A 72,089-nucleotide genomic window follows, 5' to 3' on the forward strand; every position below is an offset into this window, starting at 1 on the left:
GAATCCAAAAACGGTAATCGAACTTTTGGGAGGCATAACTTTTGAACCGTAGCTCCGATTGACGAACTGTTTAAATTTTCAGAAAGCTCTCAAAGTGCTCTATAGCCTTATGGACTAGCTTTTCTCGTCCCCCATTTTTTGGCCCTATTTGAGATCATTTAATGCCCATAACCTGACTTTGAAGCATTCTTAGGAGGTCTCCAAAAATTGAAAAACTGTGATAACTTTCAAACCATGGGGCCTTTTGACTTGATTCTTTTTCTGGAATGATCTAAATTACAATGACAATCATCTGACCAATTTACACCTTCTAGTTCACCAAAATGATGGCTCAATTACATACTCCTATTTTTCTAACATTTACACGTATCCCAAGGTGATTAAAAACTCTAACCCAGAACACTAATAGTGGAACTGTGAGAGTTGGAACCTTTATTTGACCCAAATGGGTATCCAGAAATGAAAACACATGAAACAAAAACTAAGTCTAAGTACATTTTTTTGGGTGACACAAGATCACCCTTATACCTCTGGATGCTTCTGCATCAAAGAGGCACTAATTATGTATTCATGTCTTCTCTGACTTCCCCGTGGGCCTATTTTATTAGTAGTTCTCTAGGTCATATTTGAGCTTCTTGTTAATCTCGTTCACATGTTTCATTGATTGCTTCATCTTCTCCTTCTCATAGGTGCAAAGAAAGTCCCTTCAGGTATCCCATCATATATGTTATTTTGCACAATGTTCCTCTTGATTACTTGTAGCACTCCAAATCAAGAAGAGTTAAGCGTGTTTCCCCTTCTCCCACCATTTTCAAATCCCCATATTAGGTTCATAGGTGAACACTAGACTTTTTCCATAGCCAAAATGGGCTTTGTTCCAAAACACCACCTAGGTTGCACACATTCTATCATGATTTGTATTGTATCTTCCTTTCAGCCCAATTCCAACACCCATACCATTGAAGCCAATGCAATGTCAACATTTGAGTGGTATTTATTTTCAGACACCATGCATTCCTCATCCAAGAGGATGTTAGTAATTTTATAAAAGAGTTATTTTTTGATCTTTAAAAACCCTTTCAATTTTTATTTAGAGACTCATCATATGTGATTCATGAAAAAATCACATTCATTACTTCCTTTGGTATTTAACCTTTACCTTGCTACACTCAAACTCAAAATGAATTACAAAAATCTATAATGTTCAAACTTTTAATCATGTCACACTTGTCCACTACATACCATTTTTGTCACATCAAATCAATAAACCATCCTTTCACTATCTCAACATCTCAAACAGTCTTTAAAAATCTCTTATAGTTGATTTGGTAACAATGATGTGGTGATACAAAGAACTAGCGGACATGGTGAAAAGAAGATTTTATATGGGAGTTGGAACAAGAACTAGATCTAGAGGGAATGGTAGAGTTTTGGGTAGTAGGGAAGGGGGTCCATGTAATCGTGGATCTTTGACAAAAAAATGTCCAATAGGTGGCAACAATCATATTGGCAGTTGTCCAACAGGATTTGCTACCAATGGTTGGGTGTCCCTTATGCTTAACAAAAGTGTGGGTCAGAGTGGGGACAACTCTAAGGTAAGTTTAGAATGAGAGAAAGGTCCTAAAAAGCAAGACCTAAGGGATAGTGGTTCAAATCTAGGAAAATCTAACAGGACCAAAGATTAGGCTAAAGACAAAACATATAAGGTGCTAAAAAAATGGTCCTCCTTATTTGTGATAAAAACTAGAGGTAAATCTTCATTCCCTAAAGTCAATGACATTTTAGATATTAAAAAAGGGGAATACACTATTTTTGTGCTTGACACTTTAATATATCATTTTGTTTCTACTATGGCTTTATCTTAGGTAGGCAAGTTCACAAGTGCTAAACCTAGCATTGACCTTGTTAGATATTTTATAATAAAAAAAGTGTGTATTGAAAGGTCACATGAATATTGTAGTAATTCCTAAGGGTCTCTTCTAATTTGAATTCTTGTTTGTTGAATACTTTTCTAATGTTCGTGTGGAAGTCTCTTGATGATGGGAAAAAAGTCATTGGCTCTTTAAAAATGGACTCCTAATCTTGATCTAAATTAATCATTTTTTGAATTAGCACCAATATGGGTTAAACTTCTTGGGTTAAGTCTTGAATATTGGAACAAGGATATCTTAAAGGGTTGAAAAAATCTTTTAGGAAACTGTTGCCAATAGATCCTATGACAATAGTGAGATCTCAATTTGTTTATGATATTTATGTGTTAGTATTAATCCACATACTGAGATTCCTCGTGATATTGGTATTCACTCAAAAGTGGGGAAGTGGACGCAATCTATGGAGTATGAATCTTAACCATCTTGCTACTTCATTTGTAAGAAGATGGGACATTGTGCTAAACAGTGTCCTCATAAGATTCAAAAAAGATAAGCGAAAAAAACAAGAACAATAGGAAGAAATTTTAAAAGTTTGGAAAGAAGTAAAAACTATTGTTGGAAATCAAAATGAAAAAAATATTGAGAATTCTACTAGGATTATAGAAATTATATCAATAGTAGAAAGCAATAGTACCTCTAAGGAGGAAAACTCCTTCAAGAAGGTTATTGTTATAGAAAATGCGATTAGTCAACAGCCTCAACAAGAGAATGGTAAATCCAGTGATACTAGTATTGCTTAGGAAGAATCTATTGCCCAAGATCATAGGCTCGAGGAAAAAAAATCTCTAAAATGGAAAATGAAAAGAAAAATACTAAGGATGGGGATCAAAATGAGACATCTAAAAGTAAGAAAGGATCTTTAGAGAAGAAAAAAGGAAACAAGAAGCTGAATACCATTGAAGGGAACTAAAATAAAATACAAAAGGATTGTAATAATATACCAAGAATTTATCAATGTTCATCTAATAAGAAAAAAAGATAAGGATAACATTGAAATTCCTTTAAAAGAGTAGGGAGAAGAGGAGTTGGACTCCTCTTCTAACAAAATTTTGGTCATGGATTGGAGTAACATTGAAAGAAAAGGGAAAAAGGAAAGAATTAAAAAGGTAATAAAAAGGGAGAACCTATTCTTGAGGCTCATGCTCCTAGGTTGGAGCGGTTACAAGACCGAGAGTTGATGTTAGGACTCCAAAACAAGGTCTTCGAAGAAAAATAGACAAACTTACTAGAGAACTAGAAAGCAAACAAAACATAGCAGATGGAAAACAAATGACCATCCAGGAAGCATGCTCAACAAGTAAGAAATGAAGATCATCTCTTGGAATATAAGAGGACACAATAGTCCCCATAAATAGGGTGTCTTAAGAAATATAGTGAGGGATTATAAACTTGACATCACCGTGATCCAAGAAACTAAAATGATCAAGGAAAAACTTGAAAGAATCAAATTATTCAAAAAAATTATTGTGACTGGCAGTGACTCTAAAGAAACTTCAGGGGGTACTACAAATTTCTAGAATATGAATCATATAAAAGGTATTCCTATTCCCATTGATAATAACATGATTGTTGTTAAATTTCTTCATTTGAGAAATAATTTTGTGTGGGTTTTGTCCAATATCTATGCCCCTAACTTTAAATTTGGGTGTGCTAATTTATGGAAAAAATTGAGAACTCTATAAATATGTTCCCTATTGAGTGTTGGATGATTATGGGAGATTTTAATACTCCCCTTAAATAAACTGAAAATGTTGGGGGTTATACTTCTCATCCTAAGAATAGAGTTGATCTAATGGATTTTATTAACATGCAGGCTCTATTGGATGTTGATCTTGAAGGAATAAAATTATCTTGGTCTAATGGAAGGATTGGAAATAATCTTATTCAAGTTAGACTACATAGAGCCCTTTTATCTCATAACTGGTTACATAAGTTTTTTTTACTATTCCTCCTCTTTTGCTCGCATTAGTTCTGATCACTCCCCTATTTCTTTCATTACAGATCCTTTGACTAGGAAAGCTTCTAGACCTCCTTTTAGATTTGAAAGAATGTGAATTGCTCACTCAGATCTAGATCCAAGTATTAAACATTGGTGGGATAATAATGTGGAAGGGACCTATTTAGTGGCTATGACACTCAAAAATATCAAAGTGAATATTAAAATTTGGAATAAGGAAGTGTTTGGAATATTTTTGATAACAAGGAGATTATTAAAAAAGAGCTTAAATTGGTGTAGGATCAAATTCAAGAGGAGGGTTATTTTGAATGACTTGAGAAGGAGAGGAATGAAAAGGTTGTTAAGTGTCATGATATCATATCAAAGGAAGAAGTTTTTTGGAGGCAAAAATCTAGAGCGCTACAGTTGGAAGATGGTGATAAGAATACTCAGTTTTTTAACATGACAACCTTGAAACATAAAGTAGCCAATAGAATTAAGTTTATTGAAACTCCAATTGGAAAGGTGGAAAAAGAGGAAGACATAAAGGATGAAATGGTGGGTTATCTTTCAACTCTTCTTTCTATTGATTTGAATCTAAATTTGGTTGATCAAGATGATATTCTTTTTGACATCCCTTCCTATATTGGAATAGCTCAAAATAAACCACTTTTAGCGATTCTACTTACTAAAGAAATTAAAGATGTCATTTTTTTAAGAAGAAAAAACTACTGGGTTAGATGGATTCAACTCTTTTTTCTATTGATTTGAATCTAAATTTTGTGGAACAAGGTGATCTTCTTTTTGACATCCTTTCCTATATTGGAACAGCTCAAAAACAACCACTTATAGCAATTCCATTTGCTAAAGAAATTAAGGATGTTATTTTTTAAGGAGAAAAAACTCCTGGGTTAGATGGATTTTTGGTGTTCTTCTTCTATAATTATTGGGTATAGTGTGTAAGCATGTCATGGATGTTGTTGAATTTTTTCTTAGGTCTCAATCTCTTATAAAAGAAACTAATGCTACCTTTATTGCCTTGATTCCAAAACTCATGGAGCCAATTCTCCTAATGGGTTTAGACCTATTAGTCTTTGCAATTCCATGTATAAGATTATTTCAAAGGTGATGACTTCAAGATCGTTGAATATTCTTCTTGGGATCATTTCAAGCCAATAGAATGGATTTGTTCTGGGTAGAAAAAGCTTGGATACTATTATTGTTGTGCATGAAAAAATTCATTCTCTAGAGGCTTCTGCAAAAAAAGGTTTCTTAATGAATCTTGATCTATCCAAAGCTTATGACAAGGTAGATTGATAGTTCTTATGCAAAATTCTAAAAGCATTTAGTTTCAATTCAAGAGTCATTGATCTAATTTACCAACTTATTTCCATGTCTATGGCTATTATTTTGGTGAATGATTCCTCGTCTATTTTTTTTCAAACCTTTAAGTGGTCTCAAGTAGAGAGATCCTATTTCATCTATATTATTTGCTATAATTTTTGAATTGTTGGGAAGATATATCAATAAATTTATTTAGGAAGGAAGGATTATTGGATCACAACTTCTTCTGCTAATTTAACTTGCTCTCATGAATAGTTTTGTTGATGACACTATTTTTCTAGTGGATGCTACTATTAAGGAAGCTAAAAGAATGAAGATTTCTCTGACAACTTATACAAATGTTACTAGTCAACTTATCAACTTAAACTAATTTGTACTTTGTGAACATCCCAGAGGAAAGACAAAGAAAAATCTCTAAAATCGTAAGATGTAATATTAATCAGCTTCCTTTAACTTATCTTGGTCCCCCCCTTAGTACCAGACCTTCTAAATCTTTTTGGAATTTTATCACTGACAAAATTAATACAAAACTTATTGGATGGAAATGATCGATGCTTAGTAAAGCTGTGAAAGTTCAACTTCTTAAATCTGCTCTTCAAAATATACGTGTGTATGCTTTGAGTCTCTTTACTATTCTTGCTAAATATGCTATTATAATTGACAATATTTAAAAGAAATTCTTATGGCCTAGGGTGGAAGAAAAGGTCAACTTCCTCTTGTTTCCTAGGAAATTATTTGCAACCCCAAGAAAAAAGGAGGATTGGGTTTTTGAACTATTAGAATAGTGAATAGATATTTGTTGAAAAAATAATGTTAGAGAATTTTTTAAGAAGAGAAAGAATGGAACTTGATCATAAAAAGAAAATATCTCTTTGAAACTCATACTAAAGAGGACTTCTTTATCAATAATATTACTAATAAAAAAAATATGAATTTATATTTTATTATTATCTTCATTTTATACAAATATCTTTGAATTTTTTAATTGGTAATGCACTAGTACAAAAACAACAATATGCGACTAAAAAAACCACTAAATTTTGAATGTATGTGACTAAACTTAGTCACGTGACTAATAGTAGTTAATATCTGGTCATTTATAATGCTGCTAAATTTACTACTAAGCAATTTTAGTCATTTATTTGATCACTAATTTTGATTATTGATTTAGTGGTATATTTAGAAGTATATAAGTATATATAGTGGTATTTTTAGTAGTATATTTAGTAATTTATTTAGTAGTATATTTAATCATGTGGCTAGTCACATATTTATTAGTATATTTAATCACATATTTAGTTGTATATTTGATAGTTGATTTAGTCACGTATTTAGTAGCATATTTAATTATATATTTGGTCACATGTTTAGTATATTTAGCTACATGTTTAGTGGTATATTTAGTAGCATATCTAGTAGTATATTTGATCAAATATTTAGTAGCATATTTAATAGTATATTTGGTCATAATAGGACACGATGGAATCAAACCACCATCCATCTACTTGTAAAGTTTCTTGTAAATCAAGTGCTCTTCCATTGAGCTAGCACCCTTTAAAGAATGATCATTGTAATATCCTCATTTCCAAATAAAATAAAATAAATAATATTAATAATATTATAACAATTTATTGTTAATATCAAATTAATATAATGCAATACTATATCAACTCATATAATGATAATATATAAATAATATAATATAATTGTTTAACTCATAAGTAAGAATAGAATATTACTAATGACAATTAAATAAACAATAAAATATACTTATTATTATAATAAATATAAAATTATAATTATAATAAAATGAAATTGAAATATGATAATAAATAATTGATTTTTAATATATATATTTTTTGATAGGTAATATCTGAATTATATTGATAAAGAGAGATACATTGTTATAGTATGGCTAAAAGCCTTCTAGCCTATACTACCCTTTCCCTACCCATACATATATCATTAAACAAACAAAATTTTAGAGTATGAACACTCTGATGAAGACAAAACCACCTAGCCCAACCACTAAACTAGTTAAAACAAACAAAACAAAGCCACTTTCATCTATGTTATCTGATACTCTTTGAACCATTACACTGCTTCCTCACAAGTGAAAGTTGGAGTTGAGTGGTCATCCATCACCAAATTCCCCTGTCTCCCTCGATGACATTTTCCATTGCACTCCCCCTCTTCGACTAGTAAAGAGGCATCAACCCAAACTCCCTGTGATGTGGACACACCCTCCTTAAGGTGGCATTTCTTCACAATCTGGTGGCAAACTTGTTGTCCAAGAGTGAGCATGCTCTTCCTTGGTGCGGCCTTCATAAAGCCTCATTCATGCTCCTTCAGCACCCAAATGTACTTAGTCAAGAATTCCACTATCATTTTCCACCCCTGTTCTACTTTGGGGATATGAATGTCTTGTGGATTTGAGGAAGCCACACTACTTGTGGTTGAGTAGAAGAGTCCCCTCCCCCAATTAGCCTCCAAAGCTCAACACCCATCTCAATTCCAACACCAGAACAAGTCTCTCAATTATGTCCTCCAACCCTAAAAGCCTTTACCTGTCCACACATGCAACCATAACCCGGTGGACCTCTTCTTTTGATTTCCCCACCATCAACACAAGCACAACAAACAACGATGCCACATCCAAATTTGATCTCCTCTTCTATAATGCCTTCATATATTCTGACCCTAGCATCTGCTGAGCTCCCTTCAAAAAGGTAGGGTTGTCAAAAACAAAATTATGTTTAAGATGTCACGTGGAAATTTGGCCTTCGTAAGTCTCTATCTAAGAATCCAAGCCGAGAGCAAAGTTTGCCTCCAATTTTGTCTCAATGAAAAACAATTGAACTTGACTTGCCTTCAACCTGAATATATCTACCTCAAAATTTTCTGGAATGAAGTACCAAAGCAAACCAACACTCCATTTGACATGTGCGAGGGATATATTGATAGCTTGGAAATCTCTTCTTATCGTGGAATGATTTATGTCATCAGAAGTTAGACTCGTGATGCCTTTCCCTTAAAACCTCTAGCTTTAATTATCATGAGTGAATTATTATGTCTAATGGCCAAAAAATAGTGCTCTCTTTATTCAAATCTAAGGTGATGAAAGTCCTCAAAGATTTCATATTGTGGACCCAATGATGAATTGGCACCTAAATTGGCTAGCAAATCTGCCATCTGTTTGCTTCTCAAAATGAATATGAAACCTTAAAATCATCAAAATCTAGAAGCAATTCCTTGATTTTCCATATACTTTGATCTAGGTGTCATGCCTCCATCTTTCCTCTCTTAATTCCATTTATGATGATCTCTGAGTCACCTTCCAGATGTATTCATTTATAGCCAATTTTTTGCTCCTAAGCCCAGAGCCTCTCTAGCTGCAAAACATTCTACAGTATTATTTGTTCCATCCTACAAGCGTTTGGCTTCAAATGCGAGTATGTTGCCCTTATGGTCTCTTGCTACACACCCACACCCTAAAACACCTGGGTTTCCCCTAGCCACCTCATCAAAGTTTATTTTAATCCAACCATCCTCTAGAGGTGTCTTATTAAAATATATTTAAGTGATATTACAATCAAAACATAGCTAGTAGAGGTCATATCAAAATAATATAAATAATGTTAACAATCAAAACCAAACAATTATGACTCTTCATCGGGTATGGGCTATATAAATTAGATGTAGCGATTCAGATTGGGAAGGATACATTGAAGAGGATATAGCCAATGGATAGCAAGGAAGGAGTTGGTAGTTACACATGAAGTATCAATCCCAGTTAGGAGCTACGTCTGATAGGAGAAGGTTTATTTATGATTCATGGAGATCGAAAGGAAATCATAGGAATCTTATGGTGAACATTGGTCAAAGGAAGCACATAACTCTATTGGTCAAGAAATGGTAACCTCATATATATACCTAGAATTGAAGCTCAACAATTAACATCTACACATCCTAATGTCCAAATCATTATCAAAGAATCATCAAAAGGGATTATGATTGAAGACTTTCAACAATTGTAGCAAAATAGATATAAAGAGTGAGAGATGAACATAGAAGAAGATCTATTAATAAGAGAATATAAAATACTTGGATACTCAATAGATAAAGATAAACAAATACAGATTGACATCAAAGTATTACTCATTGAGGCTACATTGGAAAAGTAAGGTAGTATAGAGGAGCATAACAAAAATAGAAAATTGATCCCTATCAACAAACATTGGAAGTAAGTGTTCATATCTTGGAACTAACCTCAGCTCAATCCAAGGACATAAAATTGTGGATAGTAACTAATGTAATAGATAGTATCAGGAGACATCCATCGATGTTGGTAGAGAAGCATAGGATTTTTAATGTTAATTCCTTCAAGTCACTATACCACAATACAAATCCAATCATCAATAGGAGTTAGTAGGGGTGGTCAAATAGCTAAGGGCATTGACATCAGGAAAAAATTCATTATCCAACTTAGTAATATAACCCACATCCACCAAAGGTTACTCAAATTCCAATAGTAACGAGTGTCCATCTCAAGCAATTATAAATTACCTTGCCAAATCAAAAAGCTACAAATAAATCAACAAGCAAGGCAAGGGGTTGAGCAAAATCTTAAGGCAATGATCAAAACAAGAAGAGTAATGATCAAGTTGATCTTTCATAGTCAGCGAATGAGGGAAGATAAGAGTATGTAAAACCACAAGTTTTTTTTAATATTTTAGTCATCAAACTATAACTAGCGATCACACCAAAGGTGCCATGGGTATGCCGAAGTGTACCAATGTTTTACAGAGTAAAAATGGATTGAAATTGACATTAACAATTTCTTGCTAAACAATTGGTTCTTATATTATTCATATATTGATGTTGTTCTCTATCCATGATGGCTTAACAATGCTACCATACATAGAATAAGTGATATTATTCTAGATATGTAACTAGGCGCTCAACAATGGTCTCTACTACTAATGACTCAATTTATACCTTCCCTTGCTGATGGTGAAATCAATGATATACGTGATAGAATCTCTAGGTTTTTTGCAATCCTAGAGGAAACCCTCCCTATTTTTTGTAATATTTTTTTATGAATTATTTGCTTTGCCATGTGATAAAGAAACCCTCATTTTTTAAATAATTATTTTGGACATTTCACATATATTTAACTGTAAGCTATCAAATCTAATGAAGAAATAGAAAAGGGTTTTTCTTCAAAGCATCCCACCTAGTAGCATAAAGTAAACAACATGAAAAGGAAAATAATGATTGCAAAGCTAAGAAATATTTCACATGAAGATCACATTAAACCCAACATGGAACCAATAGTAAAACTAACTTAAAATCGTTTTGTGTTCACTCCTCAATGAAGTTATAGATATTTGCAAAGGGTAGTCTCCAAACATTCTTCTTAATAGCTTTGACAGGTCCAAGATGACATTTTGGCATAGAGGTCATTAAAAGATGTCCCATACAATAATAATTGGTTTAGAGAATTATTTAGATTTCAAATAATTAAATTCAATTAAAAATACAGGTGTGTTTTCCCTGAAATACCAAAAACATGGATTTGCAATTTCTAAAAGCAACATAAGAAGGTTCCAAAGAAGGCAACAAAAGAATAATCATCATTCATTGGTGATGTTAATTACATCCTACATTTTCTAATATGGACTACACAACAAGGCATTATTAAGCATATCGAAACAATCATGAGTTTTTCCCAAAATTCATGTGTCAGTTTGGTTGATTTCAAACTACAACATAGTTTCCCCACCCTCCACTCATTGTGTTCTTGCTACCAGACATCGTCAAACATGCATGTGGCGAGTTGTCCATAGCATGAGATCTTCCTTACAAGATCCTTATCTTATGAAAGGAGGGAGAAACTAAATATGTACTGGTAGCCTCTTGCATAGATAGATTTATGATTTATGGTGAGCCTACATTCAACTATCAATAATCAATATACAAATCAAATCAATAATGTCACAGTAAATACATACCCATTCAACCAAGCTCTCATCCCCAAGAGGCTGTGATGTATCAATAGGTTTCCTTCTAGTAATAATGACCAATATGACACCAAATGAAAATAAATCTAATCTTTGAGTAAGCCTTCCCCTTCATGCATATTCTGGGGCCATATACCTAAAGTATTCAAATAAATGTCACATAAACTAAAACTTCATGAGGCAACAACCAAGCATTTTTAGTTCCCCATTGAAATGCAAAGTTCAATACAAGGAAAATAATGAAAATGGAAACATTTGATTCTTACCCAAAGGTTTCCATGACACATGTTCTAACATGAGTATTAGTGTCTAATGCTAATTTTTCCAGTCCAAAATTGAACACCTGGAACATGAAAATGCCATCATCAATTAAAAATTCGATAAACTAGAAAGTAACCCTCACAAATATAGATATAAAACTTGTTATGATTAGAATTCGTAAAGAATCAATACCTACGCTTCAAATCTATCATCCAAAAAAAAAATTTCCGACTTGACATCCCTATGAATAATCAAAGGATGACTTGTCATGTGCAAATTCAATGTTTAGGGTACTAATCAAAGAAATTGAAAAGATAAATTAAAATGAACAATCAAGAATCATAGTAAAAAATGCATCACTACAAATGGTCTTACAATCTTCATGTACGTATGCTATCCCATGAGTTTCTCCAATGGAAATTCTTAACCTAGTTGACTAGCTCATTGATTAAACATTATGTAATATCTGATAGAACATAGCAAGATATCCTAACAAAATTCCTACTACTAGACGAATGACTATCAGAAAATACATTTACAATGAGATAGCCTCTAAAATGAAAAATCACAGAATATTTCAAAAAATTAACTAACCTAGCCCTATTATTACCTATTCTAGGATAAATTACCAGTTTGCAATATAGAAATAACCTTTAGGTACACATGTGACATAACCATCATAATCATTTGTAAGTGTTGTGGAATATGACAATGCTTATTGTCTATGGTCTTGCATGCATATTGATTACCAAAGACTCATAAGTCACATTATGAAGAGGCTCCACACATTTCCTACTACTAGTATCTTAGGCAACATCTAAGGTAGTATTGTAAGGTAGGAATCAACCATCATCATCCTCAAACAACACCAAATTGCCCTACATTTTGACAAGCTTTACAAAAACTGCATTGATAATAAGGAAAGTTTGAATTGCCATGTAGAGAACACAACAAAGAAAGGACTTCTTTTTCCCATTCTTTTGAAATTTTCTTCTTTAGCCAATAAACCTATGTGTTGAAATTTGGATGGGAAAAGTGAATGGTTAAAAGTCATTCCTTTGAAAAAAGGAGGAACACAGTTTAAAAATGAGGGAGTATATATATGCCAAAATAGAAGATATGGTGAAAAGTTAAAACTTTGAACTACCTCCTAATCCAAAAGTCCAAAAACCAGCATTGTTTTTGTTGGCTACATGAAGGATACATGATACATATAATGCACAAGGCATAGTCTTCTACTTTGCGGGACATATTTGGTGTGATGAGCTCTTTCAGCCTAGAAAATATTTTATTGAAATATTGTGTAAGGCTCAATTTATGATAAAAAAAATGCATTTATATTTACTAAAATTGGTGGTATCCAACCATCCTCATCATTCATCCCCATCTTGCATGTTTCACTCTCATAGTAGCTTATATTGTGCATTCTAGCATCATTATCACTTGTACTTTAGTTTTCCATTGATCTTATGTGCTACTAAGAGAAATAAAGAGATCAAATGGATCCTTGGAGAAAGAAGGTCATAGGATGCTTTTTGGAAAGCTATTCTATGTGTATTTGATCAATTTAGATAGTTTACAAAGTTAACATTTCATGAGTATGTTATTCTTATGTTTTTTTTGAACTAACCCTGATCTCTAACAGACAGTACTACATGAGGATAACCCTACAACGTTTGAGTAGCTCTAGCAGTAGTTCAAATCTAGCTGCACTGAACCAACATTTAAGTTGACATCCCTAGAGATTAAACATTGAAAGATCTTTCCTAAACACCACTAATATGTACTCACTAATAAGTAATAATCAATAATTAGAGAAGATATTTCGCTCCATGATAAACTTAAAAAAATCATTTTCTTACTTGACTAACTTGATTGCATAAGTTGTTGTTCCTAATGCAAAGCATTACAATAGAACAAGGTATTTAAGCACATCCATTGCAAATACAGGCAAAGACTATTAAATAGAAACACAAACAAAAAAAAATAGCAACACCATTTGCAAAAGCCTAAATTGAGGAAGAACTTTGTAAGAGGGGTATATTGTTTCTCCTCAATCCATTATCTCATTCACTATTAAGATAGTTTATTCCCTTAAAAAAAGGCTTATAAAACTTCTTTCATACAACAACAATCTCTTACACCATACAACTCTTCAATACTCACACACTCCCTGAGCCTGTGCCACACTTTAGAAGACTGGTTAGATGCCAACAAGAGTCTTACATGAGTAATAAACTTAAACAACACTAAGGAATTGAATTCAGACCACAATCGCTCTTGGGAATTTTAAACTAAGAAGAGCTACAAATGAGTGAAAGGAAAAAGTTCAAGCATCATAGCAACTGAAAAGAACCTCTTGGACATATCTTGGAGCTTTTAAACCCTGTAGACCATATCTCTTTCATATCTGATGTGTTCAAACATTGTTAAAACATGAACCTACTCTCTACTCATCCAGTCGTTGAAAAAGGCATTTTCAACTGTTATCAAACTAGTTATAGATGTGTTTAACTGGAATTGAACTATTCGATCTACATTTCCCTCTAACATGTCCCATTGCTCTGCGAGTTCAATTATTTTGACTACTTCCTCCTCCATATTTTCCAATGATTATCATATATATAATTTCCTCACAAGCAAGCCTAATGGTTGTAGCCTTAAATCCTTTCCTCTCATAGTCCTTCATAAGCAACTTTAGCCTAACCTGCCCATCTCTAGCCGACTTAACTCCCTTTGGAGATGCATATTTAAATAGTCTACATAGAACAAACTTAGCCTACAAACTTGGAAGTCTAAAGTTGATGCCTAGTCCCAATTTACCACTTGGAAGCTTCTGCATATAAAACTCCTAGTTGGCTCCCACCTTAAATTCCTTAGCCCTATCCCTTCATGCCTCTTCTGTGGTAAGATTAAAACTTTCACACATTTCTTCTGGGTTTGCTATCATGTTAAAATGTTATGGGATAAACAGTCTTCACTTCTCAATCTACCTTTTTTCACTTCCCATGGTCATGGAAAGTAGCTCTTTTAGGATATTCTTTAGCTCATAACAAGACAACTAGCTCTTGATGTCTCACCATTATCAAATGCATCCATAAGTTTAGTTGTCTTATTGACCTATCACACTCCTTTTCTCCCTGTGAGATTGAGATTCAATCTATTTGATTTGGTCTTCTAACCCAAATGACTTACATAGCTACCTCTCTAAAAGATCAGTATTATAACAATGATGCTATCAAGGTGCAAGTTGAAGGTCTTCTACCCTAAAACATAACACAATGCAACAATTTAGACTCTACTGAAGTCTTTGAAGACTACAGATAAGAAGAATTTGATTCCACCATAGAGAAGGTCAAAGCAACTAATGATAGCCAGGAAAATAAACAAAGACAACAGGGTTCGTATTGTATTTTAGTTTAATTATTGTTATGTGGGCAGTACATCATTTGTATCAAGAGTATAATTTGTCTATTCTAGACTCCTCTTGTTGTTCATTGGCTATGTGCACTTTGTAGTCTGTTATATTTCCTCCTCTTTGAGTAGTGTCAAAAGTCTATATTTGTTATTTTTCATCTTTTGTTTGATGACTAAACTATTTACAGAAGCAATAATAGCTTTTATTCACTGTTCTTCTTCTTTGTTTCTCTTCTTCGAATTTTATTTTAAAAAACTATCACATTCATTATAGCATGGATGGATGTGAGTGATATCAAGAAGCACATAAGCAACCTTGAAGAGCCCACCTTAAGTGCAACTTGAGATTCATCTACTTGGGCAGTATGGTGCAGAGGCATCTCATAGACAATTTGGAGGAACTTCAAGGCTCATGATGTGTCATGAGTTTATTTTGATGTAATAAGGTATTGACTCTTAAGAACCAATTGAAATCATTTTGTAGTAATTTGGACCCAATTATAAGGCCATTGACCATATTGGGCATGTATAAGCCAACTTGGTCAAATTTGGTCAAAGGGTCCATAAGAGTTTAGGAGAGGGTCTAATAGGTTTCTAATGATGTTTTGGATCAAGAAAGATCAATTTGTGATGTTACTATATTGATAGGAATTCAAATTCAAAATGTTGTCAAGAGATGTAAAATGTTGTAAAAATGTTGCATGACAACATTGACAACAATTATGCAACTTTTTCATCTAATGTGCAACTCACTGCCAACGATCATGTTTGGTTTGAAATCTACTTGGAGACAATCAAGGATGTTGAATTAAGCCTATATGAGCCTCTAGCGGTCAAGAGGCAAGGGTTTTTGAAGATTTGGATGAGAAGAAGCAAATAAAGTTTCATTTTCCCAGTCAAATCTACTAATCTTGCATTGTGTACGAGCATGTAGGAACTCATTTGGTGATCAAATAAGCATTATTGTCTAGTGTATAGAGTAATATTCTTATTATAGCTATTTTGAAGGCATTTCATTGTGTATTAGTGAAGTTATTCCCATTTTAGTGCAGATAGTTTCAAAACCCTCACTTACCTAGGGTTTCAGATTAAAATGAAAATATCTTAACTTTCCACCCATAGAAAATTCTAGCTGGTGGTGGAAAGTTAGGGGCTCCAATGTACTTTATAATGAATGAGGTCTTATACTAGGAAGTGAAGTTTTTGGAGATATATGATCATTAAATGACTAGGCATCTCCATGTGACTAGTTATAGTCAAATGCAAATTTGATTACAGAAGAGAGAGTGGATGGATTAGACCTAAACCAAAGGTGTTTTGGTGTATTTGATGTGTACAGTCCTATTCCAAGCATTGGCTTGACAAGATCAATCTATTTTAGAAGGGTTGCTTTGTAAAAGTGATCTAATTCATCAATTAGGTCTATATGATCAGCCAACCATTAGGACCCTTAATGGTGAGATGAGGAACCCAAATTGAACGATGTTGTATGAGGGAAAAAAAGGCAGTCAAATTTGTATTTTATTTGGTGGGTTATTTGGAAGGTCTAGAAATTGTAGGACAAAAACCTCAAAAGTAAGGTGACTAGGAAAGTAGGCCTCTACAAAGAAACTATCCTCAAGAACTTTGGTGTGGGAAAAGTAATGGTTGTTTGGAGTTAGTATTGGGTCCCTAAAGTCAAGATATGGTGAGAGAAAAAATCTAATATATCATGTGCAACTTGAAGAGGTGTTATCCTCATGTGCCTAGATTTAGGTCTAAAGGAGATAGGGGCTTCAAGAAAAGATCTCGATATGAGAAGGTGTATCAAGGTTGAGAGGTTTCATTGGTGTTTATAAGAGTTGTAAAGGATTTTTAAGGTGTTTATTTGACACCCCTAGTTAGAGTTTGGGTTGGGATAACCTCTGTAGTGCCTAGTTGAAGTAGTCATGTGGATTGTGGGTAAACAATCATTGTTTCCCTGTGAACTCTACATCAAATTATATATTTGAATATTTGTTATTTTAAATAAAATCATTTAATTGTGACTTTTTGAGCTGTCATTTTGCATGATGCTTAATGAAAGGAATCCTTTCAAACTCCTCCCTTGAAAAGCTGATCTAGGATCAACTCTAAGGTTTTGGGTGATCTTGTGACTTACTGGAATCCGCTCAGTTGAAGATAAATGTGTTTGTTCATGAGGAGGCCTTTGTTGGTTTGAACCAATTTTGGATCAAATGATCAATCTTCTAGCTATTTCAAAATTAACCACAAAAAATATATGTTTTTAGTATTTTCTATTTTTAAATGAATGCAATCTAACAATGCAACTATATGAATTCCTAATTTAACCAAGTGCTAGCAAAGAAAATAACAAAGATAGGGTAACAAGAAGTTTAAGTAAGTAACATGAAAGTAAAATCCTAATGGACATAAGCCACAAAAACAATGTGTTTGCAAGTTAAGCTTTTGAAAAAATTGGTGGGTAACCAACGAAATTAGGAGCAACACTTCCTTAATTCCACTAATGCAATTGTCGATGGGAATTTAGTAACTGTAAGATGTTTCACTTTTCATCAAATTGCAAGGCCACAAAAAGTGCACTCATGTGAGATGAAAAGCTATGTAGGAACAATATGGTGATCTATTCTCGAACTAAGTACGTCAGCAGAATTTGTAGACCTATAGCAAATACCATAATTAAAAGATTGCACAACCAAAAAAACACAATAAAACAATTGGCTCAATTAAACTTCATGAAAATACATTCACAAAATATAACACACTTAGGAAAGAATCACTACGCTCCAAATGTGAGCACCAACAACATATATTATTGCATCAAAATAATGGTAGCCTGGAATACATGTTACATTCCTGAATTTATAAGAAATCTTCTCCTCAATTTGTGTTCAGAGTGAGAGATATCTTTATGCAAACATATGCTTCTAAACTAATAAAATAAATCTATTTATGTACAAACTTACTCTCTAAATGGTACTAAGTAGGACTCCATCCTTATTTATATCATTTAGTTGATGCATGAGCCTTGACATGTCTTAAAATAAAGAAAGCATGAGAAAATAACAAGAAAAAAGCATTTTAGATGATGTAGCAGTGTCTATGTCTGAAAGTGCCAAAAATAGAAGCTCCATCTTCTCTAGGCATATGAGGAGTTAAACTATCGCCAGAATGTGTTTCCGATGCATGGAAAGCTCTATTTTTAGAACTAATAGCTAATTGTTGATGAACCTCTGGATTCTTCAAAATCTTCTAGAACACCACTGAAAAAGTGCACCTAGAGCACTTGCGCACCAGTGCACTAGCGCACCTCAGAGGCAAGTTCAAAAAATGCAAAATTTCATGAAGTGTCAAAATTGAAATTTTGGCTTCTGGGTTTTGTTCCCCTTTATACCAAAGCTATGTCTGGGTATTTGCCCTTGAATTTCTCAATGATCTCGATAACTTGGGGCACATCTGGAAAATCTAAGGCTTCATGTTTGTCTTTTACTTTCTACCTAGAGCTGCCCACCTTGATACGAGTCTCCACAAAATCTTCAAGTTTTACATCCAACTCTAACAATGCCTCTTATGTTTTGAATGCTTGCCTAATGTCATCATCATTAGTAACCTCCTCAAAAGTTTTCTAAAATTTCTCCACCACTACCTCTACTTCTGTGGTTTATTGCATAGTGTTAGGAATGCGCCCAAATTTGTTTGACCTAGTTCAGTGTCTCAAATTTATGAATAGTCATCTTAAATGCACGACTTGGTTGGAACACCTTAAAACTTAAACACCATAGGCTTTGGGACCATCTTTGTTGCGAAGGAGGACAATGAAAAATCCATTGAATTTTCATAAAAATGATGCCCATTAGTTTGGATTTGAAGAAAAAATTATTAAAACAAACCCTAAAACTGACCCGAACAAGACCCAAAACCCTAATTTTTTGAAAACACCAAAAAACCTAATTTTATGACCCTGGAGTGCAAAAAAAATGTGCACCAAGCACAATTAGTAGGTGCGCCTGGTGTGCATTTACCTTGTAAAGTTTTCTAACTATGGGGTGTGCAACAACACGCCTCAAGGGGTGCATTGATGTGCACCCTATATCGTACTTAGCTTCACAAAAGGTAAGCTAAAGGTGCACAGTAGCGTACCTAATTAAGTGTGCTACTATGCACCTTAGTGTTATGCTTATGTTTAAAGTTCTTAAGTTTCTTTGCATTGTAAGGTGCATAGTAGCACACCTAATTAGGTGCACTACTATGCACCTTAAATTTAGGTTAGCTTTAATGTTTGAAAAGTGATTAGCAAGTGAAGACAGAGCAGGGAGTGAAGGAGAAGTGCACCTAAATAGGTGCAGTGTTGTGGTCATGGAAGTTGAAGATGCACAAATGAAGATGAAGAAGAAAATGAGTAGGAGAGGGATCGAGGTCTTAGGCTTATATAACCCTGAGTCCCTAGTCACTACTTGGAGTTGCGCTGATGCGCATCACCAAGTAGTGACTTTTTTTAATATGATTTGGTGCACTAGCACACTTGAGGAGGTGTGTTGGTGTGCCTTTTTTCTTTGAAAAAAGACTTACCTTTCCAAAACTTGATTTTCAAGATCTAGGTTTTTGGGTCAGGACCCAGTCTTGACAAAAACAATAGATGAAACCCTAAAAAGACTCAGACCTCAGACTAAGGTTCTAGGAAACCAAGCCCCAACAAAAGGAAGAAATGACAAAGGCATTTCTTCATTAGCAAACATTCCTCTGATATATATCAAACACCAACTAAATCCCAAACATTCCACACATATTTTGAGTCACTTTACAGTCAAAACCTTATAATCTTGAATCTTGAATCTCCAAGTTTAGTGTGTGTTTAGTGTATCTATTTCCTTTGATATCTTAGGATTCTGAAAACTCAGAAACAATCTTCCACCTTTTTTGATCCATTCATTGGGAATCTTCACAAAAGTTTTTTTTATCAATCCTTTGTTTGATTAGATGAGAGAATCAATTCTGAGGGCTCTTGGTGGGTTATCACTTTTTCATTTGAAGTCCTAGGGTAACCTTTTGAATATTCTCACCATTTGATTATTTGATGAAGCAATGGTTTTGATATTGGATAGCTTATTTAGAGTGCATATCCCCATAATCCGATTATCTTCTTAGACTTTTTAGAATCCTTCATTCTTAACACCTTTATTAATTTTTTATTTTCTTTCTGTATCCTAACCATGCTTAGACTATGTGACCAAAACATTGATGTTGTTTCTTAGATTTGATCTTTAATAAATATCCCTTGTGTTCCTCTTTTAAGAACTTTTAGAAACTCTCAGGCCAAACAACGATCTTAGCAATTCCTTCGAGAAGACCCTTCTATTTGAATCGATAGGGTTTGGACTATCCTTTGCTATCTTCAACCTTGGTTTAAAAACACCTTAAGATAATCAATCTTTAAATTTTCAAAGTGTTGAAAACTTGTCAATTTGCGATTCTGAATTCAAGACTGAAAGTTCCCTATTATTGCAAGTAATGTCTGTTCTCCAATTGGTACAAGAACACAATAATCTAAATGCTTTGACAAAGAAATACCTCTTCCTAAAAGTCAAAATCACAAGGAGTGATTTATGAAATGCGTCAAGAATGAATCTTGATTGCACTTAACTCCTAGACTAACATGACTAAAAAAGAAAAAGAAATGAAAAGAAACAAAACCCAAACAAAAAGACTTGAATCAAAGCAAACTAGCACCTAACTAGAAAGACTAAAAAAAATAAAGAAAAACAAAAACAAAAACAAAACAAAAAACAAAAACTTATCTATAGAAAACCTTGAATAATAAGAATGTGGGGTGCTTGTCAGTAGATTTCTCATTATGTGCAATAGTAATGAACCACCCCATATTGTTCTAAAAAATGCTAACTTGTTTTTGTACTCAATTTTTTTTTTGGACAATCTTGGTTCAAATTCTAAGCACAAATCACACAAAATCAGAAGTTGTGGTAACTCTCCATGACCATGATTAATCCAAAAACAAGTTATCTTACCTCTAGCATCATATTCAAATTGAAAATCATCCAACTAAGAAGGATAATGGAAATATATCACTTGATCTAGCGAGTCTCCCACCATAGTTTTACACTCACACATTGTGATATCTCCTTCTAGTAGTTTTATCTCATGGTAGACAACTTCATGCACACGTGGAAACACTTTAGGTTCCTTCGGACTAGAAAAATCAATCACCAGCCTTCCTTTCAAATTATAGGATTCATTACTATCATCAACCAAGATGTTTTTTGCCTCATATCCCAAAGAAGCCTATTCAAAATCATACTTTCCCTCCATTGCGATCTCCCAAGCTAACAAGAAATCAAGACAACTTTCTTCTAAATGGATGGATTCTACATGACTCAGTTATTGCATGGTTTGATATATGTGTAGAATACCCACAAATAGACATTTCCTCTATCAAGCTTGAGACCAAATTGAGCACTCTATCCATCTCTTCTAATGACATATCTTGTTTTAAGGGAGGTATCTTATCATTATTCAATGAGGGATCAATATCACAATAGGAAGCATTGGTATCTTCCTCTTGATTACCTCCTAATTAAAAAATCTAACCAACCTTAGGATCTTCTACATTTCCATCACTTTTTGCAACTTTGAGATTTTTTGCAACTCTATGGAGTTTTGGAACTTCAAAATTTTATGTGTCCTCAAAATTTCTTGTAATGTCCACACTTATTGAAACATCAACACTTGGAAGAATTTCTTCATTGAATGGGAACACAAACTCCTCTTGATAATCTTCATCATTTTGTCCCTGCAAATTTATCACATGATTCAAACACCATTGCACTAAATTGTAAAGGTTGTTCCTCTAAGATTTATGGAGGTTGATCCGAAACATAATTGTACCCATATCTATTTTCACTTGGACTCATACCTATAATACCATTATTCTCATTGTTGTTGTTATTGTAAAGGCCACAATTTCTGCTATGATTTTGAGAATAATTGTTTTGGCCTGCAAGTTGTCTCGGATGATTGCCTTGGTTTCTTGAGGAATTCAACTTTATTTTGATGAGTTCATTGGATAAAAGAGACATCGTATCCTTCATGACCTTAAACTCTCTAGCCATATTGTTTTCTAATTCAACAGATGTAGTTGCCTTCTGCTCAAAGAAAGTTGAGACTCGTACCTTGAATATGTAATTGTACGCATTGGAGTAGTAGTAACCTGCTTCATGAATGCAATAGCCTCTTTGAAGACCTTTTGAATGGTATCAATGTCTCTGGGTGGGAGCCTTCTTAGAAAAATATAAGTTAATGAATCCATTGTTCCAAAATAGATCTAGATGGTAGCCTCTTATGGTACAGTGTATGGAAACTCCATTCTTTGATACATCCTATAAAAGCGATGATTAAACTATGAAATAGTCTTGTGCGGATCCCTCTTAATTGAAATGAACTGATGATGTAGGATAGATGGAATGTTATAGATCTTGAATTGTTCTAGAAACTTGCTCTCAAAAGAGTTCCAATCCCTTATTGATGCTGGTGGAAGATTGAGGTACCAATTGAATTCTATTTCCCCAGAAGTGTAAGGAAAAAGGTGGCATACCACGCCCGTATGCTGACTCTGGTTTCAATTACAAATTTCCTTTAAAATTTAATATAATCTTCTATTGTTTGTGATTCTCCATAGATGAACTGTGGGAAAAAAATTTCAAGATTTTTGGACAAGTTATGCAATGGACTAATTAGATTCAAAGATGAACTTTGGGCATTGAAGAAAGACATGGTGCATAATGATGGGAATGTGTGAAGTAGAATGTAAAGCAAACAATGATGACAGAATGTGTAATGTGAATGGGAGGAGTTCTTCGAATCCCTTTATCACTGTGATGCTTGAGAAAGTGACTGAGTTCTAGGAACTTGTGTTTATCCTCGAAAAGCGCACCTTTGAAGAAGCACACTTTCTCAAAATAGTGCACCTGCGCACCTTATGAAAATTCACAGACAGAGATTTTTTTTTTGAACTTCTGAAAATCTTAGAATTTTCAAACAACAACTTTGGTTTTTTGAGCTGAACAATTTTTAGGCCCTCCTTCTAATGCCACTTCTATTGAGCTGTCATTTTGCATGATGCTTAATGAAAAGAATTATTTCAAACTCCTCTCTTGAAAAATTGATTTGGGATCAACTCCAAGGTTCTGGGTGATCTTGCAACCTACTGGAATCCACTCAGTTGAAGATAAATGTGTTTGTTCACAAGGAGGCCTTTCCTGGTTCGAACCAATTTCAAATCAAATGATCAATCTGCTTGTTGTTTCAAAATTAACCACACAAAAAAATGTTTTTGGTGTTTTCTATTTTTAAATGAATGCAATCTAACAATGCAACTATATGAATTCCTAACTTAACCAAGGGTTAGCAAAGCAAATAACGAAGATAGGGTAACAAGAAGTTTAAGCAAATAACATGAAAGTAAAATCCTAACAGACATAAGCCATAGAAATAAAGGGTTTGCGAGTTAAGCTTTTGAAAAGATCAATGGGTAACCAATGAAAATAGGAGCAATGCTTCCTTCATTTCACTGATGCAATTGTCAATGGGAATTCAGTAATTGTAAGATGTTTTACTTTTCATCAAATTACAAGGTCACAGAAAGTGCGCTCATGCGAGAAGAAAATCTATGCAGGAACAATATGGCTTCTCAAACTAAGTATGTCAGCAAAATTTGTAGACCCATAGCAAACACTAGAATTAAAAGATTGCACAACTAAAACAATGCAATAAAATAATTGGCTCAATTACACTTCATGAACATACATTCACAAAATATAACACACTTAGGCAAGAATCACTACACTCCAAATGTGAGCACCAATAGCATATATTATTGCATCAAAATAATGGCAGCCTGGAATAAATGTTACAATTTTGAATTTATAAGAAATCTTCTCCTTAATTTATGTTGAGAGTGAGAGATATCTTTATACAAACATATGCTTCTAAACTAATAAAATAAATCTATTTATGTACAAAATGACTCTCTAAATGGTGCTAAGTAGGACTCCATCCTTATTTATATCATTTAATGGATGCATGAGCATTTACATGTCTTAAAACAAAGAAAGCATGAGAAAATAAGAAGAAGAAAGCCTTTCAGATGATGTAGCAGTGTTTGGAAGTGCCAAAAATAGAAGCTCCATCTTCTCTAGGCATTTGTAGGAGTTAAATTGTCATCAAAATGTGTTTCTGATGCATGGAAAGCTGTATTTTGAGAACTAGCAGTTAACTATCAACACACCTCTAGATTCTTCAAAATCTTCCAGAACACCACTGAAAGTGCACCTGTGCACTTGGCGCACCTCAGGGACAGGTTCAAAAAATTCAAAATTTCACCAAGTATCAAAATTAAAATTCCTACTTCTGGGTTTTGTTCCCCTTTATACTAGAGCTATGTCTGGGTATTTGCCCTTGAATTTCTCAATGATCTTGGTAACTTGGGCCGCATCTAGAAAATCTAAGGCTTTATATTTATCTTTTACTCTCTACCTGTAGTTGCCCACCTTGATACGACTCTTTGCAAAATCTCCAAGTTTTACATCCAACTCTAACAATACCTCTTCTGTTCTGAATGCTCGCCTAATGTCATCATCATTAGCAACCTCCTCAAAAGTTTTCCAGAATTTCTCCAAATATGTGTGACCTAGTTCAGTGTCTCAACTTTTTGAATAGTCATCTTGAAAGCGCGACTTGGTTGGAACACCTTGAAACTCAAACACCACGGGCCTTGGGACCATCTTTTTTATGAGGGAGGACGATGAAAAAGCCATTGAATCTACATAAAAATGATGCCCATTAGTTCAAAGTTGAAGAAAAATGATTTAAAAAAACACTAAAATTGACACAAACAAGACCCAAAACCCTAATTGTCTGAAAACACCAAAAAACCTAATTTTATGACCTTTGAGTGCAAAAACAATGCACACCTAGCATACCTAGTAAGTGCACCTAGTGTGCATTTACCTTGTAATTTTTTTTTAAACTATGGGATGTGCAACATCACACCTCAAGGGGTGTGCATATCATACTTAACTTCACAAAAGGTGAACTAAAGGTGTGTAGTAGTGCACCTTAGTGTTATGCTTATATTTAAAGTTCTTAAGTTTTTTTGCATTACGCACCTAATTGGGTACGCTACTGTGCACCTTAAACTTAGGTTAGTTTTAATATTTGTTTAGTGATTAGTAGGTGAAGGCAGAGCAAGGAGTGAAGGGGAAGCGCACCTAAACAGGTGTGGTGTTGTGGTCGTGGAACCTAAAGATGCACAAATGAAGACGAAGAAGAAAATGAGTGGGAGAGGGGTCAAGGTCTCAAAGTTATATAGTCCTAAGTCCCTAGTCACTACTTGGAGTTGCATTGCTACACAGATGTGCATCACCAAGTAGTGACTTTTTTCAATATGATTTGGCGCACTAATGCACCTAAGGAGGTGCACTAGTGCACCTTTTTTCTTTGAAAAAGGACTTACCTTTCCAAAACCTCATTTTTGAGATCTGGGTTTCTGAGTCGAGACCCAGTCTTGACCAAAAATAATAGACAAAACCCTAAAAAGACTCAAACCCTAGACTAGGTTTTTGGGAAACTAAAAAAATAAAGTAGGAGGTCCCCATTTCTAGTCGAAATGGGGTGTGCATTGTGAAAACCACAACATGAGTGATCACCCATTTTTGTTCAAAGAATCTAAATAGTGATAGTAAATTGTAAAGTTTATTGTTTAGAATCTGTGATCACGATATTGAGACACATTTCCATGTTTCAAATGAATAGATATGTGATTGGAATATGGGTGGACAATCTATTATTGATCTTTGGGCTTGTGATCATAAATCAAGATTAATAGGGTGAAGGTGACCTTCAAAAGTAGTTATAATAGGTCATTCATTGGATACTTGATTACTTTCTCAAAGAACTATAGACATAACATAACTATATGATTGCACCTATGTAATAATTATTGTAGCAACTCTAGATAGAATATGATCTCCTTATGTCTTTAGAATTTATATCTAAAGGGTGATATCAATCATTAGAGAAAAGGAAAAATAATTACTTAACATAACATCTACTTTAATGGAAAATATCAGTCATTAAACTAGGTTCCATATGTAGAAAAAGAGAGTTCACAATGCACTTCCCTTTTCACACAAATGCAAGGAACTAGGGTATTCAAGAAAATTTCCTCTAAACATAAACAATATCATGCTGTGAATAATGCCTTAAAGTTATTCTAAATCAATTCTTATGAGAATCATATTTTACGTAAAACTTTTTGCACAAAAATATGTTTAAGAAATTTGTAACAAGAAACAATCATACTAATACTGGTAACTTGGAAATATCACTGAAATGTATTTGTCTAAGTCTTAAGAATGAATCAAGTTCACTAATTATTAATTTCAAAAGAATTAATACTATTGTTGCCCTGTTATCAAGTCAAAGAATTAACGTCACCCACTATTATTAACGTGATGTTACATATGAACAAAAAGAAAAATAATGTTTGTTATCCAACCTACAGAATTCTCTAATACTTAGAGAAATGACCTTCAAACTTCTTATCATTTAAGGTACATCAACCCTCTATCATATAGTATATCACACACTAAGGCTTGATTCCTAGACTAAAAGTGCTAAATAGTCATAATTGATTTATTTTTTCAAGCTTAATTTCTTGCTTGGTCTGAGATACTTAAGGGTGGCCCATATCATATAATGGAAGATTATATTTAATGAAAAAGATGTGCATATGCAAATAAATAGCTTATTTTTCTTAAATGGTCACTAGGATTATAAAAAACTCAAGTGTAAAATTGGGAAAATTTTTGTTCAAATGGAAAAAACATGGTAAACAATGCCCAAACCACTTCAGTTTCCTACTTGGTACCTTGTAAAATTGAGGCTTCTTTGAACCCTCAAACCACTTTCTCCATCCCAATGGCGTTTCATGTATAATGGGATGACAGTGATGGCCATGCCCAAAAATCTCAAATCTTTGAAATATGTTTGAAGTAACAAGAAGAATGGAGGTGACCTCTAGACATCCCCAAAATGACTATGAATATTTGAGATGTCCCTCAATAATTCAAGAGGATACCCAAACATCCCTAAGAATCCCATTTTTTTTGAGATGTCCCTCAATTCTTGTGACAACTAGACATCCCCAACAACATGAAAAGATTTAAGAATGTTTTAAAAAATCATGCATGGCATTAAAGAAATACTACTAAATATGTCATGACAATATTATAAAAGTAGAAAGAAATAACCATGACAATAGTATAACTGTAATAAATGTAATCATAATGACAACATCCATAGTGTAAGGGAAATAAATATCCAATGGTTCATATTTTTATATAAAAATTAACTCCCATAAAATGAATATGCGATCTCATTGTTCAAACTCGAGGAATTGACAAGGCAACATGCAGGGGAAGAAGTTGAGCATAAGTATGATAGTAAAGAGGATAAAGATGTTGAGTAGCCTATTAAGATAGAGGTTCAAGTAGTTGGAGAAAGAATGGTCACTAAATTAGACCAAGAAGTAGAGCCAAAGGAAGAACAAATGTCCAAAACAAAGGACATTAATGGTAAAGAGAAAAGTGAAAAATAACCTGAACATGATGAAGCAACACATTCCTTGCACCAAGAAAGAAACATGGAACATAAAGTTAGTGTTGTGACTATAAATGCTGATGAAATGAGTGAAGAACAAGGTCATTTGAAGACTAAACTAGTAAAATGGGTAATGAATGTTGGAAATAACAATGAGAAAGTAAACTTTGAGAGGGGAGGAGGGGGGGAGGGACTTTAACCATAAAAAATTCATCCATCTTATAATTTAGCATGTAAACTAAAATATCTAGCTACACATGTCATCCATAGCATGAAACAAATAACACATAACTCAATAAGTGTGTTACCCATAAACCCTCCAATGAGAAGGTAAAACTAGAGTGTGGATGACACCCACAAATCTTCACTACTATAGTTGTATAGTGTATCCAATTAAGTTTACAATTGTTTGATCATAAACTATGATACCCCCTATAAAAGGTCTGCCCTATTAAAGGCTTACGAAGACTGTTAAGTCTTACCCTGTTAAAGGATTTTAACACCCTACTAAAAGTGTGCCTTGTTAGAGGACTTAATCTTGCAATAAAACAAGCACTCAATTAAGATATTTGCACAAGCCTGTTAAGACTACTCTATTAGGAGATTTTCTCTGCATCACTTATTAGAATGATTCAACACCATGATCCTTTGATTAGCACTATACTGCTAGATATCAAATCTCCTCTTTCCAAGTATATCCTTGATCCTCCTGATTAGATATGTCTCCTCTATCCTTTAACTACTCTACTATGTTCTCTCTAATTGATTCTACAATTCATATCTCTACCATAAACTCTATAGTCACCATGAATGCTCTCTCTCTACACTTAGCATTCATTTTTCTCCTCTCATATGCACACACAAACACTTTAGGGTTTTCCCTCCTTAAGAAGACTTAGGTGAGCTAGGGTTAGGTAAGAATCAATGATTGTGATTCATCCATTTTGTCACTTGATACATCCCTTTTTCTGATTGGTTGCATGTAATGCATAGGATTCTCAATATACCTTTGTATATATCTTCTAGAATTGTAAAATAATCCTTAAGTTGGCCCAAAAATGGTTTACATAGAAGTTTGTGCCATTAAAAATAACTATGCCAAAAATTCTTTACTCGGCATTTGAAAGTTTTGATGCTAACATTCACTATATCCTTAATGTTGTCACTCAGCTCTTGAATGACTCAACATCCACTATTTTACTCGACATCTAAATCACTCAGCATATATGACTTATTTGGCACTATAGTGACTCGACACATATCATCTGTTCGATATACATTGTATATATTGCTCGACATACACTACTTACTCAACACATACTGAGTTCTGTTAAGTAATGACTTAAGTGTTTTGTCACTGCCTTGTCAAAACAAAACTAAGATCAACAATCTCCCCCTTTGACATGAGTGGAAAAAGTAATTGTCATGCATATAAAATCTAACTATGAGCATAACTTAGATAATATATATACATTACTTGGCTCTCATACAAAATTACAAAATTTGCAAAGCTGATGACATAGTTGTCATACCTTATTGCACCAAAATTTCATTACTCCCCCTAAGTTGATATTGTCATTCTATAGCTAAATTTTGTACACTTATTGAGTAAGTGTGTGATCTTTTGATGTTCCCTATTTCTACATGAGTACTCCCCTTGACTCAAAACTTTACTATGCATTTGTCAATCTACTTTCTCATACTTTTCTCATTTCCCCTTTCTTCAAATACTTTATAATCCCCCTTTTTTGAGACTTATGTCATTTGGGTGGTACATTGATAGTGTATTTATCCAAAAATGTTTTGTGGATCTCCAAGATTATTTTTAATGATGCTCCCCAGTTAATTCATGCTACCTCTAGAGAGTGGTATTGAATATCTAGCTAGGTAGCAAGGTCAACTAGGCCATCATGTGTTGAAAGTTGGTTGTCTTTCTTTATCAATGTTCTAGCGAAGGCTAGTTCCCTATGCAATACTTCCATGTGTGAGGTCAACATGGATTGGATACTAATCAAGGTATCCCTTATGTTTTCATCTTGTGTTTATAGTGCAACTAACTTACCTTGAGTAGATAGTAGTCTCTAAAAATGAGACTAGCTTTAAGCAGGAGATAGTTTCAATGTTGTACCTGTGAGTTGTAGATTTCCTTGCAGCTAGTCATTAGCCCTTTGTACTTCTTGCTTCTTGTGTGAATAAATTCACATCACAAAGCTTTGTGTAAAGAGAAAAGATATTCTCCAACACCTTTTTTACATCCTCCATTTTGGTTTCTAAGTCAACTTGTCTTAGTGCAATAGCACTAGAAATATTTCCTAGAACTTTAGAGTGAAACTTCTTTTTAGACCATTCTAGAATTTTAACATTGTAATCTAGGTCTTTATCCCTGATCTTATCAACTATGTTGACTAGTTGCTCAATGACTGGTTTTTCCTCACCCAACTTTGGAAGACTAAATGCATCAAGAAATATATCTTTAATGTCATGAAACACTTACTTCTGCTTATGCTCTCGTCTAAGCAACTCTTGTTGTTTCTTCCTTTCAATAACTTCCTATAGAATGCTCATTTTTTCTATGGTGATTGTGGCAAGATCAAACTTTGGGATTTTAATCACCTCATCTAAGTTTACATCTTCATAAGATGTATCTTCAACATACTTAGATGTACTAGGACTAGGCCTTGATATTTGTAAGGGTGTAGCATTTGTGCTCAACCATTGAAGAGTTTGACTAGTAGGAGGTGATACAGAAATTGGCAGGGTAACCAAGGTCTATATAGCAATTTGTTCCTCTTTCTTAGTAGTCAAAACTGACAGTCCTATCCTTCTTCTTCACTGTGTTTCCATCTTCACCTTGCAATATTGAGATAGGTGTAGGGTTGGCTTCCTGACCTATGTGGACTTCTGTCTCATCCTTCTCAATAGTTAATAATACTTGTATTGAATGATTTGGCACTAAGGTTCTAACACTTGGTGTCACTACATCCTTCACCTGATATACCACAATGGGCATTGCAATTTGTGTATTAGTTGTGACACTTGTTTGTTCTTTGTCTTTTGTATATTGAGGGGGCACATTAGATGTTTCTTGTGATTTCTCCCCTGTAGATGCCAATTTTGCCTTCTCAATCTCATCTACTCTCACCAATACATGATGGCTACATAATTTAGTTGTTGTGGTGGAGTCAGTCAAAATTTTCTTCATGTCTTCATCTATCAAGGGATTGATGTTCTGAGCAGAGTTGTCAAGAACATCCTTAATTTTTATTGAGTCCTGGAGATTCACTTGGTCTACATGTGAGGGGTTTGGCACTTGACACTTGTACCTCTGGTACATTCTGATCATCCTATTTCTTGTCATTAGTTGTGGCCTCTACTACTACTACTATTTTAGTACCTCCCACATGACCATCCTTGACTTGGACTTCTTGTCCCTATTCATCTTTCGTATCTCCAACTTCCTCAAGGACTTGATTACTTGGCTTTTCTATTGTCAACCCATAGATGACTTTCCAGATTTGGGTGATCTATTTAACAACCTCTTCAATTTTATTTTGAAAAATATTAAAAACTCCATATTTGGGGGAAAATCTCCCCTTGAATTTATTCATAGCTTTTTTCATCATTGCCTTATCTAGAGTAGACATTAGTCTAGCAAGTGTAGTCTCCCTAATCTATCTTTCTGTTGTCAAACTCTACTGCCACATCTCCTCAACTCGGTCATAAAGGCTCTTTGGTAATGAGTTGGGAATCTTTATAGCCATCATCTCATTTATTAATTCTTCCACCTTATTTTGATCAATCTTTTCTAACTTATCAAATACAACATCTGCAAAACCATACAAATTTGCATTATTCTTAACACTTTTACACAATATGTCTATATCTGATGAAGGATTGTGGCTTACCACTTGAAATTGACTGATGTCATACGATTCTATCCTATCCTTATTTGACTCAATTGCTGGAGTGTATTTTCTCCTTGCATATGTCTTTTTTACAGGTTGGCTCAACTTTGTTGAGACAATAGTCCTCTTTCCTTTTGGTTTATCTACCTCCTTTACTCGCTTGGTGGTTGCCCTTGTGCTAGACTTGGTAGCAAGTACTGCTAGCTTCTATTGTGAAAGTTTCACAAGCTTCTTCTCTAGTTTCTCCACTTCTAGCTCCTTTTCTTTCCTCTTCTTTTTAGCTGTCTTAGGCACTTCCTCAACTTATTCTTCCTCAGCACCTTCAATATTCTCTTCTTGATCTTCTCCTTGGCCTAGAGTGAGTGCTAATGGGGCTTCAACTTGATGTTCTTCTTCATTATTTTTATCTTCTTCTTCTTCCTCCCCTCACCCTTCACCAAATATCTCCTTAGGCTTCTTCACAAGCTTATTTTTCTTTCTTATCATAGTTGTTGTCTTCAAATCAATAGTGATTCTTGATTTGGCTTCCTTATAATTTCCAAATGAGGTGGCACTCTTATCAACTTCCTCTGCTAGTAAAGTTGTAATAGTTTTAGATGCCTCATCTACATTGACTTCATAAGGTAAGGGCTTCAACCATCTGACCCTAGGTATGGCTACCTACACATATGTGTAATTTGCATCAACTCTAAAGCAAACATCATTTTAGCATTGTTCAACTAGTGATACATGAATCCTTAGTGTTTGTTTCATAGACTTCTTGAAATCTTCAAAGTAGCTTGTCATTACTATTTCAAAATTGCCTCCAAGCTACTCAATTAGATCTGCAATCTATAATGTCACTAGCCTGTTGGTCTTCCACACTATTTGACCAAAATTTGAAAAAGTGTTCTGCGAATAGAAGAATATGTAGACAAGTAGTGAATCAAATTTGCATTGTGCACTCTTTGTCTTTCTTATGGCCTCCAAGTTTTCTAATAATTGTTAAAGTTGTAACTTGACAAGGTCATAAGTGTAATGGTTCTTCATTATCTTGTATCCTAAATCCACAACCATGCAAGATATATTATTCAATCTGCTCAACTGAAAGAACTTGTGAGCAATTACTCTTAGTGCAAAGTTTTAGATTAAGGTAAAAATAGGTTTTGAAGGGACCCAAAACCCTTAGCAAAAATGCAAAAGATATTCAAATAAGCACAACCAGGTTTTACAAGGACCTAAAACCTGTAGTATAAAAGTTACAAAACCAAGTTTTACAAGGACCTAAAACCACAAAATAAGATCAGTAAATGAAACTAGGTTTTACAAGGACCTAGAACCTAGAGTTTGAACAAAAGGAACAAAAACCAGTTAAGAAACCTAGACTAGAAACCAGTTACTAGAACCACCACCAGACCAGAGACTAGTTGCCAAAACCACTACCAACAGCTATTACAACTCCTTAATCATTTTCACCATCTCTTTGCCTACCTTTGCAATGTTTTGGATAGTGTCAGTAGCAGATCCCCAAGTTACCTCGGCCGCCTTCTTCCTTGGACTCTGTCTTGTTCTTTTACTTGGTTCGCTAGGAGACATGAATTTCTCATTATTTCTCTTACCTAAGCTAGTAGCAGTCACACAAATTCTTGAAGTGACCTATTCCATCTTATTGTCACTCTCTTTGATCAGAAGATGGAGCTTATGTTCATATTCCTTTAGCTTCTCTGGGATATTGCCAACCTGAACTTCCAGTTGAATGATCTTAGCCTGATCAACTTCCTAGTCCTGCTGCATCTTTTCCATTCTTTTTTTTCACATTCATTAACTCATTACTCTTAGTGAAAAGTTAATTAGGGGATCTAAAATTGTATCAATGGACATCCCTTTCATATTCCACATTTCCCTTGTATTCCTCTCAATTACCTCCTTTGCATCACTCTGCATAGTTTTAGGTATGTCTAGGGTTGGATACCCTGATACTTAACAGATGATCCTTTTGGTGATCTTAATGGGTCCATTTTCCAACCAAATGAAATTGTTATGAATACAGCTCGTAACAATGTGTATCCAATCATTCTTAAAAACTTTGGGAAAATCTAGGGCATGATTTAACCCTCTTTGTTCAACAATCTTGTACTCTTCCCTCAAAAATCCATTATCACATAATTTGTTGTATGCATCTCTTATTTTCATGTCTCTTACTTCTCCTATCTTTCTAGTGTAGCAACATCTGACATCTTGTATCATTAAAACTTTTGGTGGTACCATCGATAGCGCACTAGATAGGTCTCCCTTACATGCTATCTCAGGAATAGCTCAAAAGGGTGGTTGTCTAAATTCATTACTAATTAATTGCACATTACAAAATTCTTTTCCTTCCTTCCTAACATTTGTAGAAGAGCTAGACACCATTATATGTAACTAGGGTTCATGAAAATTCTAATAACAAAACTCAACACTAGTGAAATACCTTTCAAATCTAACAAATGATAATTTGTAGTAGTTTAATCTAGTTCACAAACACTTGAATCTTTCTCCTTAGTTCACCTTATTCTCTTCATGTCTCTTTGATCTCTGATGAATGCAAATGAGTCAAAAATTGACTATATAACCCTTGATATTTGATAATAAATGCTTAATGCTTACATAGTTGTAAGCTCGACTATCATAAGATTTCCACTCACTTGGCTTATACATGATTTGCACTACACTTGACAACAATAATGAGCTTGGTCATTACTAACAAAAATCCATCACTCAACAACAATTGTGAAACCTTCCATCCTCAACAAAAACATGAAAAAATAACAAAACTATAGATTTCTTCCATGTTCTAACCAATGCATTGCATCTTAATTCATGCATATATAATCTTTTTAGAACTTAGATTCTTGGAACTGATGTATTATATAACTTTGAAATATTAATCCCACACATACCCTTTGATTTTCTAGTTGGGGGTGGTGTGATCACTTGATCCATTGGATGAAGTGACCTCATCTAAACTTGATGTTGTGCAATCTTCCTTGTTCTTCCATGTATTGTTCATCTGCACTTTGACCTTATTAACATTGGCCTTTTATTTGCCTTTATTGTTTCCATTACTCGGTGCTAATGACCTGGTTGGACAATTTCTGTTGATATGACCAGTCTTCAAATAGCTAAAGTATGTAGTCTCACTCAACCATCTATTGCAGTTGCCTTTAGAATGTGTTCTAATCCAATTCTCAAGAACATGTCCATATTCTTGATAATAGTGACAACTGTACCTTGTGTTGTAATCCCAATTGTAGGATTTTCTATTTTGTTGTACCTCTATCTTCTTGTTTGATGTCTAATTGGCATTAGATCTGCATTCTTATTCTTTATGTCCATACTTCTATCAATGTGGAAATATCCTTCAAATCTTTTTGTGCTTAAGGTCTTGGTCTTGCATTCATGTACCTAATGTCCTCACTCATTACACTTCTGACAGTAACCGTTGAATTTTTTTCTTAGGGTTCTAATTTGCATTGTTGCTCCTGCAAACATTTGTTGTATGATCTAACTTTCCACAATTATGACAAGTGGGTTTCTAGTTCTTACCTTTGTTGTTTTTTGTTCACCACTTTTAGATGATTCTCCTTCCTCAATAATCATGTATTCCAATCCATTAGTATCATTGTTAGGTCTAGGAGATCTTATCAGTCTCTCAAAGCATTTGATGGCTTCACTGGGTTTGTTGAAACTTTTAACAAATTATTTTTCTTTTCTCAATGCATTCCTCAGTTGTTCACTCTGTAACTTTAGGATTGTGATCTCAATATCCTTTCCATTCAATTCATTATTTGTGATCATCAATTGATTCATTGTATCTACTTGAATGTGAGCAATCCTTTATGCTTCTAGTGTCTTCTTTTCTAGTCTATTGGTCAGTGTTCTTTTGTTATCTTTAATAATAAATTTGTCTTCCTTAGCTTTCTTTTTCTACTCAATTACCTCACATAGAAATACTGATTGGACTTCTTATTCTATCTTAAGATCTTTGACCTCTTTAGTTAAGGCACCATTCTTTTCCATTAGATCTGCAACTGCTACATCAAATTCACTTGAGTTCCCATTCTCAAACAGTCCAATAGTGTCTTCCTCTTGGTAATGAGTGTCATTTTTCTCAATAGTTATCTCTTTCCTTCTCCTCAATGAATGTTGTAGTTCATCTCTTACTTACATAAGTTGGTGTAGGGCAAGATGGATTTCAATCTTCTAGTTGTCAATAGTCTTTCCCAACTTGTAGACTTCCATTTTAAGATCTTTCCTCAAAGTTGTAAAGCTTTCCTTTCCAAAAAACAAGGCTCTAATAGCAATTTTTGGAAATAACAATGGGAAAGTAAACTCTGAGAAGGGGGGGGGTGAATCAGTACTTCAAAACTTTAACCATAAAACATTCACCCCACATCCATCTCATAATTTAGCATGTAAATTGAAATAGCTAACTACAAATGTTCATCCATAGCATGAAATAAATATCACATAACACAATAAGTTTGTTACCCAGAAACCCTTGAATGAGAAGGTAAAACTGGAGTGGGGATGAGACCCACAAATCTTCACTACTATGGTTGTAAAGAGTATCTAATTAAGTTTACAATTGTTTGATCATAAACTATGATCTACCTCATGAAAGTTTGCCCTGCTAAAGGCTTACAAAGATTGTTAAGTCTTACCATGTTAAAGGATTTCAACACCTTGCTAAAAGTGTACCTTTTTAGAGGACTTAAAATTGCAATAAAACAAGCACTCAGTTAAGAGATTTACATAAGCCTATTAAGACTACTCTGTTAGGATATTTTCTCTACATCACTTGTTAGAATGATTCAGTACCATGATCCTTTGGTTAGCACTTTGTTGCTAGATATCAGGTCTTCTCTTTCCAAGTGTATCCTTGATCCTCCTGATTAGATATGTCTCCTCTATCCTTTGACTGCTCTGCTATGTTCTCTCTATCTGATTCTACAATTCATATCTCTACCATAAACTCCATAGTCACCATGAATTCTCTCTCTCTCTCTCTCTCTCTCTCTCTCTCTCTCTCTCTCTCTCTAAGCATTTGTCCTTCTCCTCTCATATGCACACACAAACACTTTAGGGTTTTCCTTCCTTAAGAAGACTTAGGTGAGTTAGGGTTAGGTAAGAATCAATGATTGTGATTCATCCATTTTGTTGCTTAATACATCCCTTTTTCTTATTGGTTGCATGTACCACATAGGGATTCTCAATATACCTTTGCATATATCTTCTAAAATCATAAAATAATCATTAAGTCAGCCCAAAAATAGTTTACATAGAAGTTTATGCAATTAACAACTATGCCAAAAACTGTTTACTCGACATTTGAAAGCTTTGATGCTCAACATTCACTATATCCTTAATGTTGTCACATGGCTCCTGAATGACTCGGCATCCATTGTTTTACTCAACATCTAAATTAGTTGGCATATATGACTTACTCGACACTTGAGTGACTTGACACATGTCATCTACTCGACACATACTGGTGCCTGGCATACATCGGCATATACTGAGTTCTATTAAGTAATGACTTAAGTGTGTTGTCACTGCCTTGTCAATACCAAACTGAGATCAACAATGAAGACCTAAATTCAGGCAGAGGTGAAAGACAAATCCATTGGTAAGGCTAAAAAAAATTCTTATCAAACAAAGAATCAGGAGGATTGGACTGTATTTGCAGTATTAACATTAGAAAAAAAAAAGTTGAGAATGACAAAAAGATGGTGATAGGTCAATTTAAGACCTTAGATAGTACAAAAAGGAAGCCTTTTAATACAGAGACATTAAGTTCTCCTTGGACAGTAAAAAAAGAAAGGAAAACCTCTTGTGAAGATAAAGGTAATTGGTTCAAATGGAGCCAATCTATTTGAGCCTGATATGCCACCAAACATTGCACATTCTTTATTTACAAAATTGAAGGATAGACTATTATGGCAGAAAATCTGGAAAGGATAATAGTTTAGCCAAGAGAAATAAAGGTACATAGTATTGTTATTCATTTATTCCCTACATCAAGGATCCAGTCATGGAGTAATAAAGGATATAGAGGCATGATTTTTTTAGTTTAGGTATTACTTCCAAAGTCAAATACCTCCAGAGTTTTTTTTGATCAGGCTACATGACTAGTTTCATACCATGCAAAATTTGTGGTGCTTGGAAATGCATCTAGTGCACGAGTACAAAATTAAATGGTCAATTTTTTTACTCCTTAGTTTTGTTCATTGAGAATTTTCTTGAAATCATAATAGGAAAAAGAAATTAAAATTATGAAAAAGAGAGATATATGATCTAGAGATAGATGGAAAAATCTTGTTAAGCAAGGTTGATTGTACTACACGAGTTCAAATATGTAGTAGGCATCATATTCAAGGATACCCTTTTATTAGAATCTTCCACAAGGGAAATGATGTAAGGGATGATCATGGTCACCATGAACATGAATCTTATTATGGAGATAGGGATACTAATTCATTAGTTACAAATTTGGAGGCATTGGTTGCATGCATTCCTATGGAGTCAAGATTTGCATTATAGGATAAATTAGGTTCTTTAAATGAAACCACATGGCCCATGTCAAAGACTGGGGCTTGAAAAATTGAGATTTTTGTACAAGTCAAGAAGTGGTGCATGTAGAGATCTCATTTCAAAGCTATTGGTCAACATTCTATGAATTCCATAACTCTCTACACAGATCGCATATCAAGTTGGGTATAATTCTTAGGACAAATTCAGTTTGCAACCATGAAGAAATACCACATTATGTAGAACACATTTAAAGGATGATTATTATTTTATGGATTATATATCATATCCCTTTATAAATATAGAAAAGTGGGATTATTATGAGGCAAAATTGAATCTGCAATAATGGAAATGTGCAATCATAGGAACCCTAGATAGCCTAGTTATCAAGGAAAGAGATAGAGGTATCAAGGAAGAACACAACAAAAATCACCATGGGATTACAATGCAGAATATGTGCACCAAATTCTAATGGAGATTGAAGGGACTTACAAAAAATTTAGAGCTTCTATAAAACCTAGAGGTTTTTTTCTCAAATGGGGGAGAAAATTCTTTCAACAAGATGAGGCACCCACCATGGGATTATAGGAAGAATCCACATATATTTCGAGTGGGAAAATGACGTAGAAAAGATTTCTTGCTAGATGAGTACATCAACCAAGAGTTCATGCAAAATGTTAAGAATTGAGTTGAATTTGAAACTCAATATAAGATAATAAGTGTGCAATTGCACAAATTTTCAACATTCAATAGTTTGAACTATAACATATTTGAGAGACCCTGCCCTATTTTATGGATAGTTGTAGGCCCCTACAATGGAAATAGGACCCCCTACTCCCTAACCTACCCTAAAAATCTATTCTACTTTCTATGTTCCCCCTGGGGTTTGAAGATACCTTGTCGGTACCCTTCCCTTAATGCGAGCTAAGCCAAACCTACATCCGATTGAGTCCACACATAGCAACCAAATGGCACTGACCCAGGGCCTAGGTCCTATATTTTCTTATGGGATGAAGTGATAGGAAGAGAAGTGGGGAGCTTTATGGGGAGTAGAGTGAATATTCCCCTATATAAATATGGGGTAACATGGACGACTATAAAGAGAGGGTGAATTGTTCTCACAGAGCTATAGATAGAACTATAACTATAATCTTAGGCAATCCCTTATAGATAGTAGGGCCATAGAATAGTAGGGGCTATATTTGAAAGGCTCAATTATTCTTCACTCCGCTCCCCATATTCCCCCACCCTATATTTTAGTGGGCCTATGCAGGCAGTTGCCTTCCTTCTCGCTGGACAGAAATAAAGTGAGCTAGCCCAATATCCCATCTCTAGTTCTCTCTCTCTCCCTATCCAGCCATAGTCTACTTTTGGGTTACTAAACTCTCGATGATCCAATTATTCATAGTACCACTATGAAAACCCTTAACAAACCCCCAGACCACAACTTTGTCCATGTCCACTAACTATAAAGGCCCTACAATTCTCAGTTCCTACCATTCTATAGGTGCATGTAGATGACCTTTTTTGACTCTTTAGACTGTTTCCCTCTTGATTATGAACCCTAGCCTAATATTATAGTGAACTAGCTAGCCATCCTATCCATCCCTTTGCATATTATTGTAGGCTAGGTATGGGCTTTATTATTGTAGCCTATAGAAAAAATGGGGTTAGACCCTAGAATTTTATAGGCTAGGGCTAGGGAGGACCATACCATACCTACCTTAGATTATAGGGCTAGAGCTAGGGCTAGGGCTAGGGCTAGGGTAGGGCAGGGGCCCACCCGTCTATAGAATAGTAGGGGTTGCCCTATGCCCTTGCACCATGTCTCACTCTATTAATTGGAGTAGGGGCCCCACACATGCCCCAACTGAGGCCCTTCTCCCCCTACTATTCACCAGGGCCCATGTGTGGGTAATAATATATAACCCTCCTTGTGTTCATCACCTCTCGTAGTCCCCCCATGGTCTATCTTGTCTCACCTCTCCCTCTCATCACCACACAACTAGTCAAGTTGATGCATTCCACCCATCTCCCAGATCTATACAGGGGCCATCTCCCACTCCATAAATGAATGATACTCTCTCACTACCACCATACCCCTACACCCATAGCTTTTAGTGGGAGTGTGATGGGATGATAATGAGAAAGCTATGGTGGCACCAATACGTATACACTTGGAACAACAACCATAGAGGTAAGAACTGGAATAGTAACTATGGAAGCCAAAGCTTGAATTGGATAATCTATAGCAGCCAAGACTGGACAATCTACAAAGGCCTACCAAGCTGAAAGGAATGGTCACTATGTCCTACTATTCTAAAGGATTCTATTATGGGTTCTTGTCTACAATTCTATAGGGTGCTACAAGCCTAAAGAAACTATAGGCATCTCAAACTGCTGCTAGATGATTTGCATCATACCTAGCCCCCTAGCCCTATCTCTAGCCCTAGTAGGGGGGCTACTTAAAACTTAACTCAATGATGTAGAAAAGCACCCTAATGGCCTCGCTAGCCATTGGGACAAGTTTTTATCTATCCATTGGTGGCACTGGGCTAGCTTCTAGGAGCCGGGCCCCCCTACTATCCATAGGCATATGGAATTGCTTGCCCTCACAAATAGTAGGGGCTATAAGTCCCCCCTTAACCCTTACCCTTATAAAAGTAGCCCCATTAGTAGAAAATACTAAGGTAGAACCAGGGGCTCATGTAAAGATAGATTGAGTACTAAAGTCCACTACTATTCCAGTTCTGGATACATATGTGGATCATTGAGTTGAAGATTAAGTCCAACCCCATTAGATAAAGATTAAGAGTTTGAGAAACATTTATTTAACTAGTTAGAAAGACATCATCAACGCCCTTCTATTCTATAGTTTTAGTTGCGGTAGAAACCATTTCCTGGAAGAGGGCCCTCAACTAACAAGAGGAATAGGGAGAATTTGATGGATGAAATCTAAGGAAATTATTATCATTCACATTCTATGGAAATCATCCATCTATGACCTATGTTAAACATGGATAATTAGATTACTTATCTAACTAGTGGCACTGGGCTAGCTTCTAGGAGCCGGGGGCCCCTACTATCCATAGGCGTATGGAACTGCTTGCACTCACAAATAGTAGGGGCTATAAGTCCCCCCTTATCCCTTACCCTTATAAAAGTAGCCCCATTAGTGGAAAATACTAAGGCAGAACCGCGTGCTCGGGCAAAGATAAATTGAGTGCTAAAGTCCACTACTATTCTAGTTCTAGGTACATATGTGGATCATCCAGTTGAAGATTAAGTCCAACCCCATCACATAAATATTAAGAGTTTGAGAAACATTTATTTAACCAGTTAGAAAGACATCATCAACACCCTTCTATTCTATAGTTTTAGTCGCGGTAGAAACCATTTCCTGGAAGAGGGCCCTCAACTAACAAGAGGAACAAGGAGAATTTGATGGATTTAATCTAAGGAAATTATTTTCATTCACATTCTATGGAAATCATCCATCTATGACCTATGTTAAACATGGATAATTAGATTACTTATCTTTAAAAAATAGAAATAAATATTTTTGTCTAATATCATGATGCATAAAAAGAAACTATTTCCATTTTCAATTAAAAAAAGAAAAAAAGTGGTGCATATTCACAAGATTTTATTCAGTGATGTTACCTGGAAACCTCATCATATCAGTTAACTTAGGGTCAAATTCTTTTGATGCTGCAAAAATGAGTGTCACACATTATCACTCAAATTTTCTTTTGGAAAAAAAGTTTTCTGCAAAATTATTGAAGGAAGAAAGGCATCTATCACCTTAAGTTAGTGCAGATGTTGATTGGTTGTTTGGGAAATCCCTTATCATGTGCACATTGAGTCCTACTATGCTATTTTTATAGAAAATTGTATAGATTTTTGGGTTCGTATTGTAGTTGATGTGGGTGTTGGAAATGGAATTATGTCACTTTTTTCTTCTTAGGCTAGTGCAAAGCATGTCTATATTGCGGAAGCATCCACTATGGTAGATTATGCATGAAAACATGTGGTGTAAATTTCATCTTTGGGTCAGTGAATAACAAAGATAAAGAGTAAAGTTGAGGAGGTGGAGCTACTAGAGAAAGAAGATATATTAATATTAGAACCCAACAACAAAACTACCATGGTGTTTTCTTGACACCATTGCATAAATCTAATTTTCATTGCTAAGTTCTCATCCTATAGTGGATTCTTTTGACTCGAGAATTCTTATTGCTCTAGCTATATATCATACAATAGACTTCACTAAGATATAGGAATAAGAACTATATGAATTGGCATTTCCTTAATGTTTACAACATCAATTGGTACCCAAGTTCATGGCTTGGTATGTTGGGTTGATGTTCTTTTCAATGTAAGTATCATGCAATGATGTCTTACAACTATGCCTGGTGGACCAACAACACACTAATTTTAGCTATGTTGTGTCTTGTCTTAGCCTATCTATGTTATGGATGGGCCAACTATTATTGGTTAGCTCCATATTGTTGATCATAGTGCTTAGAACAATGCTATGAATCTCACTATGTCAACAAAAATATGGGTTGTTGGTGCAAACCAAGGAGGTATACTACCAACTTCTTCAAGAAAGCTTGATTTTAAGGAACGATATTATAGGATGTTGTAGCCTCAAGCCTATACTTGGGTTTAGGATCAGTCAACTAAGTGGTTAGTCCAATATTAGTAAGTTTAATAAAATATAAGTGTGGAGTTTCAAAAAGGTTTGGCTATTGCAACAAAACTAGGGAATTCTGCATTAGAGATATCCTAGATTGTATGGGGTACAATGAAATGTACTTGCTTAAAATAGTGAAGCTTGGAAATAAATTATAAGTTAGACTGTCTAAAATTGTAGGTTGTTGCATTAAGAAGGTTTAGGTTCTAGCAACTTCTATGAGACTTAGAGGTGTGGGTCAAATGAGTGGCTTAAGCAATAGTGCATCACTAACTATAATAGTGTAGATGTTGCAACAACAACAAAAGTAAAATTCAGTACAACACCACCAACGATCGATACCAACAAGCACGAGGCAACAACAAAAACATTCATCACAATACCACCAATAGGTGACATCAAGTGCAGGGAAAGTAGCAAAAACAATAACATTATTTTCATATTCATCAACATTAGACATCTACAAGTGTAGGGCTTCACTAACAGTGAAATAATACACAATTTCAAAATGAACAATTTGAAGGTGGGTAGGTTCAAAATATGTCAACATCAAATATTCTTGGCATTACTTGATTAGAGCTCCTATATTAAATTGTAAGGTCATTTTGATAAGGCCATTTATAAAAACCATTCATTAGTCTAGGTTAATCCTTTTCAAACAACTAATCCTTTTTGTATTTTGAAAGGAATGGATGTTTTCTTTTTCGATTCTTTCCTCCAAAAGCTTTTGAACTAGATTTTTATTATAATATAATATCAATGGCTAGCAATGTTTACCAAAAAAATGTAAACAAATTTATTCTTAAAGAAATAAAAATATATATGCACTTCAATAATGAGGCTTGGGCTACCTCTATTATAAATACTTTTGACTTGATAGAGTACAAAATGATAGAGGCTTTAAGAGAGTTTGAGATGTTGCATGTTGACTCATTTTGCAGAAGGCAAAAGATTATTATGAATTGAATTATCTTATCCCCATCTTAAAGAATGCAATAACAACATGAAATGAAGATATTCTTGAACTAATTCATCTATGATATAATTATAGACATTTTGTTGCATACAAAATTTTAATGATAAATATGCATACCCTATTCCAAAGCTGCCAAAAATAGTGGTTTAGTTTGGCTTTACACCTGCCAATTTTAATTAATTTATTTTTAATACATTTGTTTTTCTCATTACCTGCAATCATTGAAGTTTATAAAATCACATTTCCTTGAGGCATTTGTCAAAATCTTCACTTGCAATCCTTACACTACAATAGTAAACAAACAGTTAAAAAAATTGTAAACATATTTCACCTAAAATTTCATATTTATCCACTTATAATAAAAGATATTTATCTGAATGTTTCTATGCATGATGATCATCTTTTACATAGATCCAACTAAGTAGGAAGGTTTGACTAACCTTAGTTTAAGGATTTGTCTATGAGGCTAACCTCTCAAATCCAAAAGGGGCAAAAAGATCAATAAGACAATTTTAATATGCAACTTATGGAGCCAATGGCCCTTTAATGGTATGATGAGATGTTCCACATGTGTAAGCTCTTTCTATAGTGACCTTCCAAAAGTAAGGGATTTGTGGTTGTATCCACATGCCTTCCTTACTCCTAACCCTTTCTACAAAATAATCCAAGCACAAATTATTTATGATGCCTTCCCTATGTAAAAAATCTCACTCACAAATCAATATCTACTATCTAGCATGAGTATTCATAAGCTATTCCATATTTTACATATGGAAGACTCAAATTTTGTAAGGGCCATTCTGGGTAAGGAGGTTCTTTTTGAGATGTCATGCTAAGAAAATGACATCCTTCATTATATAATTTTTATCTTGGTCATTGGTGCAAAGGATTTTGGATAGGTAACTTCTAGGCTAGATTGCAAATATCATTTTCAAATGTTAATTCATACTATATGATGCAATAATTTCACTACCAAGGGAGACCCATTGCCATATTTAATCTCTGATAGTGTATCTATCTCACCCTTTCACTTTGATTACATGCCCACATCCACGCAGATTGTAGAAGAAAGTTTGTTAGGCTCACAACCCACTTATGAAGGGCCCCAATAAAGAAGACCAAGTAATTTATATTGAATGTAACTTTGAATCATTTGAGCTACATTACACCTTAGTTTATTTAGTTTCTAAAGGCGAAAAAATGGTAGAGTGCATATATTGATATCATTGGTTTCTTCCCTTGCATGTCATCAAGTTTAAGAAACAACGAAGTCCCTAGGATCCATAGTAGGGAGCCAAGTTCCATTGAATTTTCCTATACCTTGCCTCCTATACCCATTATCCAAGGCAAGAGGTGGGGCTATAAAAATATTGTGGAGCTACTTCATGCACTAGTTAAATCTCTTCAAGAACTAAAAGCTTTTATGCTTCATGATAAGCTAGTTGGGAAAGTTTATCATGCCTCATAAGCCTAGAGGGATCTCATCAAATGGAACAAAGAAAATGTAGCTCTATAAGTAGAGTTAGGAGGTAAGAAGATCACAACTATGGTGATTAGGTTTCCTTCTTTCAATGGATGTGAATGCAAAAAAATTCATGACATTGGCAGTAGTGATGGACTGGGAAAGAACCTTGAAGGAATTATTTCTATACCTTCTATGTCAAAATTGGCATAATCTAAAGATGTGACAATGGTTGAGCATACTTCCCAATTGGCTAAAGACAAGGAAAATGAGTTAGATGTAGGATGTAAGAAGACTTTAAGATAAGACATAGTGGAGGACTATTAGTTTAGCTCTTGAGATCCACCTACTCCAAATGTACCTTAAGACTAATAGAGGTTTATTTTTCAAACCATTCCTTGGATATGAACTTGTAATGGCTTATGCCAAATGTTATTGCATAGGACTTGTGGTCATACCCTAAAGAATTTGTGCATGTTAGGTCACTTTTTATTTTTTTCAGCCAAGAGCATCTAATAAAACATCCTTATTTATCCACCAAGAAATAGTCACAAGGAGCATCCATTAAGAATATCACGCAAGTGGTATTAGTATTAGCAAAGAGATGACAAAACAACTTGGAATTATACCTAAGGCTTTCGATCAATAAAATACCTTGTATAAATCCATTGACACTCAAAAATGCATGGCTTATTCATTTCTATTACTACAAATTTTATGTATAAATGCTATGCTGAAAGAAAGTATTGATGAGAAAAACTATTCAAAATTGATCATCGTGAATGTTTTAGGTTACGGTAAAAGCAAGTTTTGAAGGGACCCAAAACCCTTTACAAAATACTTAAGATAATCATTAAAGCACTACCAGTTTTTGTAAGGACCTGAAACCTAAAATTAAAAAATAAAATCCAAACCAGGTTTTATTGGGACCTAAAACCAAAAGTCAAAACCAAACAAAATGACCAGGTTTTACAAGGACCTGCAAACCTAGAGTTTTAAACAAACTAGAAAGCAAAAAGAAAAAATGAGCAAAACTGCCCAACCTAGAAACCATCACACCTAATCCATAGCCAACACCTATAGTAGCTCCTTGATAATGTTTGCCACCTCTTTACTTGCTTCAGTAGTACTCTGGATGATGTCAGTTGGAAAAAGAATAGGAGCCCCAGGAGCCTCAGTTACCTCTTTCCTTGTGCTTTGCTTGGTTCTCGTACTAGGCCCACCAGGACTCCCCACACCAACATTACCAGGAGACATAATCTCTTCATTATTTTTCTTTCCCATAATGGTCACTACTATACAAAGACTGGAAGTGACCTATTCCATTTTTAGTCCACTTTCCTGTATAAGGTGATGAAGCTACTGTGTGTACTCTTTAATCTTATCAAGTATGTTACCAATTTTCACTTCTAGCTGGGTTCTCTTAGTGCGTTCAACATCCGAATCTCTTTGCATTATCCCTATTTTCTTCTTGAGAAACATTAATTCATTATATAGTCACAAATCACCCTAAAGAGAAGTCTCCACCTTAAGCTTATCAATGTGAAGAAAGGAGAGCTTAGCATCATGGGAGTCATCCCTCCCATCAACCACATTTCTAGGCTCAGAGGAAGTCACAGTAATTATCTGGGTATCAGTATTGATGTCCATATTCTCTATCCTTTCCTTATTCACACCTTTACTCTGGCTATTTTCCTTACCAACAGGTTCTTTTCTTCATTCTCTTTTCCCGTTTCCTCCTCCATTTTCTCCTCACTGGCATTATGTGAGGGGTGATCACTCTGTTTTTCATCCTCTTCCCTAAGGGCTTCCGACCCCACATTCGTGTTTTTATTTCTATCATGAATTGCCTCCACATTTTCTTTACTAGTAGACACCCCTTTATTCCTAGAGTACCCATCCAGGTTAGAGCGCTAAAATCTCCTATTTCCATTTTCTCATCATTATCCATTTCCATCTTCTCATTATTGTCCAACTTCTCAAACTTTGTAATTTCCTCAACATGTTTCTTAGTCCTTTCCTATTTTAAAACCTTCTCGTTAACACTAGCCCCTTCTTCTACCTTAATTCTCTTAGGGTGGGTCTCACTTCCAATCCCTTTCCTTTTCACATGAACTAGAGAGGGCTTTATAGCCTTACTTTTAGAGTAATTTTCACTAAGTAAAATTAAACCTTCATGAAGCACACTACAAGACTCTTTCTTTCTATGTTCATAAAGGCTAAGAAGTAGATAGTATTTTAGAAAAAATGGGAAGATAAATCCTATCTTTGTGCCTAAAATGATTTAGGAAAACAAAGTGAAATTTATGGACCCTTTTAGCCCTACCATCAAGAATAAAATACTCACTGATACAAGACAACACATCCCTAGATAGATAACTTTGATTTGATTCAATTCATAGAAATCCCCATTTTTCTCTAGATTCTTCTCTTTGACTTCAGTCTTTGGGAATTTCTTAAAGGCTACATTGGATATGCTAGTCTCCTTACTAATTTTCATCCCTTCTTTTAGAAGCCCTGTAACCTCAGCAATAAAATCTTCAATCAAATTCACCGTGACCCCATACAAAGTAACCCTATCTTCAAACCAATTTTTGAAGAACACTTCCATAATGTGAGGTTTATACCCATGGAGACACTCCAAATAGGTTTTCACATTACCTTTTTGTAAAATTTGCCACACAGAGGCCTTAGCCTTCCATGCCCTGTAATTGCTCGACTCTTGTTTTCTAGGTTTCTCACCCATCTCAAAAAATTGAAAATATCTGTAGAACACTAGAGTAACACAAGCAAAAAAAATGTAATAAAGTAATTGAAGATTATCGATGAACAAATAACTATACTTACATGCCAAATGCAAGTCATGATTGTGCAAAGGTACTTCCTAGGGAATCTCAAATTGTCCTCCATAAACTCACCACTCTTCTTCTTCTGATCTTAGGAAATCTTTCCTTCTCTAGCAAGTGTCCTATCATTATGAACAATCATCATCAGCTCCACATTCTTGCATAAGTCAGCATGCCACCTTAGCTTGCTTTCCTAATAAACAACTTGATTGGCAATCCAATCAGCAACAAAATTACCTTCTCAAAAAATATGGGAGAATATAACATTATCAAATTTATTAATAAGGTTTTTGATTTCCATTAAACTGGCTAGAATAGTCCAAGAGACTGGATTCTTGTTATTAAGCATATTAATAATGTTAAGTGAATCTCCTTCCATCCAAAGATTTCGATAATTATTTTCCACAACCAGCCTCATAGTATATAGCGTTGTCATTGCCTTAGCTTTATGGCTTGTAGAAATCCCTATAGGGATAGCAATAACATCAAAAATTCTACAAGTATGGTCCCTCAACACCCCTCCATGGCTAGCTTTGTTAGGATTTCCTTTAACAACACCATAAAAGTTTCCTTTGATCCATCCCATAGGTGGATATTTCCATTTAAAATTATATCTTTGATCATTAGTTTTGATTTTATATCCTTTAGTCTACATAGGATTGTTGATTTGGAAATCATCACTAAATTTTTTGTGGGAATTGAAGTTTTCCTTGATAGCTCTGATTATGTTATGACCAAGAGCCCACTCAGGCATTTCTTTGTCTCTAAAAATTCTATTATTTCTTTCTTTCCAGATTCCCCACCAAAGATGGGGAAGAGTAGTTTTTCATAAAAAACCAGTATTGATCTCCTTAGACAGACATGTCCAACTCTGGAAGCATTGGTCAATATTATTGTGTTGAACCCAATCTAAGTTCCAGTAGTTAAGGATGTAACTCCACACTTTTTGACTATAACTACAATTTAAGAAAAGATGATTTCTATCTTTATAGTCCTCTTTACATAGGTTGCATCTGTTAACCACATTGATACCTCTTTTTTGTAAATTGTCCAAAGTAAGAATTTTGTTTTGAATCAAGATCCAGAAAAAGATATTTATTTTAGGAATGAGACTTTTTATCCATGCTTTCATCCACAAAGGTCTAAGGCCTTTTTCCTTAGTATTAAAAACTAAGGAGACTTTAAAACAACCACTTGAATCAACACCCCAAATCATTTGATCTTGAATATGAGGATAAAGGCTAAAGGCATTCAAGATTAACTAAGTATTATAAAAAGCCTTATTGTTTTCAACAAGGTTAACCCATTTATTATTGATCTAGTAATTCTCCACAAGAATACCAAACATTTGTTTACATCTATCAATGATAGTTCTATCCTCGAAATCCTTAATCAAAGGGTGATCCAAAATCCAAACATCATCCCAGAACCTGATCTTTTGCCCGTTACCCACTTTCCAAGAACAAGTTTTGATTAAAATGTTTCTAGCGCCCTGCATAGCTCCCCATATAACAAAGGGAGATAAAAGATTAGGACAAGAAAGAAAATTAGATTAATAAGGAGCACTAAAGAGGTATTTATGTTTCCAAATAGTACTCCTTTCCTTATCATCATGATAAACTCTCCAACCCTGCTTTGCAAAAGAGCTCTGTTCATACTTCTCACAGACCTGATTCCCAAACCACCATCCATTTTGGGCTTACAAATTTGATCCCAAGCAATTAAAGCCATTCTTTGTCTATCCTCAGCATTAGACCAAAGGAAGTTCCTTTAGATTTTGTCAATAGAATCAACATATTTAGTTGGAATCGTGAAGAGACTCAAAGCATAAGTAGGGATACTTTGGAGACTAGCCTTGAGGAGAGTGATTTTACCAGCTTGACTCAATAGATTACCTTTCCATCCTTCCAGCTTCTTGTTGAATTTTTTTAACAAGATCATCCCAAAAAGAATCCATAAGATCATCTTGAATGTTATATTTGTCATAAATTTACTTATTCTTGGGTACTAAGTCCATAAGAAAAAGATAGTCAGACTTCCATACCACTTTCTTTTTTTTGGAACTTAAATTTAAGTAAAGTGTGAGGTTGTTTCACATGACATATTTTCAAGAACTCCCCTAAAAAATTCTATTTTGAGATGAGATGTGGCTGCAATCCACCATCTTGTGAAGAAAGAAATGGCATACATTCATAACAATCATCAAGAAAAGATGGCAGATGCAAAAAAAAATTATTTAGTAAAAAAAGTGGTTCCTTCGAAGATAATCCATGGGTAAGAAAGATACACACCCCGCTATTCAAAGAAAGTTTTGGGAATTATCATGTTCAAAGAAAATAATGGTCAAAGAAGTGCCAATCGATATGTGATAATGATAGAGATGGAAGATACGAAGACCTATAAAGTGCATGCACAAGAAATAATGGATACAAATATAAGGTCACTATGCAGAAATATGGTATTTCATATTTATTTATTTTCCCTAAGAACAAGATGCATTGACATGATGAAATTGAAAGAATAGTGAAATAAAGATTGTCCTAAAGAGAGTAAGGTGTTGTATCATGTATCAAGACAACAATGATGATACAAGATTGCAAAGGCTAGCTCAAAATTGTAAGAGAAAAGGTTTAGGTAGGTACTGAACGATATATACCATAAGGGTTAATTTTAGAGTAATTTCATTTCCATCTCATTTTCACCATGAATAGGACTCTGTTAATTGTTATTTTTTCACTTCAAATGATTTTTTTAATAAAAGTGTAGAGAAATAAAAACCCTTTTATGCTTGAGGTAATTTTTGGGGGAATCTTCCTTCTGTGTAACTATTCCTGTAGAATTAATCATAACTTCATTTTATAGTCATTTAAGGCTTTCCCTGAGACATACTCACCTCTATACCAAGAAACAAAGAGACACTGTATGAAATAGATAATACATGTAATGGTTTTACGATCCTAAGCATAGCTAAAAAGGGAATTTGTTCCCCTATAATTAAAGAGATGCTTTCCTATAGCTGAATACTTGCCAAATTGATAAAATCTATGATAATTATACAAGTCTTAACACTGCACTGATGGACAAAGTTTTACCCCTCCTACCCTTGCCTCTGTGTTCCCACTACAACATTCACAAAAATCACACTGAGGTCTCCATTGGTTCTTGCACTAAACATTTTCATTCCCTCCTAAAACTAAAAATATTATGATTCCTTTCCAAAACTTATGTTGAAGTTGAAAGATATGACTTTGATGGGTCTATTTTCTTAACAAGGAAAAATAGCAAAATAAAATAAAATATTATTTTAATTTATGAATTTATTTTATATATTGTATAGTGAAAGTAAGTTATGAATTGTAAATAAAATGTTAGATAATTTAAAATAATTGGCTTTTTTTTTTATTGTAGTTTATTTCTATTCAAAAATATAATAACCCTTTTACTATCAAATATTTATATTTTAACAACTTTTGAAGAGAAAATAACTTAATACATTGTAAATATTAATGACAATAAATAGTAATTTTTAATATAAATTTAATTGTTAGTGAGAAATATAATACTAAAATTTAATAGATATAATATAATTATATACATTTAATTTTTTTAAAAATATATCAAATTAAATATAAAATATCTTAAATTACTATTTTATTTAGTAGTGTCAATAGTTCTTTATGATACTCTTTTTAACCCTCATTCTTAATATGGACGTATTCATCATCCTAAATCAAGGAAACTCCTTAAAAAATTAAGAAACACAAAAAGGAAATAAATAGATAAAACTAATTAGTTGTCTCTACAATTCAAACACAACTTAAAACATTATTTTCCTTCTAGTACAATATTAGGAGAAGATCACTTGTTGAGGCTAATCAACACCATGTTGAATGATGACTTCTTCTTCTTTGATGTGGCCCACCAATGAAAATTAGTGGAGGTATATACAACGCAATCCAAGCCATTTGCTACTAGTTTTACATAAGTTTCTCTAGGGTGAACAAAAAATATTTCACTCCAAGCTTGATATTGTTAATAATAGTGTTCCAAAAGGAATATTTATTTATCCCCATGCAGAGGGGTATGCTTAAATAGACACTTGGTAGCTCACCCTATTAGAAACTCAAAGTCTTCACAATCCTTTGTCTAAGACCTTTCATAGTATTCATAATATAGATATTGGATTTATGATTATTCACCTTTTTTCCAAAAACTTAACTATAGAGTTATGAGGTGTTCTTCATTTCCAAAGAAGCTTGTAAAGCAACTTTACCATAAGAAGAGTATCATCAACAAATAAAGTATGTGTGATGTTTAAGGGAGTATCATATATCAAGATTCTTTGCCATAGTCCTAGTTTTCATCTGTTAGATATACATCAACTAAGAGTTTCTACCATTATGATAAATAAAAAATGAGATAGTGGGTCTCCTTGAAGCACTCCTTGCATAACATTGAAAAAACAAGTTGGAGCATCATTAATGAGAATGGGAAAATATGTCCCAAATAGACAAGAAAGGATTTGCTTACACCATTTATCTAAAAAGTCTATTTTCTAAAGAAACTTAAGAAGAAATAATCACTAGACTATATTATAAGCCTTTATTTAATTGTTTGAGTGACTAGTTATTAGTGGTTGATTATTTAGTAGTTTGTTTGATCATTTATTTAGTAGTTTTTGTTTGAGTAACTAAATATTAGTGAAAAACAATCATTTAGTAGTTTATTTGGTGATTTTTTTAGTCTCTTGACCTTGTGATTATGCCAAATGATTGAATTCATCACTTGTTTAGTCACCTATAGATGCAAATTACAAAGAAACAATGGAATGCAATCAGTTTTAGTCACTTGACTAAAAGTTTTAGTGGTGTGACTAAAATTTTTAGTCACTTAGTCACATATTTGCCAAAATGTACTAGTGATGAGTCGAAGCCTAGATCAATTATTATTATTTGTTGTGTTAAACTCAATGTAGACTCGAACCCAAGACCTCCTAGTTGAGAGACTCACAAGTTACCATTGTGTTTCAGGCTCTTGCCTAGAATATCTTTGAATATTATCTTCTTTTATTGAGCTATCTTTTTTAATGTTTAAAAAAATTATTATTAAAAATTAGATATATATTAATAAAATATATTAAAATTAATTATCTATCTAATTGAATAAGAATTATCAAAATGAAAAAGTTGCTTATCATATTTTTTGCTTTTAAATCAATAATTCGAGATTCATAGAACCATACACTAATTATATTTTTTGCTCTTAAAATAATAATTTAGGATTCGATTATGTATTTTTCATATTTTTTTGTTTTTATTTTTAGTAAAAATGTTCCCATTTTTGTAAATTTATGTTTCTATTGAAATGTACTAGGGATAAACAAGAGTTGAATATCCAATATCACTCTCAGAAGTAGATCAATTATGTGTTGTCAAACTAAAGATTTGAGCAACATATTTATAGCCATTTCTTTTTTAATTCGTTAGATTACATATTTCTTTTTTAATTTTTATTTTGATTCATAATAGACCGAAACCTTTGCTTATATAAAGAGAATTATAAATTCAAATTACATATTTCTCCATTCAAACGAGCACTAGTGGAAAAGAACAGAGAAGAAAACCTCTAGTCTTTCTTGAGACTTTCATCCTATACACTTTTACAATTTAAAAGGTGCATACCCCAGTCAATTTATACATTGATTTTATATTACATATTCTCATATTTTGAAGAGAGTTATGGTCTTCCTTCTCCACAGTATCAAAGGGCTTTAGGTGTGCCTACTTTAATATAATCCATAATAAATATGTCCAATTGTATTGGGGTCTCCCATGAATAGGTTCTTTCTTTGGTCCTTTCCTCCTGCTGTCATAGTGTTAAAGCTCATTTGGAATGTTAGTACTATTAGGAAAATTAAAATGATCTTTGCATTAATCCCAATATTTGCTAATCTTATACATCCCCTATCTTAATTCCCTGAAATATGTACTCAGAAAAGTCAGGGTTTCTAAGTGCCTTAAATGATCATTTTAACAACTATCAAATAGTTAGCAATTGGAGAAAAATAGATACAACTTATCACTTGGTGTCTTGTATGATTTCTATTATTATCAGTCTTGGATAGGGATTAAATATCGAGTAGAACAAAAATCTCTTCATACAATTATTTTAAATTTATATGAATTCTAACCTAGAAAAATTAGCCAATATCACTGAAAATTAGGGTATTATATGAGATATGATGAATGAAGGAAAAAAAACCTATGATTCATGAATACCAATGTTTTTAGAAGGAAATTCTAAGATTATTAATCTCAAGTATCTTCTCACCATTTATGAGTTAAGAGTATAATTTGGGCATGTTGTTATGATCAATTCTCAATTCCCTCTAATTTACAAATCTTGCAATGTAGCTTTAGAAATCAATAGAAAGGTTTGATTTTTAGTGCTTAGATGAGTTCTAAGAAGATCTATATTCCTTGTGGAGAAATCCAATCTTACGATCTCTACATCTCCAAGTATTTAATGTAGATATAACTTATTGAATACCTTTTGGCCATTCTTTTGAATCTGTCATTTTTCTTGATTAGGTTAAGTCTTTATCATTTACAAGTTATAGGTATGTGTCATAAAATTCCTCCACACTTCTCAAATATGGAGAGTGTTAGAGGTCTACTCAATTTGTTGCAATAAAATATCCTCTCCATTTGCTCCCTTGTTTGCAAGATAATCAACCTCTTTGTTGCCTTCTTGGTAGATGTGTTGAATCCTAATTTCTTCTGCTTGGTCTATTAGATTTAATACTTCTTTAAGTTTTTAATTCATCGCCCAATTTTGTGTAGTTCTTTTTCTTATGGAATTCAAAATAATTTTACAATCTCCTTCTAATAGCAATTTCTTTACTCCTAAATTTAAACTTAGTTGAAGCCCCTCATAGAGGGCTTCTATCTTTGCTAAGTTATTTATAATAATACCCATAGGTTTGGTTCTTTTGCAGATCCATTTTCTAGAGTCTATTTTACCCCTTAATACCCCATCAAAATTTAACTTTAACCACCCTTTTAGTGATGATTGTCATTTACAATCACTCCTAGCTTTTTTATTGGCCTTATTATATAGTAATGGTGGATTAATTAGATTGGTCCAATTATGTTTCATTTCTTCATCCCATTCTGTAAAGGTCCCTTCTTGTTTCACTATTCCTCTTAAATGGTTATTCATAGCTTCCATTATACTTGCTTCTACTTTATTTAGAAAAGGTGAAATGTTGAGTTCTACTTCACTAAATATATGTATGTTCCTTTCTATCCAGATCTCCCACATGAGTATGGGTGGACTTATCGTCCATAATTTATTGTAAATTTTGGTTGAATTTTCCTTTGGTGTGTCCATTAAGAGACTCTCCAAGTCTTTAGTCAATGGTGATGTCCATTTTAGTTTTTGTTGAACCCACTCCTAGCAATTCTTGGCATATGTGCATTGGTATAGGAGGTGGTTTGTTGTCTTGTTATATTGTTTGCATAAGTAGCATATAGAGGGTCCCTCAAATCCTATCTTCCTGAATATGTCTGCTGTTAAATTTCTTTTTTAAATTGTCACCTAGAGGAAAATTTCTGCCCTTTGTAGGCATGCAAGATCCCAACATAGATTGAGTGGCATATTGATTTCTTCCCATCTTTGAGATTGGATAATAATAGCGTATCCTTTCTTCACACTATATTTTCCATCCTTGGAAGCTCCCTAGATTAGTTTGTCACTTCTATCTTTATGGTTGACCTTTCTCTATTTGAGGATTTCCTCAAAGACCTCCTTCTCTTTGGGTTCAAGATTTATATTTTCCAAAGATTTCTATTCCCATATGTCCTTCCCATTTTTTGTTCAATATTGTTTATAGCTGCTTACCTTTGTTCCCCATAATTTTACTAAGGTGTTTTTTGCATTGTTTGGAATGTTCAAATTATATTATCTAGGGGGGAAGTCTATCCCATGAATCTTCCCAGAATAGAGCTTCTTCTCCTCTACCTAAATCCCAAGTTACATATTTTCTGATTAAGGGGTGACATTTACATATAAAGTTTCAGACAACTGATCCTTTAGTTGGGTTTCACATTCTTAGAAGGGATGATGGATCTATTTCGTTTAGATATTTTATATATAGGATTTTTCCCCACTTGTTCCCCTACTCTTGATATATTCACCAAACAAGCTTTGTTCCCAATGCTTGATTTTTCCAATTAAATTTTTTGATACCTAGGCCCCCTAATTCTTTTGGTCTATAGATTCTATCCCATTTTATCAAGGCTATTTTCTTTTGATTATTTGTAGAGGGAAGCATCACATTTGATATGTGGGGATTGCTGATAGTATTGCCTTAATTTTTGTGACTTTGCCAACCTTTGTTATCCATTTTCCTTTCGAATTTTCTATTTTCTTATCTATTCTTTATAGGATGTTGATCCATCCTTTATTTTTCCTTACCCCTTTTTCTAGTTTGATACCAAGGTACTTGCATGGAAATGAGCCTTTTTGGTATCCCATTAGGTTACATATGTTGTCTTATAACTTAGGTCTTGTGTTTAGGAAGAAGATCTCAAACTTTCCTACATTTACTTTTTGTCTGGATGCTTCCATATATTGGTGTATTATTTGTTTAAAGTTTTGTGCTTCTTCTCGTGCACTTTCTCCTGGCAGTATTGTATCATCAACAAGTTGCTGATTTGTAATGTTAGAGATGTTTTCTACTATTGTTATGCCCTTAATTTTTCCTTCTACCTAAGCTTTCTCTATTGATCTCTCAAATACCTATGCCATGATGGTGAATAGAAATGGAAATATTGGATCTCTTTGTCTTATTCCTCTAGAGATATTAAAATAGCCTTCCAGGGTGGGTAGAGGGAAGCATGCCATTTGATATGTGAGGATTGCTGATAGTATTGCCTTATTTTTTGTGACTTTGCCAGCCTTTGTTAGCCATTTTCCTTTCCAATTTTTTGTTTTCTTATCTATTCTTTCAAGGATGTTGCTCCATCCTTTATTTTTCCTTACTCCTTTTTCTATTTCGATACCAAGGTACTTGCATGGAAATGAGCCTTTTTGGTATCCCATTAGGTTACATATGTTGTCTTCCAATTTAGGTCTTGTGTTTAGGAAGAAGATCTCAAACTTTCTTGCATTTACTTTTTGTCTGGATGCTTCCATATATTAGTGTATTATTTGTTTAAAGTTTTGTGCTTTTCCAATGTACTTTCTCCTAGCAGTATTGTATCATCAACAAGTTGTTGATGTGTAATGTTAGAGATGTTTTCTACTACTATTATACCCTTAATTTTTCCTTCTATCTAAGCTTTCTCTATTGATCTCCTGAATGCTTATGCCATGATGGTGAATAGAAATGGCAATATTGGATCTCCTTGTCTTATTCTCTAGAGATATTAAAATAGCCTTCTAGGGTCCCATTTATGAGAAGTGAGGTTTTTGGTGTGGAGATTGATATGAAGATGATATTTATCCATTGATGTGAAAACCCAAAGGCTTCTAATGCTTTACATAGAAATATCTAATCTACCATATCATATGGTTTATGTATATCCAGTTTCATGAACATACATGCTTCTTTATTTCTAGTTGCAGGATGAATAGTTTCTTGAATAATAATCAAGTCATCTAAAATAGATCTTTCTAGTACAAAGCTAGTTTATTATTCTAATATGAGTTTTGGTAGTATCATTTTGAGACGTCATGCTAAAGCTTTTGAGAGAATTTTATAAATAGTGTTGCATAATGCAATAGGTCTAAAATCACTAGGAACTTTCGTAGAAGATTTCTTAGGGATAAGGGTTAGGAAAGTACAATTGATTCCTATCAGTATTGAGCCACCATCTCTAGAAGCTTCTATTGCCTTCCAAAGGTCTATCTCGATTATGTCCCAACATTTTTTTATAAAAGAAGGCATGATAGCCATCTGAACCTGGAGATTTATCAAGGTTTAAACTGAAGAGGGCTGATTTGACCTGTTCTAGAGTGAACGGTTTATTTATAAAATAATTGTCTTCTATAAATACCAACTTTGGGATTTCTTCTAGCATCTTTTCTTGTGCTTTCCTATTAGAATCATTAAAGTTTTTAAAAAGGTTTTTGAAATAATCCACAAACACTTTTATGATATTTGTTGGATTTTCAATGATGTTTCCTTATTTATCTTTAATCTTCGTAATTTTGTTTGTTTCTCTATTATAAATAATGTTGTTATGGAAAAAAATTGTGTTTCGATCTCCCTCAGCTAACCATTTCTCTCTTGATTTTTGTCTCCAAAATATTTATTCTTTTGCCAATATGTCTTCCTATTTTGCCTATAGTTATTTTTCTTTGAGGTATCTTTAAGTATTCATTCCATTTTTAATAACTTCATTATTTAGTGTCTTTAGATTTTCTTCGTTATCTATTTTTTCTTTAAACATATTGGTGAAATAGGTATTATTCTATTTTAAAATGTTTTCTTTGAGCATTTTCATTTTGGATACAAAACAGTACCATTTTGATCCCTAAAATTTTCCTTCTTTCCACCATTACTTAATGCTATCCATAAACCTATTGTCTAGAAACCATATTTTTTCACATTTGAAAGGGTTTATTAAAGGTTTTTTAGATTCAAAAAATTTCATCCTCACGGGGTAGTGGTCTGAACATGTAATTGGTAAGATAGTTGCTTGTATTGCCATATCAATATTGCTTAATTCTCCTTTGAAGAAGAATCTATCAAGTTTTTCTATGATGTCGATGAAATTATTTCTTCTATTGTTCCATGTATATGTACCATTACTAACGAGTATATCTAGTAACTTATTGTGCTCTACCTATCTTTTAAAAATCAATTGTTGCCTATGAGATCTGTTGTATTCCCCCAAAATTTTCATCTAGGTTTAAGATTACATTAAGGTCTCCTCCAATAATTATATTTTCATTGTGATAATTTTCCATAAATGTGGTTATTTCATCCCATAATTGTTTCTTATTTGCATTTGGTGTTGGTCCATAAACATTGATAGGATAGTTTGGAGATCATTTCTGAGGCTTTTAGCTTTACATCCCATCCAATTATGTTGAGAGTTTACAACATCTAAGACTATTTTCCTTGGGTTCCAAATCATACCTATTCCTCCTAATGCTCCTCTAGATTCCACTAGTTCTAATTTTCAATTTCCCAGCTTCTTTCCCAACTTGATTCCTTCTTTGTTGTTTAGTTTTGTCTCTTGGATTAATATTATTTCTGATTCAAATTGGGATAAGTTTTGTTTTAGTAATCATTTTTTGCTAGAGGCATTTAGGCCTCTAGCATTCTAGGTTGTTATCCTCATAGTGATGTGGGAAGACTCTTCTCCTTCTCTGATTTTAAAATACGAATGAGTTTGTTCTGTTCTTTTGCCTATCCATCTACCTCTCTTAATTCCTTGAGTGATTTTCTTTGACACTTTAATTTACGTTCCCCACATTTCGGTGTCTTGAAGCCTTCCCAATTCATTAAGATTCCAAGATTTTCTAATTTCTCTTATACATTTTTTATACTCTCTGTATGGTTTTCTTTTACCTCATTTGCTTCTTCTTCTTCTAATTCCTTTATTATCTACTCTACTAAATCCATCTAATTCTTGTCTTGCTTTATGTTTTCCTCATTCTTGATATTTCCCACTTCAGTTTATTTTCCTGCATTTGTTTGTTCTAGATCCATTAAGATCCCAAATTCTTCCTAGTTTTACCAATTTCCTCTCTCATTGTGTTCTTCTTTCTCATGCCATATGATATGTTCCTCAGTGCTTGATACATCTAAGATTGTTGCTACTTCTATTGGAATAGATTTTGTGTTTCCTTGTTCCTCGACCCTCTCTATTTCCTCACTAGCTAATGCTTCAAAGGGATCCTTGCCATTATCTGGGATTTTTTAGAATTTATGACTCCTTTTCTTAGATTTTGTTCTAATAGTGATGTTACTCCATTGTGCTGATGAAGATGGAGGAATTGTGTTTCATGGATTCTATTCTTCTTCCTCTATTTATTTTGTTATATCATGTGGTTTTGATATATTGTCTCTTGTTTCTCTTATGATTAAATCTGAACTAAGAAAATCCTTATGCAAGTTGGTGTTGGGGATGTCATTTTCTTTGTTTTTAGGATCTCTTGTTGTGAAGAGCCATTCATTCTCTATTTCCTCAATAACTTTGTTCCTTTCCTTTTCATTAATAAGGCTCTATGTATTCTTGTTTTGAATAATAGGCAAATGATTCTCTTATGGCCAATCTTTTTCCAACTATTATTTTTTTCTTACTTTGTTCTTCTTAGAAGCTTTCTTCTAGTGGTTTCTAAATTGTGATATAGATTTTCTCTTGCATCTATTTACTATTGTCGCTTCCTATTGAAGTATCTCTATTTGATCAATGGTGTCATTTATTTTTAGTGTTATTACCTCATTGATATGTTTTATATTCAGAATATTATCTTCAATTTCTTTGATTTTTGTATCTATTTGTTTTCTTCCTTCCTTTAAGATTTATGCTTTTCTACTTAATGAGTGCACTAGGTTGACACCTTCCATATATCTCTATTGGATGATCTAATTAATGTCTTCTTCCTCTGAATTTCTAGAATTCTTCTTGATTCTCCTTAGCACACTTTGTATGATTTTTGGTTCTGTGATTTCTCCTTCCACTAGTAGAATCTTGGCAAATAAATGACTACATGACTAGAAATTTTAGTCACAAGACTGAAATTTTTAGTCACGTGACTAAAAGTGATCAAGTTCTAGTAATTTTTTTGCACTTTCTAAGTACAAGTGACTAAATAAATGACTAATTTGATCATCACATAAAATCACAAGGTTAGACAAAGATTGGTGACTAAATAAATGATCAAATAAATGACTAAAGAATTGGTCACTAATAATTAGTTACCCAAATACATGACTAAATGAATGATCAATGATTGTTTTATCGTATTAATACATTCTTTAAGTTTCTATAACTTTTATTACTCACTAATGAAGTTTTTGTCCTATCAATACATCATTATCATTTCAATTAATGTTGAACTAGAAATGAATTCAAAATCACCCTAGTCTGTACTCAAACTCCTTAAAATCTATTTATGAACTTTTGAAGAAAATAAAGACCCTCCTTGCACTCAAATGAAAACTCCAAGTCTATCTATGTATATCAAAAAACCATTTATTAATTAATTATTTTATAATCTCGACATATACTTGCTATTAATCATTAAAAAAATTACGACAACAATGGGGGTTGATTTGAACCATCAAGGGTAAGATAGGGTGATGTATGGTAAACTTCAAGATTGTATCAAATGACACAAAATAAGACAAATTGGACATTAAAACAACAAGTTTATGGTAAAGCTATATTACATGACATTTAATTTGTTTTCTTAGTTGTTCGTGATAGTGTTGGCCTTATATTTTCACTATGTTTAACATCTATGATGTGTTAATTTATAGTTAATGTTAAGTAAAATCTTGATTGAGTTTGTGAATGTTTTTTTCTATTTTTTTAAACTATGATGACGATTTTTTTTTGGCTAAAATAAGAACAAAATAAATTAAATTTTATCTACATTATTCCATTTTCTAAAATAAACATTTTAATAATTTTGTTGATTGGTAAATAAATATTTTAATAATTACAATATTATAATAAATATATTTAATTTAATTATTAAATAATATCTAATATACAATTCTAATACATTTAGGTTCAATATGAGTTGAATAAACTATTTTATAGATTATAATAATAATTATGATTATATAGATAAATAGTATTTAATTTTTTTTAATAATATTATTGTTTTTTTTTTTTTATTGTTAGCTAATAATAAGTTTTAATAATCATAATATTATTTGATTGAATTGACCTTCTTTCTCTTATTAGACTCATTTAAAAAAGTTTTAAGGTTGATTTTTAATGCAATCTTATTATAAACTATAGCTTTGATAGTTTTACTATATATATTTTTATTTTAAATATTTGATTACAAATACAGTTCTAATTATTAACTAAATTTTTTACCTTGGTGTGCAATAATTTTAATATTTCCAGTCTATTGTCATTAAGATCACCTTATCTTTCCATGCCTTATGCCTCCCTTTCACACTTATCCATCCACATGTCCTTATATCTTCATAACTTTGATCTCTCCATACATTCCATTAATCTACTTATGTTGCTTTAGTTAGACTTCTTAGTCTCTCTAAAGACATACTAACTTACATGAACCCTTACATAACATATATGTCTACCCCATATGAGTGTGACCAATCAACAACTTTGATTGTAAGGTCTAATTTGCAACCAAGGCGTCCACCAAGCCTTTGGTTAGTCATTGCACCTATGCATGTGGGGTCACCAAGTAACTTGACCAATATGTAGCTTGTGCAAGAATGATTTTCTCCTTTGAAAGAATTCACTTGCATGTTTCCATGAGTTATGTGAATTCAAACAAAGATCACCATCTCAAGAAGGATTTGTAATGACAATATTCTTGTTGCACTATAGGATCAACATTAATACATAATACATAATATATATTTATTATAATTCAAAATATATTTTAAATAATATAGTCCCTTTGTTAATAAAATCAAAAGTAAATAAAATAGATTATAAATAATATTTTATTTCTTATAGTATAAATTAAATGAAGATTGATAAGTACTTGAATTGAGTTCGTGAGAGATAGATCTTCATATCTCTATATATCCCTTTGTCTCTTTCTTTCTATCTATCATCTTTCCTCTCTCTATCTCCTCAAATATATTCATATTTCAATTTTTATAATGGACTCATAATTAATATAAAGCTATTATAGTTACATTCAAGCTCTTATTTTTCCATTGACATATTTTTTTGACAAAAAACATCATTTAAAAAATGGCTTATAGATTGACATTGTCTAAAATTTAAAAAATGCAATATTTCCTCCTACCTATTGTATAATAGATTACATTACTAGTTTATTGTTGGTTGTCAAGAGAGGTGCAAGTTTTTTCTTCAAATTATTTCGAGCATCCAATTTGATCCCTCTCTTCCCATTATGGTTCTCTTGGTGCAAGCGACTATTGCATGAAGGCCAAGCTTGGTAAAACCACATTTTATTCACAAAGCCCAAGCTTGTTAAACCTAGTTTCTTCATGTACATTCTATCAAATGCATTAAAAGTTAAATTCACTATGGAAAAATCCTTGTAAGTGGATTCAAGAACCTCACTTACGAAAAGTCCTTGGGATAAAAACACCCTTTTCTAAGATTCCTTCTTCTTTAAGTGATGGGGGCTTGTTGATGGATTTTGTAGGAGAGATGTCTACTATTTAGAACCGATATGGTTCATGTAGGAAGAGAGTGGGTTTGGAAAGTTTTAAGTTCAAATGTAGGGTTTATTTCTATTTATTTCATTTCTATTCAAGAGAGTTTGATTGTTCTTTTCATTACAAGACCCTACCAAAGGGATATTAAGAAGAGTAATCCTCATAAATAATCCATAAAAAGTTGTCAAACATTATAATTACAACTTCCTTGGCCTATGAAAAAGAAAAATGTGGAAGCATATACACATCATGTGAGTTGTTTGACAAAATGTGCTAAAGAGATTTCACCTTGTGGCATACAAAATAGATTTGTTGAAAGGGCTCTAGCCTAGAATTTATGCCAAAAGGAGGTGCAATAGTTACATCGATAGATATATATACACATAATATTATCTTATACATTCATGAAAAATTATAATAGATATAGACAGCATACATGTATTTTAGATGTGTCATATTTGAAAATTTGTTTAAAGTAGGTGGTGTTGGATTATTACATAACTCAACCTTCTAATATTTTATAGGAAAATCTTGATGGTCAGAGTATCTATTTGTAAATATATATATATATATATATAAATATCTAAATAAATGTATGAATATGTATTAGAAGCAACTAAATTTATTAGTAAGACATTCCTATTTTACAATTAATTTCTTTTACATTTCACACGTTTAAAAAAATATTAATTAGACTAGGAATGAAGAGACAATTTATAATGAAAGTGAACTTTGGAATGAATAGAATGAGTAAGAAAATGCATATATTTAGTGATATTATTATTATTACAATTCAAATGTATAATTTTCAAAATAGATTTGTGATCTATAAAAAAATTATTTTTTATCTTAAATTTAATAATCATTTGTACATAAAAAACTTAATATTATTTTTTCAAAATAAAGAATATATATTAACTTAAATATAATATTTAAAATGCATAAAATTAGTGAAAACTTGTTTTATTTTACATCTTTATTGATTAATGAATATGAGCAAATATGTATTTTAAAAGCTGAATAAACATCAACATCAAATAGTTTATGATATAATAATTGATATACTAATATTTTAAAGAAGTTTATCATAAACATTAACAAAACCATCAATGTTTACATCAGTTGTCTATGATATGAGATCTAGGATCTGTACGCTTCCAGGTAAAACTTCATAAAAATCATTGTTTTAATGTTTCAAATATGAACTTAAGTCCAAATGGATCGAAGGGAGAGTGCAATAGAATTTGTTTCTCCAACTTAATCGTGATCTTACACAAAGCTTACACCAGTAAATTAGGCTTTCAAAAATTGAAAAGTTCATCAACGGTTCACAATCCTTGATATTGTTGGTTTCATCTAACTAGACGAAATAAGAATAATTTCATAGTTCACAAAATTTATAATGACATAGAAAGCATTAGATAGAAGATTAGTGACTATGATTCTACTAGATCAAATTGAAAAAAAATAGGGTATTTTTGGAATTCATGAACTGCCCTCTATAAACTTTTGAATCATCATGTAAATAAATATCATGAGAAACCCTATCTAACTATTTTAGCCTTGAGTAAGAAAACTTATTCATATTTTTATGGTGTACCATATATATGCAACAACGTAGAGTTGATTTATTGCTTCCATTACCCATATTTGGATGGAAATCGTAAGAGTTGGAATGGCCCCAGTTGGTAAATTTTGAGATAGAGAACTATAATAGAAGAATGAGCTCATTTAAGAATAAGATTGTTATATGTATAGAATAATCCCATTGGTAGACATAAGAACATAAAATATGGAAGTGAATAGCAAATGGAGATTCACCCTTGTAACAAAACACCTATACAACATACTTTTTCTAAACAAAACCAGTAAAGAATTATATTATAAAAAATGGAGACATTTATAATTTAAGAGTAAGGGACATGTTATATTTAAGGTCCTCTCATTGGTGAATGATTAGAAAAATATGTTGTACTTTCTCCAAGAGCTGGGCTAGTCTCTTATTACTTCCTATAGGGCCATTACTTGTGTTTTTCACCAATGGTTGAGTCAATTTCTTTTGCACTTTTTACAATTTTATTCATGTCATTATTTAATAAGCAATATATATTTTTCACAACATGTCAAATTATGATAATTCTATTGGGATTCATCTGTGTAGTTTTACTCATTGACTCATGTTTCATGAGTAGTGGATCACCAAAACCCATGTCTCATGAGAATGAATAGAACTCTTACTACTCATTACATATAGGTGATTCTCATAGAGGGGATGCACAAGGACTTCCTAGGAGGTCACTCATCCAAGTACTAGTACTCTAGCTCAAGCATGCTCACATACAAAGTTTCCTCCGTAGTTAATTTGCCTCTTCTTGCAACCCCATTTGGAAAACCTTAAGGATTTGTTATGAAAAAAGTATTGTTGAGCTATATTTGTGACTATAAGAAATTTTTTAACTTTTATTTGGCGTCCATATTTGTTGGTGATGAATGTATTGTGATTTTGAGTCAATAGATAACCTAGACCATAGATTAGAAAGGAAACAAAATTACATAACCTTCAAAATTGCTAAAATATCCTAAATAAGAAAAAATATCTTTTATATAGAAGACATTTAATTGGATTTTGAATTAGATAAACTTAATTAGGCTTTGAAAATAACCTTATGCTAAATCTGATTGAGTCACAAATACATACACGATTTGTTACCTGACTTAAGAATTTGAAATAAATAATAACACTCTTTGGTTGGATCTCCTCTTTGGTTAGACATTTAATCCCATTGACTTCTATCTCCTTCTCTATGACTGACTTCACCTCTTCTAGACATAGCTTCATCCTTTGTAAGCTTGTTCCTTCTAGAATTTTTGATATCTCTTTTATGTGATGAGATTCATCCCTTTTTAGAGCTAGCATCTTCATCCTTTCAACTTGGACAACTTCACTCTTCTGAGGTGGCATCTGCCTTGGCAACAAGTTTCACTTCATTGTTATTGAAAACACTTAGATAATTCAATTGGGACAACTTCATGGGTCCATGTTTTCCCTCCTAATGGTTTCTATCTTCAGCTTCTGAATCTGAGCAATTTTTTTTATTTGGTTTAGGATGGTTTATTGAAGGCTTTAGGTTTTAAAAAAATTGAGATGATGGAGGAAATCAGTTTATTCATCAAGCTTTATCACAACATTTTAGTGATTGGAATCTTGAGACACTTAAATGGGCATTATTTGAATGACTGAAATCTTAAAACACTTAAAGTGGCATTATTAGTGTGATAATCTAATGAATGTTATAACACTATTCAACTTAGCTTTATGTCACCAAAAACTTGGAGTCTGATTAAGAACATAAAGTGATCCTAGTGATGTGGACTTCCTTAGAATCTAATTCATATTGGAAATTTAAACTCAGTTGAAAATTTTGAAACTTGAAGAAGAATAGGGGTTGATTGTATGATGGAAATGGACTCAAGAAGCACATGAAGCTCAACCATAAGTGAGCTATTTAGACCATAAAAATTCAGAGAAAAAATGAGGTAAATCTAGATATTCAACTTGACTTTTGGTAGTCTTGGATGCTTTGAAGCCCAGAGGTTGAATGAGTGATGCTTTGGTTTTGAAAACCTAATGGAGCTTTTTTTTTAATATAGAATCTAGTTTTGAATGCCATTGGATCCTAAAATCTAGTTTGTATCTTCAGGCTATGAGGTCCTAAATGTGGAAACTAAAAGGCAAAGCTCGACTGAGACATTTTGAACCTTGGCCATTAGTAGACCCTTTTTGTGGAAATGAGATGGTGAGCTCCTTGGTTTAGTGATGCAGGGGCATCTGAGGGTCAAGGTTGTTGACTCAAATGTGGGTTTTGGTCGAGATTTACTTTTGGGGGTCATAACTTTTTGACTCGAATGTGGGTTTTGGCTGAAATTTTATAGGTAGTTGCACTAGAAGTTATTTGGATTGCTAATAGAGCTTAGCTTGATAGGTGGTCATTTTGACATTTTTTTGGGAGCCTAAAATCTCATCCTGTTCTCCAAAATTGGCTTTTTGTATTTTTTCCAATTTTTTTAGAAATTTGTTTTTGTAATAAATCTGAAATCATATCTTTGATTATGTTGATTAGTTGGCAATTCATCTTGCCTTAGTTGGGGGCTTTTCTTGGGAAAAATCAGGATTCTTAGGATGAGTTTCAAAAATTACCAAAAAATGGAAAAATCTATTTTTCCCAAAAAACTGCCAAATATGGTAATTTTTAGAATTGTAATAAGTAGGTGTTGGTTTTCATTGTAGTGGTAGAGTAGAGTTGTAGAAGTTTTAATAAAGAGTTATGGTATTTTGAAACATCTGTCTTGAGCCAATTTTTTAATTATTCTTTGACAAGAGTGGGTTACATCATTTAGAATAGAGAATCAAAAACTCAAAATAAAATAAAGAAAAACCTGAATGGAAGCAGATTAAATAGACAAATATTTTGTTGATCCAAGATTGTGATTTACCCTGGTATGATCCAATATAAAGATGACTTTAGAACCAAAAATTAGGAAAATAATTCAACTTCTACCATATTTGAGTAGAGTGGGCATTAAATGCATTTTTGACATTGATAGCTCCGAGATATGCCTTACTTATATTATCATAAGTTAGAACTGTTGTTGTTATCATGTGTATACTACAATATGATATAGATAGGATTCTGTAGATGTTGAGAAAGGGAAAATAGGTGGAGACAAATTTGCTTTTTGGTTCAGAAAATGCAACTTGCTTTATTTCAAAGGTTTTTGGAAAAAGAGTATTGAAGAATTAGCAGCCAAGAAGTGTCACAATATTGGGGATGCTAAAAAATAAAAATTATTTCAAAGAAGTATTTTAGTAGATTTTAGCCTATTTTTTCATGTTATCTGTTCTTCGAGGCAGTTGGGTGCAAATTTTACTATCAAAAATTTTACATTAGCATAGATTAAATAGAGTACAAAACAAATAGAATAGATGGAAAGTAGAAATCTAAAGATAGTACTTGCTATATTGTTCATGCACAAATTTTACAAGATGAAGCACCTAGAATTACACATTTTATTGAAAATTGTACCTCTCTTGCAAGCAAAATTGCTATGGAACTCTAAGATCAAGTGTCATGTCTTAAGAATTTGGCATCTCTAGATTTCCTATTTGCAAAAAATATAATTTGAAAAAGCTATTGATAGTAAGTATTAATTGTTTTTGTTGTATCAGTTGAGTATTTTTCTACTGTAAAAGTTTCCAAATGTTACTTTACAATGTTTTTTCTTTGGGTATGATCAGAATGAAAAGACAGAGATTGTGTGATGGAGGAATGGTGCCTATAGGAAGCAAAGAGCTATAATATTTTGTGCCTGAAGACATTAAAGGCATCTAAAAATAGGATTTCATGAAATGATTTTTATGCCTATTTTAAAGATGTTTGGTATTGTCACACATTTGACTGAAAATGATTTGTTGTTATTTCACGTACTGACACTCTTTTCTAGATAATATAGAAGCATCTAGTAGTAGTCCAACATGCCCTCCCCAACTAGGATTTATGTGGGGAGTTTGCATTTGATGTGGTGTGATGAAACCAAATTCAGATTCAGATGATCAAACTAGAGTTGCTCTTAAATATATTCATAAGGTATTCATTTTATGAAAGACAATTGCATGATTTAATTATTTGTTTGATTTCCTTGAATTGTGATTCAATTATATTTAAAAAAAACATTTTCTTAAATGTTTTTACAAATTGATTGTCTGTAGACATTACAACTAGTCTTATATTTTCCTTGAATAATTCTTTTCATTGATCTTTCAGCAAATAAATTTCAATTATATGTTTCTGTAACTGAAATCATTTCATATGTAAATATTTTTTAGGATTTTTGAGCTCACAAATAGAGAAGTTTCATGGTTACATGATAATTATTTGAAGAAGTTACTACCAAAAAAGAAACTCTATTTAGTGTTGGATCTAGATCACACATTGCTCAATTTTGCTCGTTTTGTTGAAGTCCCCCACAAAGAGGCAACATATGTCACATCAACTTACTTAAAGGGCATATCAAATGTTGAATAAGGTCTTTGAAATGATTTATTCTACAGTTGTAAGGACTTGTGCTTTAGTTACCTATTCTCTTTCTTTGATTGCACCTTTCCATGCTTGTTAGCAACTCTAATTACCTTTTTTATTTGTTATTTGTTATTTATGTTATATATTACTTCTTAATCATATTTGTCATAATAAATTATATTATGTAATATTATTAACAACAATTCCTTTCTTTATTATAATAATATTTCATAATGTATTATTATTTATTTGATTAACACGATTATTATTATGATTATGATTATATTTAATTTAACTTTTTGTTTGACTTTGTATTTAGGCTCTATTATCATTCAAATCTAGCTCTAGAAAGGGGACATTATATTATGGTTAAGGATATGAAGTTTATTATTATGATTAACTATATTAGGATCCATCAATGTATCATTCTAGGGCTTATCCTATAATCAAGGTTATCAATAGGTGAAGCATAGTCATTGCCTACTAGAATTTACTAGTCCATTATTTCTTTTGTTACATGTTTTTTAAAGCAATTTATCATAGCATATTATTTAGTTCTTTGTTACATTTATGAATTGGCACCACTTTCCCTATTACTAAGAAAAACTTAATTATAGATCATTGATAAAAACTTTCTTTTCATGTGCCTTATTTTTATCAAATTCCTATTTTTATGTTGTTTGTAGACTAAGGTTCAATAAATATCAACATCAGGTGTAACGAACACTTTTAGCACCCACCTGAGCATAAGGAAGACAAAATATTTGATCCTTTGGCACTTCCATATATTAAAAAGTGAGTATTGCAATTGATTGTGTTTCATAGTTTCTAACAAACGTGGTTTTTTAATGGGGTTTGATGTTTTCATTTAATTCAAAGGTCTAATTTTTTGACATGAATTGCATAATCATTTATATCTTTTTTCTGAGAAGTTAGCACAAGAAACAATACTTTTGTCTAGCCAAAGTACTCCAAATTACATTTTATAAGAGTCTATCAATACAATAATTTAGAGAAGTGTAATTGACATGAAATATAATTTTAAAATACTTGAACATAAGAATCTAAAAATTTTGAATTGTTATTGATAAAGATTTAGAATTTTTTTTCCTAATAACTAAATTTGTGTTCTTTGAGAAGAATATATCATGTTACAGTGACCATGTTTATGGTAGATCTAATGTTGGGAAGACAAATTTGTCAATTTTTTGCATTATTCTTTAAAGGGTAATAACTCAATGGAAGAGCACCTACTTTATAAGTAGGAGGATGGTGGTTCAATTCCATTGTGCTCTAATATGACTAAATTAATGATTCAATAAACTACCAAATAAACTACCAAATTTAACCAAATATACTACCATATAAACTACCAAATATACTACCAAATAAACTACCAAATAAAATACCATATATACTACCCAAAAACTACCAAATCAATTACAATATATACTACCATATATACTACCAAATATACTACCAAATAAACTACCAAAATTACCAAATAAATGACTAAATCAATGACCTAATCAATGATTAAAATAGTTTAGTCATAAATTTTGTTGGGAGATAAATGCCTGGAAATATACTACCATTGGTCACGTCATAAAAAAAAGTCAAATATCTATAATTTTTAGTAGTTTATTTAGTACTATATTATTATTTTTGTATTAGTATTCTTTTGCCTCTAGATTTTTGTATGTGAAAAGACTTTCTATATTTTTCAGCTGGCTGATCTCATTTGTTTTATAGGGATTGCTCTACACTTTAGCTTCTAACCTTGGGTATTGATTTTCTAAAATGGTATCTATCTCAATCTCTTCAAAATCCAAATTTTTCGTTGTCATCCTTCTCATATCTTTAAGGAACATAATTTGTTTAATAATCCCTTGGTAGATTGAGTAATTAATTTTGTACAAGGATCTATTTGTGATAACTTTGATATATTTTTGGTGATAAAAATATGGTTTGAGGTTAACAAAGAGCTTTACTGAGTTTGAATCATCATGATGGGTTTCAAAATCCTTTAGACCTCCTAAGGCTTCCCTAATTTGAATGAAAATCTTATAGTCACATAATTCGGCAAGGATGTTGTTTAATGGTATCCAAACTTGAAGATTTATGAATTTAACCAGAATTTCATTAAAACTGGGAGACCAAATTTTGGTCATTAATAATTTTGAGAGGTTTATCAAGTAGAGATTGTCCAAGTCTTAAATCTTTGTAGCATAGAAAAACTAAATAATTCAACATCCATGGCTTTGAACCAAATTTTTAGATTTGTATGTGTTGATTTTGGTCTAGTCCATACAACATAAATTCCATTGTATTTACAATTGAACCATCAATCCTCACTTTCCTTGTTGCTGATGATGATGGAGGTAGACTCCTTTGTTTCTTCTTTTTTACTAAGAGATGAATGCAAGAGTGCTTTTTCTGATATTTAGATAAGGAATTGGAAAATTAAAATAATAGTTTGGGATAAGGCAGAATCTTGTTTGAACTAATTTTTAATGAGGAGAAATTAGATTGTGTTCTGGGTTTCGGATTGACAGGGATATCATTTTCTTTTGATACTTTGAAGGGTTTTGAAATACATGGGGTAACTTGATGTTCTAGAAAAA

At 33.0% G+C, this 72,089-nt stretch overlaps 1 pseudogene; it reads left to right on the forward strand.

Moving 5' to 3' along the window:
- Window positions 1–1,364: 1,364 nt before the first annotated feature.
- LOC149567087 (putative histone-arginine methyltransferase CARM1 pseudogene) lies at window positions 1,365–42,746 on the forward strand (annotated as a pseudogene).
- Window positions 42,747–72,089: the final 29,343 nt, after the last annotated feature.

This window comes from Cupressus sempervirens, chromosome 3 (genome assembly GCF_028749045.1).
Source record: "Cupressus sempervirens isolate cs-2001-9-10 chromosome 3, ASM2874904v1, whole genome shotgun sequence".
Lineage (NCBI taxonomy): Eukaryota > Viridiplantae > Streptophyta > Pinopsida > Cupressales > Cupressaceae > Cupressus > Cupressus sempervirens.